Below are 59,484 nucleotides of genomic sequence, written 5' to 3' on the forward strand. Positions count from 1 at the left end.
AAGGGAGGGCTCCAGCAAAGTAAAATCTATGGCCAGGATTTCATTTAGCCTAGATGCCTACAAGTGGCCCATATAGCTATGCGATACCAACCCTGAATCTTTTGTAGTTTGACAACGCTCACAACCCTGGACCCACTGCTTGATGTCAGAGGACATCCCTGGGCAGTAACAGTGCTGTCTGACCAATTCGGTGGTATGCTATGGTCCTGGTGCAGCTGTCTCAGCTGAAGTCCCAGAGACTTTAGAGCATCTGGGAGGACAAGTTGGAGCACTTCCTCACCCCCATCAGGACGTGAAGTCTGCTGATAGAGTATGCCATCCTTCTCTACCAAACGGTCCCACTGACGTAGCAGAACCATAACTGGCTTGGGAACCTCGCTCCTCTCCCTTGGAGATGGCGGAGACTGCCTTTTCCAAAACACCAAGAAATCCCTCAGGTGTGGATCAGCCTGGTGTCCTCTGGCAAATGCTAAGCTTATGTACTAAGAAGTGGTCTGTGGTCACCACCTTGCTAATTGCCTATAATTTCCACCTATTGTCTATTCCATTTTCACAACAGCATGTGAAATTGATTGTCAATTAGTGGACAGTTTGATTTCACAGAAGTGTGACTGACTTGGAGTTACATTGTGTTGTTTAAGTGTTCCCTTTATTTTTTGAGCAGTGTATATACATCCCAAAAGGCTCACACAAGCTAGGTCCCTTAACTTTTGGTAGCTGTTGAAAGGATTAAGTTGTGGTATACCAATGGCCAGAAATGCCATTATTATTACTTCATCACAAAGTCAGGGGTGATCTGAGACGAGTGCTGCAAGGTACACTGTGCTGCAGATGTGCTGTTGCTATCCTCCATCTTCAAAATGCATCACCCTCCAGGACCTGAAGATCAGTGAAGCACCAGCCAAACCAATCTTAATATTGGAACAATATTATAGTTTGATGTTGAATTTCCACCACCTTTGCACCAGTGGTTAATGTTGAAACAATAATAAAATCATGATTAAAAATCAACAGGACTTCACAGATATTTCAATCAATACTAAACCACTGCAAATTACCATCAATGTCTTTTTCAGAGGTTTATTATCTAAAAAAAAAAAAAAAAAGGACACAATTTAACATGTCCAAAATAATATCTCTATAACATTGAGTGCCAGACCTGATCTAATAAAAAAAAAAAGAAGACATTTTTGCATCAATTAAGAAAACAGTTTATTTTATGAAAACATTTTTTTGTTAAATCTATTATTTACACAGTGTTTTCAGTTTACTCTGTGATGGGGCTGGACCCCCCAGGACCGTGACTCAGATGTTGCAGGACACTAAAAGCTGTAAGGCTTGCAAAGAAACAACAGAGAAGCACCTAGAAACACTGTGAGACTAGTTAACAGCACCCAGTGCAGGAGGAGTTTCAAGTGAAACCATTGTGAGACCTTCTCTCTTTAAATGCCCTCTTTTGCTTAGTCAGGCCCTTATTTTTTCCTCCCAGCCCAGTTAGGTCCAGAGGCCAGCTCAATTGTAATGGCAAAGGCCAGCATGCGACAGACTTGCACCTCCTGTGTGTTCCCTCCAATCAAAGAAAAGCCTTCCAGGTTTTGAATTAGTTTTTCTCTCTCTTCCTGATAATTTTGACAATGGAACAAAACATGTTTAATAGTTTACTACTACATTTCCCCATTTGATTTTTCCCTATAATGAACAGTGAACTGTTTAACCCAGTGTGTCCGAATCTGAATCGAGATATTGTCTCTTCTCTCCTGGTTCTCCTACTTTCCTTTGAATAGAATAAAACCCATCTCCCTGTCCTCTCCTCCTCCCACCGATTTGCCATCTTTCCCTTGTTTTCTGTTTTACCATGCTCTTCATTTCAGCTTTGCCAATACTGACATTTAAATCAACTTGATCTCCTTTAGCAGCCTGCTTTGCAATTTTATCTGCCACCTCATTGCCAATAACACCATAATGTGCTGGTATCCATACGAATTTAACTATCAGTCCCATTATATTTATTCTGTAGATTGTCTGTAAAATCTCAATTAAAATGTCTGGTCTGGCATCTGAATGACTTATCCAAGCTGGTCAATGATGAACTAGAGGGAACAGATTATTGTCCATAATGGCTTGTTATCCTCCACCCACTGAACAGCTAACAACAATGCCAACATTTCCCCTGTGCACACTGAAAGTCCATTATTGAGCCTTTTTCCAACCTTTATCTTCAATTCTGGAAAATTGAATGCCACACCCACTTGATTGCCTATATTTTTTGCTGCATCTGTATAGAGTTGTTCAAAATCATAAAATTGATTAATATAACCCTGCACTATATAAGAATTCAAAATAAATTCCTTGTCTTTGAAAACATGCGACACTGAAACCACCACGTGTGCTGCAGGCACTTTGGAAAATCTGATCACATTTCCACAGATAACCTAAGCAAGGATCTATAATCCAAAAATAATAGAAAAATGATTAAATATTTTTAAAAAAAGACCAGTAGAAAGTTACAACACTGGAACAAATTTATGACCAAAAACCTGAGGAGGTAAGACGATGGAGGGGATGGTTTCGGTTGCCGTGAGAAAGACAGTAGGCTGTATAGTTATCTCCCAGATCTGGTGTGATCCTAAAACTATACAAACTACTACCTCATTCCACAGCTCCCACTTTCTCCCTCAGTCCACCCCGGTCATATATTAACTTTATATGAGCATAATAAACATGGCCCTGCACTCTTGGAAACAGGACAGATGACCGGTCTTCAGAAAATCCTGCAGCCTTCTTCCCAGAAGCTCTTTGTTCTTGAGTCATAGGTAGGCATCTCCCAGGACAAACCTAGGAGAAATTTTAAAAAAAAAGTAGTAATAATAATAATACTACTACTACATCTTTAAATAATCACAACCAACAAAACCTGAACAAAACAAAAAGCATCAAAGAAGAGTCAAATAAGATGTGGGAGATGTTATGACGCATCATTTGAAGGCCAGCAGAAGGTGACATTAGATGTGCTGCTAATAAAACGTGTGAATTAAGGTATTTGTTTGCGGTACCTTTTAAACTCATCTTTGCTGATACTGTGTTTGAATATTATCACATGTATCTGCACTGCATAGGCTCAGGAGGGCATTTCCTGTTCTACATGCAATATATTTTTACAAAGCAAGAAACTTCTTCCTGACAGTGAGATACGAGAACAATGACAGCAAGCAGATGTGGGGAAAAAACAAACCCCAAAACAGTCAAACAGGGTTTTTAACATTGCTTCTCTGATTGTTTAGTGAACTTCTGTCATTGTCACTGAACCCTGGTAGATATACAAGATATTAAATGGTGGATGGCTCAGAAATTCCTGCAGCTAAAGAGGAGATCATTACCTGCCCTCACAACCATGTCAGAAATGACACTTTCCAGTTGTGTTTTATTCAACAACTCAGTATGATTAACTCAATTTTATAAAAAACAAACTCTAGGGACAGCCATGCATGCATTAATCTCCTCAAGGTTAGATAATTGCACTTTATGACACACTTTCAGGCAATATAACATGAGGTTGCTCTGCTGACCATCCCACAGTCTTGGCTAAGAACCAAAGTGATTGGGCTTTTTCTATCAGGACACCCATCCTCTCCCTGAGGAGATCAGTTTGACGAGCACACTGTTATCTTTTATATCCGTCTTAAAGACATTTTTAAAGCAGGTTTTTATCTCTTTAGTGTCCATAATTGTTTTACCACCTCCTCTACATTTTTTATTTGTGCTTTTAAAATACCTGCATTTCATTTTTAACTGTCCTTATTTCCCCTTTTAACTCCTTCCTCTGCCATTATTGATGTTCACTTTTTCCACGTCATACATTTTTTATTTCCTCTGTCACATTATTCTTTACACATCAAAATCAACAGACATTGTGACGGTCCATCTGGATTTAAATGATAGATTCACACAGTTAACAGCGTGGAATAGTGGTCAAAGTTTTAGTCATTTTTGATGGGTCACATCACACTGGCCACTAATGAGTGGCATGACGGGAATCTGCAGTGTTTCTGGATGCAGCTGCTTTTTGAATTGAAAAAGGAAGAATGTGATACAACACCACAAACCTACAGCCGAAGCAAATCCAACATGCAAGCTTTTCCCCGTAACAAAAGCCTTTACGTTTTGCTATTTCTCTGTGGGCGCTATCCAAACACAGCCATTTCTAAACATCAATTTGTGTTATTATATTAATAAAACGCAAATGAAACCCTCAGCTTTCTGCCTGTGTGGTGTTCAGAGGTGATACTAAAGGTTTGGGTGGGCCCCCTGCAGATTTTCACACTTCAAACTGGTTAGTCTGATGTTTGGAATGACTGCAGTAAACGATGTGGAGTCACTATTTTAAACATGTACGCATAAAGTGTGTGCGGCAGAGAGTTAAACTAAAGCAGGGATCCCGTATCATTCTACATTATTAGGTGGCGCTAACATGCTAACCCGAGCACAGTCTCAGCCTCTGGAAACATCGGCTGCTTGGTTTACAGTAACCCTGTCCCCGTCAGAATCACAGCAGTATCTGTTAAAGGAGGATGGAAAGCAGCCACTGCCACCGTGTGTGGAATATTTATCTGAGCCTGCCTCAGAAGTAGCTAGCCCGCTGTTAGCTCACAAAGCTAGCTGACAGCTACCTCGAATTGGCGGTTCTCGACCTGCTGTCATATCCGCACCGCACGCGACAACACACACCTGCCTGTAGGCTCGGTACTTCCCCCCGTAACTAATCGAGTGTTTGGGTGCCGACCTACAGTAGTGGTTTACCTCAGAAGCCTCCCTGTAGCCTGGGTGGCCCCCCCATATCATCGTCGCCATCTTTCCGAGCGGAGCGGTTTGCAGCCAGCTGCTGATACGCACAAATATCGCGAGATTCATGTGTCGTGCCGGGATTTTTTATTTTTATTTTTTTTTAACGCGTATATAATCCCTGAGCTTATAAAATATCAAGATTTCCCACTTTCAGGACTTCTTACTTCAGAGTGGGCGCCAATAATATGAAAATTTGGGGGGGGGGGGGGGGGTAAACTTCATGATAGATTTAGGCGATAGATTTAGTGGAGTCGTTTTTTTATGAAGTTCCAGTCTGAAAGTCACTGTTAAGCATAAATTAGCAGAATGCTAGAAAATTAAATTAAAATTTTATGTCTAGAAGACAGTGTAAATAATAATTTTAAGCGCTTAGTTCTATCATGAGCGCCCTCTGTCGCTCTCCAACGTGAATTGCAGCCAATTTCTACATAACGGGAGTCAAAGGAAGTGGAGTCACTCTCGATAGATTGGCTCCGATTTTACATACATCTTCAGCAGAGGTGCTTTTTACTTCTTTATTTAAAGAATTTACACCTGGGTCATTTCTTATTAAGTCATTGGGAGGAGCCAGCGAAGTAGTAGCACACCAAGAAGAGCGCATCTACTGATCATGAAGATTTTGAAACTTAAATTTCAAAGCCGTAACACACATCTGCGAGTACTGAGAAAATTATTTTAACACAGAAGGAATTACATCTAGAAGTTTGTTTTCTTAAATATAAATATGGATAAAAAGGATAAGGTTGAACTTTTTTCTTTGACCAACCAAAACAATATGACAGGACCCTTTAAAGCAGGGGTGGGGAACTCCAGGCCTCAAAGGCTGGTGTCCTGCAGGTTTTAGATGTGTCAGTGATTCAACACAGCTGATTCAGATGGCTACATTACCCTACTCACCATATCTTGAAGTACTCCAGAGGGCTGGTAATGAACTAATCATTTGATTCTGGTATGTTGACCCTGGATGATATCTAAAACTGCAGAACACCGGACCTTGAGGCCTGGAGTTCCCCACCCCTGCTTTACAGGTTATCCAAAGTGGACTTTTTGAAGTTTCCTCCAGTGAATCATCAGTGTTTTTTTTCTTTTTAAAATCCCTCTACATCACAGACATTACATTGGTGCAAATTTTGCTATTAAAATCCCTCAAAAATTCAATGAATGAAGACACAGGACACAGGAAATACTTTTTTTTACTAAAAGAATAAATTTTATTTCAGCACTGTAAGTCATTTCCCAACCAGTACAAACATGACTGCCATCTTTGTCTCTTTCTGAACCATTCCTCCCCTGCCTCTGTGAGATCAGACCACCAACAGCCAGACAAATTAAAAACAAAAGAACAAAAAAAACTTTCTCTCACCTTTCCACAAACCGTCTGGTGCTTCCATAATGCTAACAATGATGACAAATTATACCAACCATAATTATAACAGCAATAATGATGATGATAATATTTCTATAACAATAATATTATGGATAAATTTTAACCCTTTTTTCGCTGCACAGGTAGTTTTTGGGTGGTTCCGGGTACTGATGCGTTGACCGATGTGATGTGAAACGGCCCCCAACTTGACGGGGACTTGGCCACGAAGGGAGGGAGGTGGAAGGGGGGGACAGGTTATTCTGAACCTTCTGGGGGGCTGTTGAGGGGGGGAGAGTGGCAGTGTAGAGAGAGACAGAAATTAGGGACCCTTATTCAAACCGGACAAGAATGCTGTGAGATTTCCTGGACAGATACAACCCAACCGATGACTCCTTTCTGTATGACAGAAGATAATACTGTTTCATTTCTACAATAATACATGCACACACTCCTGTTCCGGGGCTTTTGCTTCTCTTCAGAGGATGCTCCCGTTTTCGTGGGCAGAGAGGTGGGGGTTACTTTTAACCAGCTTTATGACACAAATACTATCATTTCAGTCAGAGAGCAAGAATTTTCCTCACAGCGCTTCAGCTGAGACGGTTTAAACCTCCTGATTTAAATCAGAAACTGGAAATAAAATTTTATGATGATCAAAGCGAGATGTAAGCCATGGATTGGAATTTGTTAACTAGGACTGCAGCTAAGGCTTGCTTTATCGATTCCTTCAAAATAAAACCGCTTTTAGCAGAGAAAATGTCTTAAAATTGTTTCTTTTTATTTGAACAAAAGCCTCTAAACCAATAAATGCCCTAACTAAGATGGAAAATAATTTTTATTCACTATAAAAACAGGATGTTGACTATGGACTGGGATTAACTAACAAGTTCTGCAACTTGCAATGATTTTCACTACTGATGTCAAAAGTAACAGACAGCATCTTAAAATCTCTTATTTTTGTCAGACCAACTGTCTAAAATTTATATATTTAGCCTAAATCATATCCGATCATGAAGTCAATGATGCAGCTAACAATTCCTTTAAATATAACTTAATGATTGCACTAAAATGTGCCAGGAAGTAGCTGTATTTTCTGCAGCTTGATGAGACTAACGTCAATTAGCTTGTTATGGTTTAAACGTACAAATGTCAGAATAAAACACTAATTTCCACCAAGAGATCGGCCCTACATCTACCAAATATGCATTCTGATTTTTAGTAAGTGACAGAAAATTGCTCATCTTGCAGCAGCAAAACGGCATAATTAAAATCGCAAGTTCAAGTCCACAAAACTATGAGATTCTATCAAATTATTTTGTATGAGAAGCCCGAAAGCTCTGAAAGCAGATCCTCATGGCTAAAATGTTTATTTCCTTGATGTGAATAAATCTCCTGGATGGTCGATCAATCTCAGATTCGCACTGTGAGGAAAACTGTCTCTCTTTCCTCCACCTCAGTGCCCACGTACAGCATGAAAAGACCCGCTCAGCTCAAGTCCTGGGAGCTAAAAGACAATGTTTTGAAGAAGAAGAAGAAAAAAAAAAAAGCAATAGAGGGTGCCAAGAAGCTCGGCGTGACAGAGAACATATTTGTCAGGTGTCGTTCCTTCTTCCCGTGTGTGTGGTTACTTGTAATAATTTGATGTGATAGGAGCAAGTGGAGCAGTTCACACCGCCTAAAACTTCACCATGAGGAGCGAGCGGGAGATTTTGATGAGACACTCACTCGCCGCCCGGTCCGTCTGCATCTCCACGAAAACCACAGTATGAAAAACAACAAAAATAAAAATGAAACACCACACCGTTACCTCACAGATCTGTCGGATAAATCACACGTGCTGTAATGTCATTATACATATAATCATCAGAAACTTATTACTCAGGGTGGAGGGGCGGGGAGCTGTCAATGTTGGGCAGGGGGAGGGGCTATAGAGGAGCTTGTTTTTGGGGGGGCGGTGGGATAGACGGGGATACTAGGTGTACTTTGGTTCTCAGGTGTTCACAAGAGATATTTCGCTGCTTTGTGCAAGGGCGCAGAGTTGAGCTTTGATTAACGACGAAGAGCGAAAACTCGTTATCGGGGATAATATGAGAATCGAACATAGTGCAGACGACGATTTTCAATCCGAAAAAACGGGCAATATTTACTTACGTACAATAATAAAACGGTGAAGTGGTCTACAGATGCCATATAAAATACAGGTAAGGAAAATGGCGATCGTTACAGTTCAAATCTCTAGGTTGGCTAAGCGTATTTCAGTACTAACTGAAGCGATGGTAGAAGGATTAGATTAGAAGATGTAATAACATTAAAAATAGTAAGAAAAAACACATTTTGCACAATTGAATAAAACAGTTTTGATTTTTTTTTCAGATTTTTTTTAAATCCACTCTGGCTAGATACATACAGAAACTGATTATCAACGTTAATATAACCTTTACTGTTAGTTGGGTTGATTAAGGGGGCGGGGCAGCCCGAAGAGAAAAAGAGAAAAAATAAAAACGGCCAATAGAAACGGTCCTAAAGGGGCTAACGGAGCGGCAGAGAAGGAGGTGAAAGGAAACTGAGATACAGTGGGAGGAGGACAGGGGTGGGATTAACCTGTGTGGAGGATATCTGTGTGCGTGTCTGCAGTGGGCTTGATTTATGTGTGTATGTGTCTGTGTGTGTTTTCGTGGATGTAAGTACTCTACAAGGAGGCCGAGGAAAAATTTGAGGGTGGGAGAAAAGAATAAATGGATGAACAGCGAGAAGAAGTGTCATAGCAGGGGCGGGTTAGAGGATAACAAGCATAAAAATCACTGATCAAATACCTATCAAACTAAAACAGACGAGGACAAAAGAGGGACACTACATCATGTGTTGTGTTGACTTTTTTTTTCTTTTTTTTTTTCCAAACTACCTACTGTGTAACTGAGGATTTAACATCTATATATCCGTGTGTTTATTATGTGCGTGTATTCTAAAAATGTGTCAGTGTGCGCGTGTTTCTCCAATCTGTGTCCATGCAGCAAAAACTTGAACGTGAATGTGGGATTTATTTTTTTTTTCTTCCTCCTCGCGGTCAGTAGAAAGTGTTACCAAAAAAGATCTCCGATGAACTGATGACCACTCCACTGGGAACTGAAACTGCACGAAAAGAAATCACTTCAGCACGAAAGCAGAGAGAATGCCGCTGGTAACAAATCAACTGATTCCTCTGTGTGTGTGTTTATGTATTGTGAACGTGTGTGTGTGTGTGTGTAACTGTTATCTGGCGAGCGAATCGAGAGAGGGCATCAAATACCAGGTCACACTCTGGATCGCCGCAGAAAAGCCATCTTCTAACAATGTACTGCTGTAATACACGTATTTGTAGTAATGTCAAAAGTTGAAAGCAGTTAAGTATATGACTCCTAGTAATTCTAGACTTAGTATTTCGGCCAGTGGAGCTATATTCTCTAGCCTAGTCTTGGTGTCTGTTTTACAGTCCTGTGTTAAGCCCCGACACTGTTTACCTACTCTCAACCTAAGAACACCTAAAGTGCTCGTAGATCCCTACCCATTAACGGCTAACTAGTCCGAACCTTTTTTTGATTTCATTTGGTGTTGGTGTAAGAGGCGGCGGCGTGGCCTCGGCGGGCCTACGCTCACGGCTGGGTCGACTGTCAGCGTGTCACTGTAAATGGCTGAGTTCATAACAGAGGGGATGTCTGACGCGACTACATTAACACTTACTTATATATATTTATATATATAGTCAGGGTCTTCTGTTTCCTTCAAAAAACAAAAAAGAAACGAAAAAAGAAAGAAAAAAAAAAGCATTTCATAGGAGCTTTTTTCTTCCGTGTTAAATTTTGTGGCACACGATGAAGCGCAAGTCATCAATGTAGTAAGAAAATAAGGTGCTTCTTTGCTGACTTGCCCTTTTTTCCATGTGACGAGTTTATTTCAGCCTCTCTACGTACGTTTTAGAGAGATTACAACGACCATGGCCAGCATCTCTCAGGCAGTATCTGTCGCTCTACTGCTTTGACGTTTGCAGTTGTGCTACAGCTAATCGTTAAGAAGGTACATGCTTGTATTTCCTTTGTCAGATGAGACGTTACTGTGTGTGTGTGGAGGTGGGGGACACATTTCATTCTCTACAAACATAAATGCTCTAATAAAACATTTCCTAGAAGTCTCAGATTGTGAGCGGCACGCTCGGGGGTCCGCCACGAGGCCTCCCTCTCCCCTGTCAAGTGACGATGCGGTCCAGCCCGTGAAGGCTCGCGCCACGCTCGGCTGAGGCGCTTCAGGGGCAGGGAAGTGCTTCCTGCTGGTCTAAAGTGACACACCGGAGCTTCGCCGAGCAGCGGCTCTCAGTGTCGGGCATTCGTAATGACAACAGCTGCTCAATCTTTTGAGGCTTTGCTGCCACGCCCCTTTTATATCACATGTGTCTTATGAAAATACACTTTGGAAATAGTTTTTAAGAAATCTGAAATGATTCCCAGGATCTCCTCGACGTGGACGATCAAGACTCCTTTTAGCTTCATAGCAAAGTGAATGTATGAGGGCAGTCTGAGGGGAACTCTGCCTGGCAGCAGTCGCCCAAAAACCTCACCGCTCATTTCCATCTTTTACTGGACAGTTTCCATTCCTACGTTTTTGGCCTTTAACTGAAGAAGGTGCCTCAGAGAGGTTGTCATTTCTATATCAACTGTTAGAGGACTGTCCAGTGTGGTTTAACATTTTTTAAAACAAAGTGCTTCTTTGTCTGAAACCACTCTGTTCACATTCTGACGTCTCTCAAATAGATCTCTACCTTTAAATGTAGATCTATGTGTCATAATGATTTAATCGGGCGCGGGGAACGCCCCTCACCGACTGTCAATTCAACTGTCTAGGGGCTTGTTGAAATCCATTATATTTAAATAGAACATTAAGTGCTTCTGCTGGGGTAGTACAATCAAAGCTTTGGGAGGAGGGGGCCGGGGTGAGGGGTGGGACAATAACATAATAATGCAATTTTTTTTTCTTTTTTTGGAGGGTCGGGGGGAAATCTTGCATACTGTAGGGCTTAAGGTGCATAAATTCATGGGATCTCTTAGCACAGCTAAGTACTAGGCTATGCTACACTGGGCAAAGTAAGATATCACACTAATGCCGTGGTGGTGCAGAAGTGCTTCAGTGACTGATTAACCAATCAAATCAATCAATCAAAGAATAAAACGAAACAAAAAATAACGGGGTTTGATGCGAGTGCTACCGCTGCACGTTTAGCAGCGCTGCCCGCCGACCTGGTTGCAGAATGGAGTTTGGCAAGGGTCGCTGCACAGAAGAGTCAGACTCTGAACATCTCTGACCTCTCGTGAGTTGGCTATGGCAACAAACCACATCAACATACAACGACTGCCTGTCACCGTTGCTGCATGCTTAACGTTTGTGTGCAGAGTCGAACAACGGGACGACTCAAAAAACTAAATAATCAAACTGTACAAACAGCCCTAATAAACGGGGGCGGGATTGATTAAAGATGTGGCGGTGATGGGGCGGGGTTTTAAGCTTATTTCACTCTGAGTGCGGATAGGGGAGGATTTTTTTCTTTTGACAGGTGGGGCGCTTACGGACTCATGGAAAAACGTCTCTTTAGAAACAATGTAAAACCATATGAGAAAACTTATAGGGGGGAGGGGGGAACGGCTAACTGGTTTAGCTAATCACACGTCGCAGCAGAGGAGGCGAGGACGGGCCTCCCGTCGCCTCCTGCGCCGTGTGATGATGTGCACAGCTAGCAGACAGGGCTACAAAAACAGGGAAAGGCAGTCGAACACAGATAACTCTCTTAGAGCAGCACATCCTGATAAGGATGCCATCACTCCTCCTTCTGTAGTGCTCCGTCTGACGGGCAGTCGTCAAGGCAACAGGGGTCCTCCACTTCCACCCCCTCTGATTGGTTGTCTCTGCTGGCTAAGGCACACGGGGTTGGCTGGGCCAGGGGAGTCAGCTCCAAGGGCTGGCCGATGGCGGAGGCTGCTGAGCTGCCATTCAGCTGCTGAGAGGCAACCTCTGGCGTGGAGCCCACCTCCTCGGAGGGCTTTGGGGGACTGCTGGATGGGGGGGACGACGTCTGGGGAAGGAGAGACAGAAATGTTGGAGTGCAACAAAGTTGACGTCCACACCTGATTTCAGTGTTCACCTGAGAGTACAGAGGCTTGTCTGGGTTTGTCTGCTGTCACACCTGTGTTCTGTTGGCAGTTGTCTTCTTCCCTCCCCTTAGTTTTGCTGGAGTCTCTTTACCCCTCCTGTGGTGCACAAAGAGAAAGGCTTTTTAAAAAAAGTCTCCACTGGGTTAACATTACAGTTCTTTTAGGTCGGCTCCAATGCATGAAGTGGCTAGTATAACCTTTAGGCCTTTGACTAGAGATGAACTAACTGGCTGGTGACCAGAGCAGCTGATCAGCCTCAAATATATCCAGTTCTGTAGCTTTATATTCAGTCTTTTTAGAATGATTTTACATAATGTAAACAGGAGGGAGGGAAAAATACTACACACTAGTTTAAAAGCAGGAAAACACAGGAAACGGTCAAAACACAACTCAATATTCAGGATTAAACTAAATTAGGGCTGCCACAAACGATTATTTTGATAGTCGACTAGTCACCGATTATTTTTGCGATTAGTCGACTAATCAGATCATGCATCCATTGGACGTACAACGTACAGCTTATTGCACCAGCAGCATCTGCTCTTATATAACTATCATTAGCTTACAGCTTTAAGTGTTTAAGGTGCTAACTAAAAATAAAGACAAGATGATAGTTTATTAAATTTTAATGACATTTGCAGATTGTTTCGGTGAGGTTTAATAAACTCCTTGCTATCTAAAATATAACAGGACACCGGAGTAAATTCTCGAGCATCTCACACTTCTGATAATCAGCCGTCTGCTTGACATTTATTCAGCTGTGTAAAAACTTTAATCTCAGCCAAACCGATTTACTCAGGAATAAATAAAATACAAAAAAAAAGCCAAACAATAACATTTTTAATTTATCTAAGTGACTCATATATTTAACATGAGCAGCGAAAGACGGCGGTGGGTTTGAAAACGATTTGCCGGGAGTCCGGTGTTCTCACGGCTCTAGTGAGCCTTGAACCCCGGCTAGCTATCGAGCTAGTGGGTAACAGACGCCTCCGAAAACGTCGGAGCGCTTTTGAAAATATGTGGTGTCCTGATAAACTGAGCAGATATTTGAGGTTTACACAGCTACATTCTCGCCTGAAAATATGTTAAACGTTTATTTTGTGACCCAGAAAGAATAATAAGAGTAATATTAAAACTAACTAGCTGCCGCCATTGTTGGAAACTGAGCTGGGCCGCGCTATGAATTCTGGGATACAGCTTCTTCTTCTTCGGGGTTTAACGGCAGCTGGCATCCTTGTACATGCAGTGCTGCCATCTTCTGTTTCAGTCCGTTATTACACTCTTAAATCCTACTACTTATTCTTGCGTCTTTTGGGATCTTACAAAGCTTCAAACGAGGCGTCGACTATTAAATCAGTCGTCGACGATTTTGATAGTCGACGTAATCGTGACTAGTCGACTAATCGTGGCAGCCCTAAACTAAATGCTGTTCTACTTATCATGTAGTTGAAAGAATAACCAACTCATATTGCGCATTTGGGATGGTGACTTCACGGCGGTCATCTTTTGTACAGGCTATGATCGACACAGGATTTGTTTCATTAAGTAGTGATCTCTTTTTTACAACTGTCTGTCCTTGAAGTCCGAACAGTAAGAGCTGACTTTACAAACTTGATCCAAGAAAGAGGCGATCGATGGTTTTCAGAGGCTGAAGAAGACTCGTCACTATAAGAAAGATGAATTTTGAGAAGAATTTGTTTCCCTGTCAATGTAGATTTTTACTACTTTGATATATTAATTAGATACCAGAGCTGTTAATAAACGGAAAGAAGCCCAGAGACTATGGCTCAAACGACATCATGACTTTTTAAACTCAAGCCGCTTATTCAAACCCTGCAATGTGTTTATTTTACTTGAAAAAAAATTATAGCAGAACTCACCCTTTCCCGGCTCCCACTGACACCACCTGCATGTTCAAGCCCCCTCTCCCACGGACTGGTTTGTTGCCAGCCCACTGACCAACCACCATGCCAGCGATCTCCAGTTTCCCTCCCTGAGGGGGGATGGACTGAATGCCTGAAAGAAAAGATTGCAAAGTCACTACACACCAACTCCCTGTGTTCCTGTTTATATTCCATATTATCTTAATAGGACATAAACTGCGTATTTATCTATATTCTACCATGTTTTGTCACCTAGTAGATGACCAAGCACACAGTTTTATACCAACAAGAAACTGTACAACATTAGTCTGGAGTCAGAAACATTTTCTTGTATCAATTAAATGTAACTGCATTACATACAAGACAACTTTCTGTTCAATCTGTAAAAGGAAATCTATTCTGCTTCATACTGAGGTCAGTGTATATTCAACGACTACTTGAGTCGTACAAATCTCAGTTTTCAGACTGCTCCAAATGCTCAAGAAGTATTTTCCTGCTTTGTAACTCACAGAGTGGATATTTATAATATGGTCATCTCAGAGCTCAAATGTTTTGTTTGCAACAAACAATCAGAAAAAAGTTGCTTAAAAGAAGTTGGAAAGGAGCTAAAACTACTTGTTTCAAACAGTGGATGAACTGTGGCATACCTGGGAAGCCTCGGGGTCTGTGCTGGGCTGGGTGGTGTGGATGATGTGGGTGATGCGGGGGCATGCCGCCCATGGGACGGGGTGGGTAGAGAGGAGGCATGGGGTAGAAAGGGGGCATCATGGCAGGGGGAAGGAAGGCAGGAGGTGGAAGAGGTGGTGGTGGAGGAGGAGGGCGAGACAGGTTAATGCCCTCGAGGATCGCCTGGCGCATCTTCTCGACCTTGGACACCAGCTCTTCCTGCAGAGAAGAAAGAATTACGGTTAATACGCGACAGATACAGAGTAGATCCCACTTTCTCTTTAACTGTCACTTTTATTATCCATAAAACTGGAGTGGGCATATTGATGTATGGAAAAATAATAATAATAAAAAATAATAATAAAAATAAGTGTTTCTCTCTGATGGCGACTCAGTGCTACGTTTTTCCTCCCACGCCAATAGTGTAACTCCATACATATAGATATCTATTAACTTATCTTCCTCCAATCTCTTATGTATGCACCTATGTGGGTCAGGACGTAGTTAGTTGTACTCTCACAGTTCTGGATGTAGCATGCACCACACTCATTAACCCCCCCAAATCTATCCTGCTTATTTTAACTTGTCCTGTTTCCGAGGCTGCATGTCTGCATTCTGTCTTATTGAAGTTCTATTTTTGCAAAAAGTTAAATATAAATATATTCTTGCCATACGGTAAGTCACTTTATTACAAAGGTTTAATAACATATGAAACACAGCACAAGCCCATTTTAGCCCATGTGACACCGTCACAATGATTTCAAACACAATTTTTATTCATTTTCAATCTGCTGTCATTTCAGCTGTGAGGATGAATAAAGCTTTTTTCTGAAGCTCTTTATCACAGGTCTGTGTGCTTCCTCCTGTACTCATTTTTCATTCTGTTCTTTTAATGTCTACTTTAAAATTTGGCCATGGGATAACAGCTGGAAACTTTGTTAACACACACATTCAGAGACATGGTGACTCATTTGCACTTCTCCTGATAAAGTGAACTGAGCAGCCAGCCTCCACCACGGTCACTGATTAGGGCTTCAACCAAAAAACACAAAACAAGTCTTTAATTCCTTCAATAATTCAGTTTTGTATTTGTGTTAATTCTTATAGTACTTTCTATTTTTTTTATTAATTTAGCTGTTTAGCATGATGAAACATCGCTGCCCTAGCAAGCTAGCAACAGAAATATAAAGTTAAACTGATCAGTGATATTCTATTAATGTAAATTTACAGTACCCTACAGGAACTAATGCGTTAATAAGGCAAGTTTTGTATCACGGCTGGGTAAGCTGATACTGTGTGTTTATTTTGGGGGTTTTAAAGGCTTCGTTTGACTGGAACAGCACAGGAACACTGGAATGGACCTGAGCTCAGAGCGCTGCGGTAAGCATCAGGCCCATGGGCTGCCAGATGAGCTCCTATATGAAGTACACCAAGGCTCTTAAATAAAGCCAATATTTGCACGACCACAGTCATTAAAATGGTCTCAATTTTGACTTGTCTCAATGTCTTATTTGTTTCTATCCCAATGAAGGTCGCCAAGAAAATTTGTGGTTTATATTTTTTTGAATGTTTTTTTGGTGCTTTTAGGTCAAAGGCAGTGTAGAGCAGATGGCCTGAGGGTGGAGTTGATCGACCATCCCAGTACATGCAGCGTGCTCCAATCATTTACAATTGTTACGTTTTTGTGTTATTGTTGGGGGGGAAAAAAGGACAATTACAATATGTAACAAATTTAAAAAAATATATTTAGAAGGCAGCTGACTTAATCTTTTTTTGACTCCTAGTTTTTCTTGTCCAACATCCCATTTTATTCACCTCTGCGCACTCCCATTTTCTATAGTTATTGGTTTGCGCCGTGTATTTATTTCAAACAGCTGTTAGCTTGTGTTTTTATAAGCTGTATTGGTGTGTCCAACTTAAATGGGCAGAGTAACCGTAAATCATTTTGAATCAATATTACACTTCAAGTCTTAAAACAAAAGAAGATATGAACTTCCCCATCCTGCTCTTTAAAATAACCTTTACAAATTTCTTAAATTGTGGGGGAAGGTGGAAAAAGTCCATTTTAAAAGCCATTTACACACAGAGCTGTATGATGACTGGACTATAATTCACCCTCCAACAGGGATTTTGGGACATGAAAGACAAACGATGGTCACACTCAGCCCTGCGATGCTCTGCTTCGTACCTGCCCCTCACACATGTCCAGCAGGGCGGCTCGGTCGCGGGCGGCTCGGGCCAGTTTGCTCTGGAACAGTTTGCCGTCGAAGAAGCCCCAGGGGCAGCAGTGTTCCCACGGCAACGGCTGACCGCAGACATCATTGATAAACAGCGCCGTATCGACGCCGGCCATAAAGAGAGCAGCCAGCTGCACGCCGCGAGCATCCACCTTCTCCACCTGACAGCCAACACACAGATGAAAAATGACAGCATTTAAGAGGTGGGAACAGAAACGAGAGCAGAGAGGTGACGGCGCTGAAGAGCTGCGAGGTCTCTGCGACACGTGAGCGTGCACTCTTCTCAGAGACTTTAGCTTATCGGGGATTTTACTGACTCTACAGAGTTTCATAAAGGCGCCTACACACTGCGCTCTCTGGAGGTTCACTGCCACCCACATCACAGCTGATGCATGTATCATGATAATCAATACCTACTCAGGGCCAAGAAGCACATCGCCACTATTCATTTTCACGCTACTTCCTCCTTGGCTCGGTCGATGATACATCATTCAAACAAAGCTTCTGTTAAAACTGAACTAAATTTTCCTTCCACAGTTGAATCTTAACTTTTTTCGAGGTTTTTTTACCGCCACCTTTTCTGTTTGGGTTTATTTTGCTGTTTTCACATTTAATGGTGCATGATTGTGCATTTTGGCTTCTTGTGGATCTCCTGTTTTTTTATAACCTGCTTCACATAGTACAGCCAGGATTTCAAAAGAAAATTTGAAAAACGTGGCAATGACTTCACTGAGTGAGTTCTGATTTTTTTTGTAGTTTTCTGGAATTAACTTCTGGAGTTGTGACACATATCCTTAAGGAGAAACACGGAGCATGTCGAGGATGCATCAACCATGACCGTGGCATGAAAACCTACGCAAAAGCGGGAGTGTTTGCAGTCAGCTGGCAGTTTGGGTACGTCGCGTCCACCTGCAATGAGCTCCTTCGCCGATGGAAGCGGAGTATAAAGTATGTGATACAACCAGTCTGTGGGATACTCTTGATTCGTTGGTCCGAGCCAGCCGTGGAGAAAGGCGAAGTTATAACAAAAAGAGCGGAAGTGAAAACGAGTGTCCATTAGAGCCGCAGCCTGTTCTTTTCATGCTGTATTTTTCATTTTTGGTGGGGTTTTTTTTTTTTTTTTGCAGTTCACCTATTTCTAGTGAACTCTGCCGTCACTCCCTCCCTTATTTCAGTCCACTTGTCAACCGGTAAGCATTCAGCAAACGCATTCCCCATCCAATTCCAGCGACATGGAGTCGGCATCTGAGGTGTGTGAAAACCCATCTCCACTCACCATTCAAATGGAAACATATGAGAAGACAATAAATTACACTTTAACATGCCATTACATTCTTCCCTTATTAACCAAACTGCCTCAGAGGGAAAGGATGTTTTATTTTTCAGCACTTCAGTTTTCTCAAACAGCACCAAGACATATAATTTACACCACAAAGCAAGAAAAATAAGTGCAGGAACAACTCTTATTAATGATTATTCCCTGAAAGGAGGGGACTCTCACCTTCAGCTCCTGTAGCTGGTCAGGCTCATAGAGCTGGCTGGAAACAGCTTGGGCCAGGAAGGCATCGAGCTCATGTCTCTGGAGGATCCTTCCTCCAGGCCACTGCATCATATACCTGAAAGAACAATAATTAATTCAAACAGTGCCCTGGAAGTTTTCAGTTTTAATAAGCAACAACAGAAGCAGAAACTGTAGTTTTCTTTCATTCTTCAGGGAATATGACATAACAGTTCTCAGAGACACACACTTATATTTAAATCAAAAGGATGACTCGAGTGCAGATTTCGATGAAAAAAAGAACAATAAAAAAAGATTAACTTCAGCATCACTCTTACACTCTTCTTACATGACTGGAGTGGAAAATCTTTAAATCAGTTTTTATTGCTTATTGTATGAACGAAAATGATTTCTTGCAACACAAATTGTGACAAACAAAAGCAATTATATTTATTTTAGGGGATATCGAACAGTCGAACGCTGATGTGCTTTTTCAACATGTACGCAATGAGGAAGTGAAACTGGGAGTCTTGGGCTAACACACGCAGCATTAACCTGCATGTTTCTGAGAAACCGGAGCTCCCAGGCAAAAGCCAGAACAAGCCCAGAGACATCCTGCACCATTACATAAATCAATCCTAGGCAAGGCATACATTCAGTGCCAGTAAGCTGTTCCAGTTCATGTCTGAAATGCAAAAGTGAATTTTCATCTCGTTATTTGTTAATTTCTCAAGTGTGCCTGTTGTAAATGTTCCTTCCTGCTGTCACTTTGTCTGCATCAAGGCTGAAGCTTCCCTTCATGTTTCACTCGTGAAAAACAAAGCAGCAACTATTACCTCTCTGATGAATTAAAACGTAGTTACATTTAACTGTAAAGCATATAAATACCCACACAAATCAAAAATAATCAGCACGTTGTTTAGTTTGTCTCCAGAAAAAGAAAGCAGGGCAATCTTGTGTAGGATTTATGCTGCAAAGGCTGAGTTACTGGCTCCATTGTATGAACAGACATGTCATTTTCTGTCAACCTACTGATGAGCCTTTTTCACAGAAGACATCCTGACATGTCACAGTAAGAAAAGCACTGCTATAAATAATAACGCGACTGTTGAACTGCAATTAGAGTCCTGGTGTTGGGAGTGCTGGCTCACTACAGCGCTGATGGGGTTTAATGGGAGAGCAGACAAAGTTTTTGTTAATGGTATTACACGTGTCTTTCCTGCTGTAGTTAGTGGAAATGTCGGTCTTTTTAATTTGTAACTATTTGTTATAATCTACTTTAATAACAAGCAGACAGGAGGATACTTCTAAGGCTGTAATCCATGTCTCCAGCTGGTTTATCAACAAGTGAAACCAGATTCAAGCAGTGTGTATTTATTTTATTCTTGTAACGCGTGACCCTGAGCAAAGGTTGCTCTGACCTGAGTTTTTGGGCAGAATTGCTCCGTGAATACAGCCACGAATGAGGACTGAGAGGAGACAGGAGATCGGCAATAAGAGAACATGACAAGAACAAGACACGTGCTGGAGCGCCACAGTTCACGGCCTTGTTTGCAGAAGACATTCTGGCTTTAACAGGTATAATTATGACATCGAACTGAGTGACATTTATCGTTGTGAGCTTCCTGTTCTGTGGTAGCCTGTATGCTGACTCACTGTTTGACAGGAGCAGAGCCATCGTTATCATAACGGACATCACGTGTGACAAAACTACTACAAACAGTAAGGTGTCAGTTTAAACTGAGTAAATTTAGCATTTGATGAACTGGATAAACATAAATACTACAAACAAATATAAATGGCATATACCTGCTACTGCTCAAGTCTAGGATATTACTGTTATTACTGAACAATGGCCAAAAAGAGTAAATCTTAAGGAAACCAGTAGGGGTTTTTAAGCTTCAAGAGAAAGGTTTTCTTAAGACAGGGCTCTAGACTAACTTTTTGCCATGGGCGCACCGGTGAGAATGAAACAGAAAAACATGAAGGAGATTTTTCTGGCCTGGCTTTTTATAGCAGATAACCTTAAAAATATTCTGCAATATTCTGCAGTTTTGCATAATTTTAAAAAGTTTAAATTTCTTCAGTATTGAACAGCAGAAATTTGGCTTTCTTGTCCGAGGTCATTTAAGTGAAAAAAAAAAAGAAAAGAAAAAGACAGCAGCCGACAGCGCTGTAAACAACGGTAGACTGGTGGGTAATAAGCGAATGAATAATGCAGAAAACAGATTTGAGACGGGAAACTGTTCTTGAAGTACAGAGAGAGAGAGAGAGAGCTAGCTGTGCATGAAGTGTGATTTTTATCGTGGTGGAAGCAAAACAGCAAAAGTCAGAGGGAATTCATGACGACATTTATCAAATGTGAAGCGCAGTTTGCTGCTTCTTTTGCTGCTGGCTCGCTGAATTTTGGTTGGAGAGAGACAAAACCTGCAGCTCAGAATCAGCGCAAAAAGACGTAAACACAGAGCGGACCCGACGCATCAGATTCGCTGAGCTCCGACAGCGTTTCCATGTACGGACCATCGGGTGAGAAAGCCGAGAAAGACAAAGCTGATTCTGATGCGTCGGGTACGCTCTGTGTTTACGTCTTCGTGTGGAATCCGTGTACCTGCTCTCATTTGCTGTTTGGTGATTGTTAAATAGTTTTGTGAGCTTTAATCTGAGAATCAGTCCACACCTGGACTTTCAACTGGACCACAGCCAATCAGAGAGGTCCCGCCCCTGACCATCTCCGATTGGTTTAGTCCACAATTTTATTTTTATTTTTTTTAGTCGCACCACTGAAAAATTTGGTTCGCAAGAGTTAAGTCTTGCAAAATGTGTTTTATGTATCACCATTATCACTAAACAATAGTGCCTCTGGGAAAATTCAGGAGAAAAATGTAAATACTTTGAATTACCTATGACATCAGCCTAAAAAAACTGTTTCATTGTAACAAAGGCAGAAGTAACATTGGATCAATTCTCAAGCAGGGAGAGGAAAAAAGAAAAAATAAAGACACAAGGTCTGTTTTTCTTTTCTTTTTTTTAACTATTTGACCAGATTCCTTGACATGTTTTAAAGTAACTACCTACAGGAATTGTCAAGATGCCTGCTGAGTGCCAAAACTTGCTTCTGAAAGGATTGGCTGTTTGGTTATACCCAATTATGCACATATTTTGCTCTGTCACCTTTATACACGGCAGTATTTGCAACAGAAAACATATTTGGATATCCCACCCTCCAAAAAACCCTATTTGCCAAATTTAGATTTGCACCCAGCAAAGCGTTTTAAAATCCCTATAACTGATGATACCTGAGCACGCAGCACATGAGCAGCAGATGCTGTGGGACCTGTGCTGGGTTGAGGAGGGCTGGGCAGTCAGAGCGTAGGCAGGCCAGGAAGGCCCTGGTTCTCCTGGAGCGGTCCTCGCTGGCACGACCTAACCAGAGCCGCCGGAGGTTGGGGCAGGTCCACTCACGGAAACACAAGGCGGGAACCAGCTCTGGTGTTAGGGCCGACTTGGCCTTACCGCTGCTCCACTCTTTGATAATCACTGGAGGAACTGCAACACAGAAACAAATGTTGGAATAATAAGATACATACGGTGGCGTTGCTTATGATGCAGATGCCTCAGTTTTGGAGATTTCCGAAGCTGCTAAAGATGAGAGCATGTAGAGGTTTGAGCTGTTTCACACATAGAGATTCTGCCAGTGCTGTGAAATTGGAATATTTAGTGAAGAGACCTTGAGCTGTAACGACCAGGGGCCCGTTCTTCGTACGTCGCTTACTACATCCAAGATCAAATGACACATCCAAGATCAAATCATCGCGCTAACCGTGAGCTCGCTAATCCGGTTCCCCGAACACACCTGCTGTTGACGATTACTACAGCTGGACGCAGGAATGTGACATCACTGGGTGTCGTAAAAGGGGCTACGCATCGATAGTAGAAACATTGATCGGCAACCCGCTGATTGGTCGGCGAAAATGTCGAAGGGGCGTGCTCGGTATTTTCCGGCAGCAGAGCAAGAACTCTTGAGTGAGGGATTTCAGGAGTTTCAGAGTTTAATTAAAACGCAAGAGAACACTGCAAAGGCTGCAAAAGCAAGGAGAGAGGGCTGGCAGAAAGTTGCTGACAAATCAAACTCGTAAGTAATTCAATAATAACAATAATAATGGAGTGGATTTATATAGCGCTTTTCAAGGCACCCAAAGCGCTTTACAATGCCACTATTCATTCACTCTCACATTCACACACTGGTGGAGGCAGCTACGGTTGTAGCCACAGCTGCCCTGGGGCAGACTGACAGAAGCGAGGCTGCCATATTGCGCCATCGGCCCCTCTGGCCAACACCAGTAGGCGGTAGGGTAGATTTATCATATCACACCATATTATCCAATATTATATTACATTATATTATATTATAATATGTTATATTATATCCCCTTTCACATTAGAGCCACAACAGGACCCACTAGAACATGGGAACAAGTAAAAGTGAAATATAAGAATATTCTACAGAATGGTAATATTTATCACTTATATTGCTTTTAGTCTCTTGGAAAGAGACCCTGAAATAATCTGTTTGTTTGTTCATAACAGCAACCAAGAAAAGGGCAGAGCAAAAAAAAAGACAGGTGGTGGTCCTGCACCCCCTCGTCAACAAGTTGGTTAAGTAAATAATACCCTCACGGGAATATCGATATCTCTCTATGAGCACACTGTCGCGCTGAGCTAAAGGATCCTGTCTATCCCGCAATATACGCTGAATTCTGAGGACTCTCCTTATCAATCTTGCACCTTCCGCAATGGGTTGGTCGCGTAAACGGACAGGACATGGCTGCGACAGGCTTCCCAAATCCACCTTCGCTTTTATAGCCGTGGTCTCTCATCTTGATTACACGAAGTAATTTACAATTACTACTCTGAAATATGAATTACATCTGTAATAATCACATACATGTAATAGAATGTTAATAGTACATTTCCCTTTTTTAGGGAATGACCTGTATGTATCTGTGTGAAATCAATAAAAGGATCAAGTGCTGCATTATCTTTAGTTACATTGATAATATTTATTTATGGTGAAACAGTGGAAAAATATCGCTGTTGCTTTCGTATAAATGACGCGGACATACCTGCGTGGCCGCGATCTAATCCTGTTTACATAAAGTAAACCTGCTCCCGAGCAGGTTTACGCTTACGGCTCTGTTGCTATGACAGCAAGTCCCGGATGAGCTTCGGGGAACCGACTGATCCAGGATCACGCGAAATCGTCAACAATCTAATCCGGCTAACCTACTTAGCGAGGTACGAAGAACGGGCCTCAGCTGGGTACACAACTTCTGCCTTTGTTTGCCACACATGACAGTCGAGTGAATCTTTTGTAAAACAAAAATTCGAGGATGTCCAACATGTCACTGCAGTCATCATTATTTAATGTTTACAAGCCTGAAGGCTCGTCTGACCTATAATGACAATAAACAACAACTTTAAGTCAGTTAATGTATCTCGAACATCTATGGCTGCCTGAGCCATACCGACTCAAATCAGGTAATGGCAGCATACGTACAAGCCTGATTGGCATACTGACCCAGGTAACAGCAATGTATGAGGAACAGGAGGTTTTAAGCCTGTATATTCCTTGACTTTAACAGTACATCTCCCTACAACACAGGTGTCGAACTCCAGGCCTCGAGGGCCGGTGTTCTGCAGGTTTTAGATGTGTCCTTGATCCAACACAGCTGATTTAAACGGCTAAATTTCCTCCTCAACATGTCTTGAAGTTCTCCAGAAGCCTGGTAATGAACAAATCATTTCATTCAGGTGTGTTGACCCACGGTGATATCTAAAACCTGCAGGACACCGGCCCTCGAGGCCTGGAGTTCGACACCCCTGCCCTACAATGTAATATTAAGTAGTTTCTCAATATGAAATCAAAATGACTTCTGGATGAAAAAGCCCAGGAGCAGATGAAAAACTTCAAATAAGCATCTAGCCAGCTTTCTGACAATTCAGCAAATATACAGCAAATATACCTTTTAGTCAAGAGAACAGAGAAAGAGAAACAAGCACAACTATAGCTAGCAAGATTTTAAACGACAGGTGGCCTAGTAAGAGGCCAACAAGTAAAATGTACCAAGTAAGAGTAAGGTTTGGGAGGCTACATGATACTGACTGAAAGTGTAATAAAAATTGAGTATCTGTAGTCTGTAAAGTCTGTAATCTGTCTCAGCTGATGCAAGCTTTAGATGAGAGGCCTATTTAAAGTGAACCAATGTGGCTTCAACACACTTTTTATTCTTGAACTCTAGTAGAGCAGCATGACTTTGTTCTAGCATTATCCAGTTCACAGCATGCTTGAGCCTTGGTGGTTCACGGGTTCTTCCTGAGCATCCTAACCAACTTCCTCTCATCTGAGGGTGACTGTTCGAGACTTCCTCCAAACATTAGAAAAGTGGAAATACATTCAAGTAACTTCTACTTGCATAGAATTGTTTGAACTAATGATCTTGGAATCTGTAGTTATTTAGAAATGGCTCCAAGAGGCCGTCCCAGCTTGTATAAATCAATATGCACTTCTCCTCCTTAGACCTGCTTTTTAAAGTCATTAAAGATGCATGCCGTACAATCGTTCCAACAGTTCGAAGAAATCATTAAAAGCCCCAACTATGATGACATTCATGCCATCATTCATTCATTCAACTGTAGTTACACTGAGGTTAACTGGTCTCTCAAATGAAAATATTTCAAAGAAAATTGCAGTGTAAAGTGTTTATCCAATCACAATGCCTGTTATTCCATATTGCACTCAGGTATCTAAGTCCATCCCAGACCAAGACCTACCTTCCAGGGGAGCCCTCTTGCGGAGAGCGAGCCTCTCCAGGCGGCGGTGTGTTTCAGCCAGGCTGAAGAGGACGCCGTAGGCATACTGTCTGGCAGCACGGAACAGCAGCGAGGCAGGAGGTAGCTCAGAGTTACACTCATCCTCTATACACACTGGCATCTTCATCTCTCCCTGAGGGATGCAGGGGCATAAGGAATAGTTGAGGACAAAATGAATAAGAGAGCAGGATCGAGAGCTCTAAAGAGTCTCATACGCTCTCTCTTAACAAGACAATATCATTTAGACATGGACAAATGCATAGATACGGCTTTTGAATGAAAACAATAACTATTTAACAGTCTTCTGCAGAGTGGTGCCAGCCTAAGAAGGTGTTTTCAAATTTGTTTATGTTGAGTCTTTCAGTCAGCCTTGAATGTATTTCGTTAGTCCAGTTTAACCTGCAGGAGTATCTGAACACTTAAGTAATGCATTTTTCTATGATCAGCAACAGTTTAATAACCTGAAAAACATGTATGATAGATTAAAACTACACGCTTAGGTTTCATTGTTGCGGTACACCACATTTTACTACAAAACAATTCATTTAAAATTTCAGAAAACCCTTCTTGCTTTTTGGGGTTTTTTTTAAGGAAAATGACATGGGATCGTAGAATATAAATGGCTGGGATGAGGATTAGCACCTACAACATCGAGGCCATACTTCTCAGCCACAAAAGTGTAGCATGCCAGCTGGAAGTTGGAAATTAATTTCTTCGTCAAGTTGTAGCATTGCAGTAACACGGGGATACCGCGGATCGGGGGATAGACAGACGGATTGGTGCAGCATCTGCAGTGTTGCGGATGTTGTACCGGACTGTTGTGGTAAAAAGACAGAGTATAAAACCAAGGCTGTCGTTTCACTGCTCAACATACGTTTCTGCCCTCACCTGTGGACACAAAGTTTAGGTACTAACTGAAAGAATGAGCTCATGGATACAAGGGGCATAAATGAGGCTCCTCCAAAGGGTTGTCTGTGCTGTCTGTGGGCTGAAGCTCCTTTTATCTGACGGGAATGCCTCCTGGCCGCCCTCTTGGTGAGGTGACCCTGGAGCAGACCTAAGACTTGGTGGAGAGATAACGTCTCTTGGCTGGCTTGGGAAAAACGCAGTGTTCTCTCAGAGAAGCTGATGGAGGTGGTTGGAAAGACGGCGGTCTCGGCATCTCTGCTGAGCCTACTTTCCTGCATGTATCCAGGGTTGGTACACATGGCTGAACTTTGATGGATAGATAGGTAGGTGTATGTAAGCATACGATGGCCATTTTTCAGCAACCATAACTTCAGTGTTCAAAAGACACACTGCGCACCTAAGACATACCTATGAGGTTAAAAGAACTTTTTTCCCTCATAACATTTTTCAAACTTATATTAGTACAAAAAAAACTTTTCTGCTGATTAAAAAGGAACACATTTCGTTAGTTGAGTGTGTGGCTCATGAGTCTCTGTGGGTTTGATTACAATCTCTAAACTTCAAACTTTCAGAAACCTGAAAGTGTTTTTGTCCCAGGAAATGAAGGGTATTCATGTGACACAGTGTTTCATACAGGGGTGTGCACTACTCTCTTCACAAAATAACACCAAAAGGCTCCAACCAGAGAAAGAAGTCAGAAATCCCAGCACAAATCTGAGCAAAAACACCAGTACACAAAGGGGGTTTTCCTGCATAGAAGCACTTTTTGACAACCCGCAGAGACTTTTTAAAGAATTGTAATAAAGTGCCAGAAATATAATGTTTATAAATAGATTTCTGCAACATAACACAGCAAAGGTATGGCGTTGTCTTTACTGTACATGGCTTGTTCATGTTTATGGTAAATGGCCTGTATTTGTATAGCGCTTTACTAGTCCCTAAGGACCCCAAAGCGCTTTACACATCCAGTCATCCACCCATTCACGCACTGGTGATGGCAAGCTACATTGTAGCCACAGCCACCCTGAGGCCCACTGACATATGCATAATCAACCAACAAAGGCTCATTGTAAGCCAGGAAAAACCTTAAGAAACAGGTGCCCTCACAGGTCCATTAATGGTAGTTTGTGTCAGGTTGTGAAGGCAGTAGTACACACAGCTGTAAAGTTTTTGGGCATTTGAAGACTAAAATCAAAACTACAAAGGACAGTCCTTCAGAAATCTAACCAACGAGCAGATTTTCTGCTTTCTAGTTGTGCTGTTAACATTAAAACTCGTATTACATAACACAATGTCTGTGCTGGAGCAAAGGATTGATGGTCTCAGGTTCAAGTTTCCTCTCAAAAACAGATTTCGAAAAGGAAATTAAAACCTTAACGAACTGTTAAGTAACTAAGAACTGTTTCACCTTGGTCAATATGTGGTAAATCTGGGGGTACATCAGCCCTCTTCTGTGTCTGTGTTCGGCTACACGAAGAACCTCAGCGCTGACCTAAAATTAAAAACAGAAACACGGTGACAGACTTTCCCCAGAAACACCCCACAACTGTGCTGTGAACTCTGGAGTTTGTGTCTGACCTGAGGCAGAGGGGGTGTGGTTATGTCCATGTGACTCCGCGTCGCCATAGATAACAGTGACGGAATGTTTGACCCGCTCCCGTTGCCTTGGGAACCGTCTCCAGAGCCGGAGCCCCCTCTTCCAGTGGGATCCTCCCACCGAGAGGACTTGTCTGTCAAATGGCTGAGGAGAGAGGGATTATGAGAATTTTTAAGTTATCCAGAAACTGGCATTCAGGGTCAACACGTGTGTATTGTGGTTAGTTGAGGTGTAACAATTAGATTGACAAGGACAAACCAATAGTTTAAAAGTTTAAAATAATGTTTAGAGTAATTTGACTAATAGCCACTTCTGACTATTGTCTCTGCATTTATCAGCACTGGATGTTACACCTGTCATCATTATGACATAGATGTTAAAATACAGAACAAACGGATGCTGTCTGTGACTTTTCAGTAGGTTTGCATGAACATTATTGGCCACCAAGAAAGCAGTGGAGGGTGAACCTGTATTAACAAGGTGTTAATAAGGTTTAAAAATATAACAGCACAACCATTAATATTCTAAAACTAATTATGGCTGTGTGGTTTTATTAAATAATTTCATTAATTTTTGTTATTTATTATATGACATTTTATATTCTACCTGCAACGGGTGTGTTAATGGTCGCTCATATCAAGGATCACCCCTGGTCACCGATCATTTTCACCAAGAAATCTCCCCACAGATGCATTAAATTATTAACAGACTCATAGTAAACTAAATCAGCCTCAATATAATATCATGTTGCATCTCCACATGTGAAAGAGACATTTCTGGATGTGCACTTTAACATTCATTGCTATGTGTGATCAATCAACCATCTTTAAAAGAGAAAACAGGAGGCCAATTCTGGCTGCTGGTTGAATTAATTTCACAGTGCACCTGATGAGACACTCATCTATCACGTTCTTCACTTAATTTTTCTCCCACCCCTTCCCGTGGCATGTGTGATTTTTGGTTTAAAAAACAAAACAAAAACTCCACAGTGTGTGGAGGGCACAGGTGAGACACGCACACACAAGAACAAACTTCAGTTGTGTGTTTATTCATAAACTAACTAAATAAAAACAACAAAAATACACAGTTTTAGCAGTTCAAATATGTGTCCTCTCATGTTAACCGGCTACTTTAAAATTAGATCATTTGTAGTTGTGTGTCGACGTCTCCTCTAGAAGTGAGATATGGGCCCCACATTGCACATCATAGAGAAAGGGTGGATAGCACAACCATAATGTTTGCACATTCACCTCCTGTGCCAGCCTGCCATGGCTGCACTGGTATGAGTCATAGGTGATGTCACAGGGGAACAACCGGATGATGGAGCAAATCACCCAGCCCTACTACCTATTCCTAGTAGGAGTATGAATCACTGAAATACTATATAAAAGCCTACTTATGAAAAATAAGATTAGTAATTAAACATTAAATACTCCGACATCGTGTGAAACTGTAATTATTTTATATGTGGTGTCAGTGTCCACTACACGTCAGATTTATGAGCCATGGCTGCCTGGGCTTGCTCAGTCTTGTCTTGATGAACAAGTGCCCTAACAGGTTGGTATGACATGCATATGTCTTCATCCAGAAATGCAAAGCTCTTTGACTTTACTTTTCAGACACATGGTACCAGGGTTGTTTTATACTCCCGAGTAGGGCTGCCACAAACGATTATTTTGATAGTCGACTAGTCACCGATTATTTTTGCGATTAGTCGACTAATCAGATAATGCATCCATTGGACGTAAAACTTACAGCTTATTGCACCAGCATGCATCTGCTCTTATAGAACTATTATTAGCTTACAGCTTTAAGCATTTAAGGTATGTGCTAACTAAAAATAAAGACAAGATGATAGTTTATTAAATTTTAATGAAATTTGCAGATCCTTTCGGTGAAGTGTGATAAACTCAGCCATCTGATCCTTGCTATCTAAAATACAACAGGAGTAAATTCTCGAGCATCTCACACTTCTGATAATCAGTTGTGTCCTTGATGTTTATTCAGCTGTGTAAAAACTTTAATCTCAGCCAAACCGATTTACTCAGGAACAAATCAAACACTGAAAAAAGCCAAACAATAACATTTTTAAGTTATCTAAGTGACTTATATATCATGTTTAACCTGAGTAGCGAATGACGGCGGTGGGTTTGAAAACGATTTGCCGGGAGTCCGGTGTTCTCACGGCGCTAGTGAGCCTAGCCCCCGGCTCGCTATCGAGCTGGTGGGTAACAGACGTCTCCGAAAACGTCGGAGCGCTTTTGAAAATATGTGGTGTCTTGATAAACTGAGCAGATATTTGAGGTTTACACAGCTACATTCTCGCCTGAAAATATGTTAAACGTTTATTTTGTGACCCAGAAAGAATAATATTAAAACTAACTAGCTGCTGCCATTGTTGGAAACTGAGCAGGGCTGCGCTATGAATTCTGGGATAGGTTGGACCACGAAGTATGCACCAGACCCATCCTTCAAATCTGAGGAAATGAAGGCCGCATTTGTCGGAGCCTTCGAATCTGGACAGTCTTTGTCGTGTCGCTGTAAACAGGAGGATGCGGTTCCTGAATTTGGACACAGCTACGATAGCGGACACTACGTCGTCTTCTTCGGGGTTTAACGGCAGCTGGCATCCTTGTACATGCAGTGCTGCCAACTTCTGTTTCAGTCCGTTATTACACTCTTAAATCCTACTACTTATTCTTGCATCTTTTTGGAACTTACAAAGCTTGAAACGGCGTGTCGACTATTAAATCAGTCGTCGACGATTTTGATAGTCGACGTAATCGTGACTAGTCGACTAATCGTGGCAGCTCTAGTCCCGTGTTAGGAACCCACAGAACCACTTCAAACTGTGCAAAAGGAACCTGACATGCTCGAAAAGTGTCTTACTTGGCGTTGCTGTCATTGGGTTCATCTCCATCCGACGATGAGGAAGGAGACGGAGAGGGGCCAGACAGAGGGCCGGTGTGATGATTGGGTAGTCGACTTCCCCCCTGAGTGGAATCATATGGAGCTGACCAGTCAGTGAAGCCCATCTTGCCCGTCAGTGAGTCATTGCAGTCTTGGGATGGTGGCTGTGGGGTCTGGAACAGAGGGCCAGGTCCATATGGAGCATTTTGATAGTGTGGCTTTAACCCCGGGACCTGGGGGGGAGGGAACTGGGAAAGGGGGGATAAAGAAGGAAAATTGGGTTGGTGGAGGAAGAAGCATGGGAAATTGAGTACAAAAGAGGAAGAGTAGGGAAGAGAAGACATCTCAGGGGTGGGAACTGATACTGTCCTATTTTATATCAGATCAAACTGGAAGCATATCATCAAGGCTGGTGGGAGGATACAAGACGGGAAGAAGTGCACCCTCCTCCATCAGTCACTAAACGAGCACATGCCTCAAAGGGATTTCAAAGAGCAAAGGGAAATAAAGCCTAATCCACTATTCTACATGTAGACTCATGTAGACAGAACACAATTACACATCAAAGAGACTTAAGGATTAGCGAGAAAAGGAATCTACCTGATTCTTTCCAGGCTGCATCGGTCCCATGTGACCAGGTGGTCCCCCAAATGGAGCAGGTCCAAACCCAGGTACTGTGCACAGCGAGAGAGAAAAAAAACAGGGATTAAAAACAAATAGACAAATGTGTTTTATTCACAGTGAATAAAAGTACATCGAGCAAGCCAAAAAGATTACATAACAGCAATCCTGTTTTCTGAACTTGCGTCCTGAGCCGCTTGCTACTCACAGATGAAAGAGGAGGGCCCCATGTTAGGTGAGCGGGGTTTGGAGGCAGCTGAGAAATACTCCACAGCTTTCTTGAATCGCTCCACCTTGTCCTCCATACGAGACTGCAAAGGGGGGGCAAAAGCATTATGAAGACTACTGAACCTGCTGGTATTAAAGATGGCAGTGAGGATGTTCTAACTGAGGGATCTGCTGGAGAGATTTCCTGCATTACGCACCCAAGAAGGAAAAAACAAGAACAAAAAAACCTTTGGCCTGTTCTCTGTCCGTGGACCAGTGTTTGATGTTTTGGTTTTACAAAGGGGAGGTTGTCACAGCAACATAGCCATAAAGTCAAACCTACTTGGTCACTGGTTTATCCAGTGTAAACAAGATTAAATAACATGCCTAAGGCCTGATTTAGACCTCTGCGGGGACTCTTTGTAGAGCCTACAACCTATAACCTACAACCTATAACCTTTGCAAGTGGCCGATATCTTTGCCTGCATTCATGCTCATGTGTGGCACATATGCATTAATTACCGTATGGTTGTGTCCCACTGATTTACATGCTGTGCTATCCAAAAGAAAGAAAATAATGGGACGTTTTTCACTTTTAAGTCCCTGCTCTTTGTTTTGGTCAGTTTATTTTCCAGGGGCACATGGCTGTGTCCCTCAATTTTTTCTACTTTTTTGTACATCTCCCCACGTCCAGAAACAGTTTCAAAAATCTTCCACAGCATGCATTTTTAATTTCTCTTTGATATTTGGGCTGATTGTTTTTACATTCATCGGGTCCCAAAGAATCACCTTTTTTTTTTTTTACCCGATTTTTGTTCCTAAGAAAAATGAGAGCCACGTAAGAGGATATTCATTTTAAATTTTGATGAAACTTAGGCAGTAAAATGTCCTCGTGAGTGGATATCAGGCCCTTGTAGAGCAAAATTTAGTATTTTGGTCTAGACAACCCAAAATGTGATGTGCACATATGTGGACACCAGGTCCTAGGAGGTTAACATTTACTGATATGTTGACACGAGTCTATATGGCTGAAGTATTGGTCCTTTTCTGTGTCATTCATTACTACAGGAACAACTGGTTTGGTTTCTGACACCTGGTTAGATGTTTGCCGCTCTGGTTCCAGATCACTAAGTCCTTGTAGCTGGAAGAGAGTCGCCATGTTTACTATAAACTGACCCCATGCAAAGGTTTATCTTTCAATCTCCCCGTCCTCTCTGTGACACTTTGGTTATAACTGAAGACACAAATCTGCTTTTGAAGAAGAAGAAAAAAGGCCCCACATGTACTGTTTAATATCAAACAGGAGAATATACTGCATTTAGAAACCTATACTTTGGTGTGGATTAAACCACGTTAATGCTAGAGTGAGCACATGTATAGACTCAGAGTTTAATGTGAGATTCGTTCAAATTAAAGAGTGAGCAATAAGTTATACGTACATCGTTATCAGAATCTAGTTTGCTGCTGGATTCAGGAAAAAATACAAATAAAGTCGCTTCTTACTGAACTCTGTGATTATTCCAGCTCAAGAAAAATGTTCAGCTTTACATACTTTAACTGCAAAGATAAACTGAACATGTTATAACAAGGATGGCAAACTCTGTTTTACGAAAGGCTATGTGGTTTATTGATAAGTTGCTTAATATGAGATGGGATGGATGCGGTTTTTCCAATAACCCAGTTTGGGCCATGGTGTAATGGCAAGAATTTAGACATAAGCCACACAGTAAGTAACAGCAGCACACTGCTGTGGTCATGGCAGGTCAAAGTAACTTTTTTCTAAAGGTTTATAACATTTTTTTTTTTTACCTTTATTAATGGCTGAATCCAGCGTGTCGCTTTCCATCAAATGGCTGAATAATTACCATTTAACTTTGTATTATGGACACAGGAGAAGATAAGAACAATTACCTATACTTTTACATCTTCCTCCAGAAAATTACATGTAGTGTAACCCTCTGTTTACTTAAAGGAAATTTATACTTCCATGTTCCACTCTACAGTAAAATGGCTGTTGATTGGTTCCTAGTTACAGGGGGGACAACTGTCATCTCTACTCTACATAATTATCCCATAGATGCCATTTTATTTTTTTGGTCCCTCATCCTATATCCTTGTAGGTACTTTCCTGTCCCATTTAGTAATTACAACTGTAATAACAACTTTACTCAATCACAACATGTTTTTTCCAACGTATCAGTTTATTTGGCAGCCCTAAACCATTTTGACGTCACATTTCATCAAAGTCAGAAGCCTTAAGTACTTGAGTTTAGCATGCATCTTTGCTTCACAGATGGACAAAAACAACAAAGATGCACTGGTTTATTTTGGGTATTTTAGGTTTGCCTCAACTTTGTGCGAGTCGCTCACCCTCACAAAACCTGGAAGGCCTGTTTTGGGCCATGAAAACAAAGTACAGAATGGCTTCTTGTATGTGTTGTCAAGTAAATGCACCATCTTCACCGTTCAGCTTTTTTTTGCTGTGTGAAACAGTGGAAAAACACATGCACTCTAGCAGCGCAGCTCAACTGATCATCTAAACTAACCACAGTGGAAAAACCCTATTAGTCAAAGAGCCATATAGTTTATAAACATGTTCAGTAAACTACGACTTAACTCCTACCATAACTTTCCTTTTACAGAAGACATCAAACTCAACACGCCACCCAATTATAGATTTAAATGTTTATGTCCTTTAGACATGAACAACACAGCAGAAACCACTTCCCGAGGCGACACCGGGGACTAGCTAACCCCGTGCAGCACAGATTTATATCGGATAAGCAGAAGGCTACAGTTTAGCACTGATGTGTGAGGAAGTACAGTTGCTGACTCAGGCCTTGTGTCAACAGTAATAACCTATTTAACTGTCAGCAAAAATCTGATATGTAAAGTCAAACCTCGGCTAAAAGCATGTTCACATTGTTCTTTTCTTTTCATGTAAATCTTATTTAAAGACATTTTAATTCACCCGGCAGGATGTCGGTCTCCGAGCAGTCGGTAAAAAAACCCATCAGTGACACACATGACCTACCTGTGACTGTTTGAAGACATCTCTGGCAATGGCGTCGAGGTTTCCCAGGTCTTTGATGGAGGCGACGTACTCTGAGACGGCTTTGATCACCACCTCACAGGGCGGCAGCACCAACTGATGGGCTCGCACCTGACAGCAAGAGAACAAAGGCTCTCATGTACTTATATCGAGCTACGAGGACAGCGGCACTGTGAAACAGCCGCATGACAGACAGGTAGATTTTTTAAGAAGCATTGCACAGAAGCGGCATTCATATTGCTCACTTTTTTTTATTAGATATTTATTATACACTTTTTTCTAAGCAACTTTGGTGATATATATATATATATATATATATATATATATATATATATATATAAAAAACACCAAATACTGCAATGTTCACCAATAAAAAAATGACACTTTTGACAAAAGAATGATTCCAATAACAGAACGATCGCGTTACAGATATGTGGCTTTTGGCATGTGCCCATAGGAGCGTTAAATTAATAACGCCTGTTCCTCGCTCTGAGGGAGAGGCTGGTTAGGTTTATCAGTTTGTTTGCAGGGTAACTAAAACTTTATGGAGAGCTTTGCATGAAATTTGTGCCACTGGTGGGGCTTGGCCACACTTGAAGAAGAAAGAAATGATTAACCAATAGCATTTCGTGGCAGGTAGTGAATATCAGAAACTCTAAACTATTGATCGACTCCTGGATAGGAATTTTCCACTTTAACTATCATCTGACCCATTTCAAAAGTAGTCATTTGTGTCCATGTACACGAAAGTGTATTTTCCTTTTTTTTTTTAAAGAGTGAAAATGTCAACGTTCGAGTCTCATAGGTCACAGATTATTATCTACATTTTTTTTAACATGCTATTAATTTTATGATTAATTTGCATGGAAAACCACTTTGTTAGAGCCAGGCATTCAAAATGACTGAGATTTAGGTATAGAAAAACAACTTATGTTTAGTCATAAAGACTCACTGTCAAGTTTAGAAACTAAACTATGTGATTAGGGTCAGACATCATAAACAGGTTAGGTCTAGTCTTTAAAAGATCATGGATAGTGGGAAACAACGCAGTTGCCACTTTTTTCAAAGCTTCATTTCTTTGGTTAGCATACTGACAGATTCCACACGCAAGCCTTTGGACTAGAGCTGGGCGATAGAACGATAACGATATGTATCGCGATATAACTTTTACTTGATAGAGAAATTAAGCTATCGCGATAGACCTCGCCGCTCTTGTTCTCTTAAAAAAAAAAAAAAAAAAGGTCAGCCGATCCAAATTAAGTAGCGCAGAGCCGAACCAATCACAGCCGCAGCGTCACGTCGCGTGACTTGTTACGTACGGCACAAGTGCCAAGCCGCACGTGTGTTTGTTTGGGAAGCAGCCAGCGGGTAATGGAGCCAGCGTGTAATGGAGGAAATGAGTGTGCCGACTAGAAAAATCAACCGAGCGTGACCGAAGAGAAAACAGATGATGGTTCCAATGCCGGAGAGATTGTCGAACAGAAGAGCCATAGAAGTTCCGTAGTGTGAAGGTATTTCGGCTATTTCAAGTCTGACAAAAAACAGAGTAGCGCGCACTGTAAATTGTGCCGAAAGCAAGTCTGGAAATACAATAAACTGGTGCATGCGTCACACTGTGCGCCACGTTATTGTTTCGGTGAAATGAATTTCTACAATACTGTTAATTCTACTCTCTGCAGTGTTTAAATGCTTACATATACACACAGTTACTGTCCCTCCACACATACGACTCTGTTCTGCTTCTATGCCCCAGCTTTGTTTACTTTTTCCCACCGAGCCTTCTAGACTTCTGATTGGCCAACATTTCTGCACGGTTAGGAATCTAGCGCCACCTGCTGCTTTGGCATGTTCATAGCAGCGTTTTCCTTCATTTCTGCCTTTATGTGTGGACGGGATTATTTTTTAAAACGAAAACGGAAAATCTCAGTTTTCAAAAATACCCGTGTACGTGTGGACGTAGCCTCAGTCTCTGACTGGAAGCGCTAATTCGTCATTCGGCTTTTGTCAGACTAAAGTAACTGTTAAAACTGTTTGAAAAGCTCAGCTATACAACAAGGAGAGATTGAGAATTTCCTTTTAGTTCTCAGTTTATTTGATACTGACAAAAGTTAGTCAGTTTTGTCTGTTCTTCTGTAAAACAAACTAAGATTTATTTTTAGAATTAATATTTTGTTTCTAAGTGGAATTGACAATTTAGTCTGTTTCATTTGTTCTATTTTGAAACTTAAACGCTTTAGCGGCTGCCTTTTGTGTAGTTTGCAATATTTGCCTTTATTTATCTGAAAAAGTCTCATGTTCCTTAAGTACATCTACCCTGTTGAACTTATTATGGGAAATAAATATTTAAAAACAAGCTGCTGATTATTTCACATTTTACTTGTGAGCAACAGCACATTTAAATCTTACAAATATAGTTATTTGGCTTATATCGTGATAGATATCGTTATCGCCTGAAATGAAAAAAACATATCGTGATATGAAAAAATCTCATATCGCCCAGCTCTACTTTGGACTGTGGGAAGAAGCCAGATTATCTGGATTGAAAGATCCCAAAACCTTCTTGCCACAGTGCTAATAACAGTCCCACCTGCTGAAACACTTTACTTACAAAGTCATGTTGACTGTCACAAAAAACCAAAAGAAAACAACAAAAAAAACATGACATTTCATGATCATGAGCACGATCTATGTTCACAAGTATTTCACAAGTTATTTACCTTGTGAAATACTTGTGAACACAGATATGTAGATTAACCTCTGAAGTCAATCTACATATGTGTACAAGAATTACCATTCCTGCCAAGGAATGTTAAGATAAGTAATCACTAATGGAAATCAATAAATGTTAAAAATGAAAAAACAAATTAAACTGGGAGATCTGCTTTCCAGTTCCAATATGATACCAGTGGTGTTGCTTCAGGTATTTGCTGATAACAAGTACTCATCCAATACCAGCGCTAAATTAATAAGCCTTATCCCTCAATGCTAGGAAAGGACTTGTAATCATCATTTTATGTGTCAGGAAACATACAATATGCAAAAGTAATGGACTGATATTTGCTGATAAATTAATGCATATCAAAGGAAAAAGCGTAAAAGAAAGATAACTGTATTTATGTAAGGGAACTAATTCATTAAAATTTGTTGTTTACCGGTCACACCGGCTTCTTCTTTCCCTGCTCTCAGTTTCAATGTGGGTACACCTCTTCATATACGAGAAACAAAACAGATGAGAGGAAGATGAAGTGAAGATAAGAAGCGAGTAGAAAACAACTTACGTCACCCTTAAAACAGAAAATCTTCTGAACAAGTGTTAAACTTATTGGAACTATAGAAAGAGGGTGAAAAGTCAACAAGGATAGCGTAGTCATCTGAGCCTTTCAATCATCGTCAGCAAAACTTGTTAGTGCAGGTATTCCATACCTGCTGCAAACTGCTAACCCTTTTGTTAGCACTATTTCTAGCAACTGGTGCACTGCTGCTGAGGCATGGCAAAGTAAACACAGACCAATGTAGAATTAAAATATTGACTGCTTGCCACCAGTACACAACTTCTTGAGTCACTGTCAGAATAACGTTTTTTAAGGTTCATCTGCCTCTGCATTTGTCTGGCTAGCAAAGATAAACACTACCTGTATTTTGGGGGTTTTCAGCCATAGCTGACTGTGTGCTTTAAAGGGATGGATGGAATTCACAGTATTCACATAATCATATCAAAAGAAGAAGAACATTTCATTTGGATGTTAACCTTTGACAATATCACTGAGGGGCAAGGCCTCTCTCGTTTAACGTTATCTGATCCCTGATCACTTATATCCACTGAAGCAGAACTGACTGTAAAATATTTATAAGAATCCAGGTTGTCTGCTTTTTACAGGATAATGGGAACTAGGCTATACTGTTATATCTTGGCACAAAGAGTCACTTTTGAAAGTAAAATTAAATTTTAATGCAGCCACCAGGAGCCCCGACCTTTGACAACACTTACCACACACTGTGTGATGGGAAATTATAAGCAAGCTAGATGGAAAGTAAGACAAGACTGGCAAGTGAACCAGCAGCGTACTGCATTACTTCAAGCTTGAAAACACAATCATATAAATGCCGTGTCAGCGTAAACCACATCAACCACATTGTGCAGAGTGTGGACGAAGGCTGCAAATGCTAGCAGTGCTACACACCACACTCGGCACTCTGTAAGCCATTAATTGTAATACAACGTCGGTCTGCCACTGTTGCGGGCACAACATCAAAGTTCAAAACAGCCAGTGGAGGAAACGTTGAAGGCATGTGACTTAAGCACTGCACCCGGACCACGGGACCAAAGGCCTTTCTTGGAAACAGGTTCCATCCGGTGATACACTTCAGGTGTATTTTAACAGTCAGCTTGTTGGAACACGTCAATACATTTATTTATTATCATTTGCTACAAACATTTCACAATAAAAGCCTTCTAAAGATCAACAGATGGATCTTGTTGTAAAAGGGGGAAAAACGTAGTGAGAAAAATAAGACACAAAAATGAGGTAAGGGTTCATGTGACATTACATACTGTTACAGCTAATATTTTCTTTTATTCGCAGAGAACTATGGACAAAGAAGCAATCGTTACCTTGAGGGAGGCTAGTGGGTGTTCTGGTCCCAGCAGACTCCAGTGGAAGGCAGCCAGGTCTTCATCAGGCAAAATATGATTTCCTGAAAGAAAGAAGTTCTTAACTTTTTGTTGCATCAGTGAACAAAAACAACAGACAAAGGCAGCTGTCAATTATAACCCACGTACAGGGGTGTGTCCTTCAAAAGTAAGAAGTGTGGTATATAGTTTGGATTTTGAGGTGTGTGCCATTGTATCGCTCCTCACCCAGCAGAGCAGCAAAGCAGGGCAGGTGCTGTGTCTTGAGCCCGAGCTGCCTGGCGGCCTCGGACAGCAGATACTGGTGTGTGGTCAGGTTCTTTCCGTTCCAGCTCAGTTTGAGCGCATGCGAGGAAAAGTAGGCGGGGACGTTGCAGAGGGCAAACTCTGAATCCTGAGCGATCAGGCCTGCAAATCCATAGTCCCTGTAGAGAGAGAGCACTTCCTGGTGGTGGTCCTCCAAAGTCTGTACAACCTGTAGATACAGAGAAGACAAATTTGTTAGCTCTATGAAATTTCGCACCACCTCTTTCATATTTAAAGTATAAATGGATTAAGAAAAAGTTATTTATTGCTTATCTGATCACTGTTTAAGTTGCTTTTTTTAAGAATAAGAGACAAGTTTTACTCAAACTTAGCTTCTCTAATTTGTGGCTTTTTGATATCAGCGTTTCCCCACACAGAGCCTGGAGGTTTATTTTATTAGCTTTCTATACAAGTTTACAAGTGGAGAGCCTGCACACTCTTATTTTGAAAGCTGAGCTGCTGCTAAAGTCTGTATACAAGTGACGGAGCTAGCCATTGGGATGTTCCGCCTCAACCTGAGACTTTTTGTTTGAATAGCTATCTGTCTGAGAAAACATGGAACGCTGCTCAACCATAGGCTAGCACAGCTGTCAATCACACAGCACACCTTACCCTGCTTTACCCCAACTGGTTTTTGTTGTTTTACACCAATGGGGACCATAATTTACAAAATAAACTTTCTGCTGCATTCATTAAAACTTGAAGCCAGTGGTTGAGACTATAAATGGTCTAATGAGATCACAGAGTAAGAGAGCTGAAGGGAGGTTTAGATAGATTGGACTGTAGAATTTGGTCACCCACACCACTGTAGTACAAGACAGCTGGTTGGTGAATCACGATGGGCATTTTTCAGTACTCCCCAATGTTTTATAGACCAGATGACATTTCAGAGGAATTGAAATTATTATTTTTTTTTGAAGTGGACTGCCAATGGAGAAAATGACAGTCTCTCGTGCAAGCTGTCACTACAACATACTTCGTTTATGATGAATGTAGATGACAGACTAAAACTGGCAGTGACACATTTTATGCCAACACAATACTTCTGCTCCACGGTCCATGACAAGGTTTCATAAAACACTGTTTGCTCGCAAAATTACATCTGAGGCAAAACTGTGCTGTACCGGTTACTTTCAGTGTCCTGGTGATGCATCTTTCTCAACATATGGCCGCGTAATATTCTTCATAGTTTGTGGATGAGGGGCCATATTTTTGTCAGATAGAGGGAGAGCACTACGGCCTTGGGATTATGTGGAATCTTTTTAATCGATGTCAGCGTTGATCAATGTGAAAACTAAATAATTAGACAAAGCTTTGTTATTAAAATTCCATTTAATGAGCTTGTAATCAAATATCTTTTTTTCAAATGAATGCAATATGGGACAAAGATGGCAAGGATGATTGAGACTTGTTTAAACTATTTCATCTCTCTGTATCACTAAAACCAAGCAAACATTAAGAATCAATCCATTTTAAGATCTTAAATAAAACTGAAGAATGAACAATGTCAAAACGATGCAAGAAATTTATTATCATTGGGAAATACTAATTAGTTACTATTCAACAGTGCTAGAACCACTACAACACGATGATGCTTTTAAATCAACTAACAGTGAAGCAGACTTTAAAAGCCTAGCAGCGATATAACAATGACATTCAGCGACTGGTAGCAACAACAGTTAGCGACAGGGAGAGTGGGCGTGTACGAAGTGAAAATTCAAAATTTTGAGGTGGATAATTGAAGTGACTACCAATGGGAGCAAAGAAAACCACTGATTGATGTATAAAAAAAACTTTAGGGTGACAACTACCGTGTTAAAAAAAATGCTGTAAGCTCAATTATATAACGCAGTTTACTCAACATTAGTTTACTGAACTTAAAAAAAAATCTTTAAGTCTTTTTTTTCCCCCCATCAACTACATATACTGTATACCTAATTCAACGCACAAATCAGTAGGTTAAAAACGTGAAAGTGGTGGAGCATGCAGATGCAAATATATTTGACTATAAAGCCCAGCGATTCTGAGAAAAAGGCTGCGCTAACTGTGATGATCCTTCCACCTTCGTTTGTTGGATCCTTTTATGACTTTTACTGTTTTGAGATAGCTTGTAAACCAAGGACACTCTTTAAGCCCACTCAAATCGAGCTGAACAAAATGATGATTGCGTTTGTGCTTCAAAGGAGAGGATGAATGCACGATGCTATGAATAAAAGGTCTGCAACCCAAGACAAAATGAGTGACATATTTATAAAGGCCTGTGGCTAAATCCAAAGTAAAATGTTAATTAAAATTTCAATAATCAAGCCACAACATGCAGTAAACACTAGAGACGTGCATAACTAGTTGGCCAGATATTTAAACGTTGCCACCCTCACTAGTCAGCATTAGAAACTAGTTGGTTACACATTGATGTGTAGCAGTTGGTTGTCAGATGTTATTATAGCCATGGCAATAGGCTGTATTTAGTCCCAAATATTTTGAGTGTTTTTGGGGGGGGATTAGTCAGTCTTATTTTTTCCCCCTGCATATTTAAACATTCAATAAATTAGTTGCCAGGGACATCCTCAGTAAATACCTGACTATTACAAATATTCAAATTTATTTAATTTTATTAAGACTGAGAGTAGGTTATTAATTGTTTTGGTTGTATGGTCTTTGTTTTATTTAAGTTAACGTTTATAACAATGTTAAAACGTTAAACGATCGTGGCTCAAGAGTTGGGAGTTCGCCTTGTAATCGGAAGGTTCGAGCCCCGGCTCGGACAGTCTCGGTCGTTGTGTCCTTGGGCAAGACACGCAAGACACTTCACCCGTTGCCTACTGGTGGTGGTCAGAGGGCCCGGTGGCTCCAGTGTCCGGCAGCCTCGCCGGACACTGTCAGTGCGCCCCAGGGTGGCTGTGGCTACAATGTAGCTTGCCATCACCAGTGTGTGAATGTGTGTGTGAATGGGTGGATGACTGGATGTAGCGTAAAGCGCTTTGGGGTCCTTAGGGACTAAGTAAAGCGCTATACAAATGCAGGCCATTTACCATTTACCAATTTGTTTCTGACAGAAGAATGAATGCCCACTTAAATAGAAATTATACATCAATAATGGCATAATATACAATAAAACAGCTAGAATCTTAAAAAATATTGTGATGTGAATTTTTAGCCACACAGTCCAGTGCTAAAAGTAAACAATTGGTTTCAGCTTTAAGTCTGTATATCTAGAATTAATACCAGAGTTTAATGACCAGAAAAAGGCATGTGTAGCAACTCCAAAAACACTAAACTGGCATCCAGTACACATAGAAGTAAGCAGAGACCCAAAGCTGCACAGATAAGAACAACAGTAACTAAAGTGAAGGTGCAATGCAAGCAGAGGTGAAATACTTGGAGCTGCAGAAGCAACACAGTTTCTCAGAATACAGGTAGGGCAAAACAAGCGTGCACACATGGGAACTGTGAGTAACGATGCTGTACGAGCACATGAAGCATCAGAGTGTGTTGTGTTGTAATGTAGGTGGGATTTTTCTATTCTAACAAGTATCCTCTCAGGAAACAATATGGCACTGTGTTTTTGTTATACTAGCTATGGGAATGTAGATCAAAGGCAAAACATGACAGCAGGCTACATAAAGCTGACAAGAGGGGACTGCTAGAGGCACATTTATGGCTCTCTAGGATGCATTATATATTTCACATTACTGTATGATAACAGCAGAGTGGTTCAGTGCATTTATAAAGCACATTACTGATGTTTCAAAAGGTCAGATGCACAAAAATATTTTATTTCTAGTATTCTGTATAGGGCTGTGCAATATGACCAAAATCTCATATCCCGATATAATAATTCTATTGTCTGACGACGATATAAATCACAAAAATGTAACATTTTCTGTAAATTCTGTGAATCTCGGGCAGCTCGACTTGCGGGAAGCGTTTCCTGCATGAAACTATACATTTTTAGACATAAGTTGTAACGGCCGCCGTTTTCTTTGAGTATTTATTACACGGCGTGCTGCGGGGAAAAGCCTGTTCTAACGTTTGAGTCTAAGGTTTATTTTTTAGCACCTGGAGGCTCTTTTTTTACTTCTCATCTGTAAATAATCTGCTCTTTCACGTGATTCAGTTTATTTTGAAAAGTCTCAACAGGGTCTTGAGCTTTATTGTGAAAGGCTTATGTGGAACATAAACAAGCGGACACGCGATGGGGTTACCGTCGTTGTTGCTAACCACAACGCATAAAAACAGGCGCTTGTCCGTCTGTAGTGTGGTTATATTAAATATAAGAGAAAGAGAGAACTTTAAGAAATTAATATAGCCACTACAGTGACCATCAAAACGATGACAAAATATTGCCTCAAACAGTTTATTTTGCGACACCACGAAACAAACAATAGCGTAAAATTAAAGATAGACGTTTTTATATCGTCATCCGATTTATATATCGTTATATCAAACAGCCCTATTCTGAAACACCAACTAACTCAAATATACAAATTAATTCAAAGTATACCACTGTAAGTCACCTGGGAACTATAAATAGTGCTCCCAACTCAGCAGCTGCTCAACAATGTATAAAAAAGTTCACCGAGTTCATGTTATGTAATATATAGGCTAGACAGGTCATGCCTTAAAGTACATGTTTCCAATCTCCACTTTGGAATGACAAATTCTTTTAGACCAAGCATTTATCACTATATCTGAATTTATCTTGGACAGACTTCACCTCCTTCCAGACCGTTACAAACACGGGGCACCAGCTGCAAGGACCAGCTAGAGATACCAATTGCTAAATTCTTTAAAATCATGACAGTTGTGTGAGACATATCAAATCTACAGAAATCTTGCTGAAACACATCTAAGCTATTAAAATCCAGGCATTTAGAAATCCCTTTTTGGACAGGTATTTTAGGCACCTCTGAGCAGGTGACTTCTTCAAACAAAAGACAATAAAGTAGCCTGTTATCAGGCAGAATTATCAGCCGTTTACACTGACTTTCATGTTTAAACACGAGGAAAAACAAAAAAGGACTGACAAGAACTGAATCACATCTATGGGAAGGGAAAATAAATGAGAATAATTATTTGAAAGTAATGCAGAATTCCCCAAGAGATTTGCTGAATTATACCCCAGATATTAATAGCATAAAGTGAAAGGTGAAAATTGGCCTAAAAATTCACCATGAATAAGTGCAACTAAATGCCCTGTGCTTAAGCCTGCATCCATGATTGACAAGTACTAGGGGCTCAAGGAACAACTGGAGCAGATGGGGAAGGTGAGGACGGTCCCAGCAGATTCCAAACGCATGTGAGTGCAAAGAAGAGCAGCTACACACAACAGCTAGAAGCAAATATGTAGCTCAACCGGGTAGAAAAAGCCTGTGCAAATTTTCATAAATATCATCACTGGTGTATATGGAAAGTGTAGAATTTCTTTTCTTAAATAGGCAGAAATCCTACATTAAAATTCAGGGACTTATAAATATATTTTTGGACAAGTGTAATGCAAAAGCAGGCTATATCACCCCCCCCCTCCAAAAAAAAAAAAAAAAAAAAAAAAAAAATCACAGAAGTAGCTCACTAGCTCACTTTCAGACAGAATTATCAAGTATTCACACTCTGATTCTCATGTTTGGTCCACAAGCACAAAAGAGACCAGAAATGAAATCATGAAAGCAATACAGAATGCATGAGTGAGACTATACACTACATCCCAGATATATGCAGCATAAAATGATGCAGAAAAGATGGGAGGGGGGGAAAAAAATCACAAAGAGTGCACTAGAATAAGTGTCTGGCGCTCCAGATCTAGTGGGTTGGAAAAAAAAAAACCTATGCTCAGGATTTTGGGACTACCAGTGGCCAAAAGAACAGGCGTGTCTGAAGCATTGGAGGCTGTAACCCCACAAAGCAAAGAGCAGCAGCCACATGCAACAGCTAGAAACTGACATCTGGCTTTGCTGGGTGGAAAGAGCTAGTCCAAAAAACACTGCTTTAACAGAAAGTGATTGCATTTGTGCAAAAAAAAACAAACAAAACAACGGAAAAAAAAAAACAACGAAAAAATAAGCATAATAATAAGACTCAGGTGTTCACTCGTTTCTGTGGTTAGAGCTGCTTCTTGCACTTGCCACAAACCAGGGAAGGCGTTAAAACGGTTGTGAATGATGCAAACAGCTAAATGGGCCTGCTGCACCTAACAAGTGTAAAATGAGCGGCACGCCGTATGACACGACCACAATAAAACAACTTTCACACAGCCATGATTGATCTGCTTACCCGCACTCGGAAGCGGAACATGGCGAGGCGGACACAGTGGCTGAGGCAGGCCGGGGGCAGGAACCATGCCCGGGGAGGCGGGGTGGCCTTGCTGCCGACGTGGTTGACTATCAGCTGCGCCGTCTGTCGCTGGCTCTGAGCTCGCCGCGCCCACTCGGGCCAGCGCTCCTTCCCCAGGGTGCCGTTGAAAACCACGACCAGCTCCAGGCCACCCTGGTACAAGCAGGCCTGCGACAGGGCGGCCAGGTATCCCAGCATGGCGTTCCACTCGCCTCCGCACACCCAGTCCGTCTGGTAGCCGCCGTACAGGCGCTGCAGGCCGGAATCAGCGTCGATTAGGATCCTGGCAGGCGGGGGCGGGGGAGGCATGGGCCCGGGGTGATGTGGGTGGTGGTGTGGGTGATGATGGTGAGGGGGCTGGCGGGCCGCGGTCCGGGCAAGCTTGAGGAGGTCCACGGGGACCGTGGCCCCGGGACACCGCTTCTCTAAATACTCCTGAAAGCCCTGCACTCCCATGACGGTGTTATTGAGCCGGTGCGTCTGACCGGGAGCGGGCTCTGAATACGTTCTGTACGCCGTGTTTGTAACGTGTTGTGGGGCGAGACTTGCAGCTAGCTGTGCACTCCGGGGCAAAGCTAACTGGTCTCCGATGTAGTGACAAAACTGTAGTTTAGTTAACCCAGCAAACCAACTTGGCTGTCACGCTGCCTAGCAAAACGAGTCACCATGCACCGCCGCACGACTGTTTCTGGTAGTTATCCCAAGATATCGAAATGCCAATTTGTTTGTTTTATTTCTTTACTTTAGTTTTGGTCGAGGGTGCTCAGTTTAGTGTCCATCCCTGTGGATTTTTGGTGAGATGCCAGAAAAGGCCAGTGTAGCTACCTACCTACCAGAAAAAGTTTAACACGTTTCCTGCTCCCATAATTTGGCTTTAACAAGACCAGCTTCCAAAATGCAGTCGGTAGCGAGTAACAAAAATGCAGCGAGATGGTGGACCGAGAAATGTCTGCAAAATAAAAAAAAATCCCGCTGTTTTGTGCACATGAAACAGATGCAATACTGCGCTTTTTTTAGTTAGCAAACCCACAGGCTGGATGGCCAGTTCGCGGACATGATGGTGAACCGAGCAGCTTGAAAACCGTTGTTTTTTTTTTTAAACCTGACAGATGAAAATGTTCACATTTATTCGCCACTGGCTCTGGGAAATTTCAGCACGTGTGCTACACCAGCGTGCAGGATAACAGGTGTCAGAATATTAATTTAACACAAACTAATGAGCAGCGTGCCTGGCTGCACTAATATTTGCTAACTGTGGCTAAGCTGCTAGCTGCTGCTGGCAGGGTCCCCGGCGTGATTTGACGCGTCAACTCCCGAAGACAAGTCCGGGGCGGACACGACGCGGAATGAGATGGATGTTTGACGAAAGAAAAGAAAAGTAACTAAAAGAAAATAAAAATAAAAGCCCGATGGTGCCTCCCTCGCTTTCTTCCACGCTCACGGCTTCATGTTGCAGAGGGGAACGTTACTTCCAAGCGACGTCAGCCATCTTGCGACTTCCTCGCGGCCCAGTGGAGTGGGAGGGAAGGCGGAGGGAGGCGAGGAAGGAGGCGCGGCAGAGCGCGGGGAGCGACGGGAACAGTAGTCTGACTATGGCATAGCGTCCGTCCAGAACACGAGCGTCGGCAACGAGAAAAAACTACAACTGCCAGCGACGGTTTGTACGAGGATAAAAAAGCTGGAGAGCAGCAGTTCTCCAAGTGAACCCAGTAAATACGTGATTATTTGACAGTTCAACGTGCAGACCGTTATTTTTTCTTTAAAATAAAAGCATAAAAGCAAGCAAAATGTATCGAAATATAGCTGGTGTTTTATATTTCTGATATTGACGCACCAATCTCTATCGTGTTGAGATTTTTTAAGCATTTTATTCAAGGAATCAAAGTAGTATAAAGTGGTCAACTACAAAATAGATATAAATTGGTGGTAGTTTAAAATGAATCAGTTACTTAAGCAGTGTAACAGGTAGAATGGCGCTGTCCCACCTGTGCCGAAAGTCTTTGAGTTTGTCGCCTCCTTGTGGCAGCATATATCAAATGTGCTGTTGAGAAAAATCAACGTACTGTATTAAAAAAATCATCTTAATAAGTCTTTATACAAGTTATATGAAAAGAAAGAGGAAATGAAGAATGAAATGAAACCAGGTGGCGTGGTCTGAGGGGAAATCAGAATAGCTCTGGACTCCACCTGTGGGAACACTGTGCAAGGTTTTCAAGCTGATTTCTGGATATGACTAGAAGAGTAACTGAGCCTGTGGTGACTCAGGAGGGATGTATTAAATGAGAAATTCTGAAAGCCTAACATTGCTAACGTCTGCCCAGCAGAGACTCACCTGCTCTCTCACATTAATGGTTTATTTCACTTTAGACTCTGTACATTGAGCCACAGTAATTCTGTGAAAAAGGATATTTGAGACACTGTTATTTACTTCTACCATTCAGTAACATTAAGCATGTTTAGTATTGTATCCAGACTACTGAAGTTTTGCAAACATGTGACTGCTGGATGGAGGATTGTGTGAATAAGGCCCTGGTCAAGCTTAGAGACTGCTCTGGTCATCTGGCAACCACCATTTATGAAAGAAAAATGATTATTCCCTGACTGGTTGGAAGGTTGCTGGGAGAATGACTACCAAGGCCAGGAAGATCGTGAAGGACCTCAGCCATCCCAACAACAGACTGTTCTCTCTGTTGAGGTCAGGAAAGCGATTCCGCTCCCTGAAGACCAACACAGAGAGACTGAGGAGGAGCTTCTTCCCGCAGGCGATACGGTCTCTCAATCACACCACCACACAGTACTGACCCACACATACAGTTCTTACACACACTGGACATTCTGGACATTGTTTTCACTTCATCACTTAAATCACTTTAAGCATATTTGCACTGCACAAGACATAATGTGGATTGCACAACACTGGACATTATATTCTTCATTTCCAGTTAATACTTGTACAGCTGCTGTTATTGTGTATTTATTTATTTATATTTCTTCATACATTCTTATATAGTTCTATATTGTGTATTTTGTTGTACAGTTATTTTATTTTCAACTTTAATTTATATATTTTATCTTATTCTTTCCCAGTTAAATTTACCCTTCATTCTAATTTGTGTTGTACAGTTATTTCATTTTTAACCTTAATTTATATTTTATTCCTTCCTAGTTAAATTTACCCTTTTTAATTTTTCATATTTATTTCCTATCTTATTCATAGCCTTTTCCTTTTTTGTTTTCTTTAGGTCACGAGCAGTTGTCCAAGCATTTCACTACATATCGTACTGTGTATGACTGTGTACGTGACAAATAAAATTTGAATTTGAATTTGAATTTGAATTTACCAAAGCCCCAGTCATGTTGGCTAGAGATCAATCAGTAGGCCATATTTTTCCTTACCTGTTGCCAAGGAAAAACCTTGTTGCATGTAATTTGCATGGAAGTGATTTTTCTCCTAACATTGCAGCTACGCACTTGAAATTGTGAAAAGTGTGATAGAAACCAGAAACAGGGACCATTCCCCTTTGAACTCAGTGTTACACCTTTTGAAACATGTTGGCGGCTCCGAGGCACAGCTTTTACTTCAAAGGCGAACATTAAAGGCCCATCTATTCACATTTTACTACCATTGGAGTAGTTAGCGAGTGTTTGCAGAAAAAATAACAAACTAAAGGCGACTGTGTAAATCAAAGCAGTCACTGGCATGTTTTTGGTGCTACACTTTATTTACTGCTGATTTTAATACCAAGAAGTTATACGTGCGTTTCCGTAGCAACCGGTGATCATATTATTTCCAGCGTTACTGAGGAGGACTTCACGTTAAATTGTTACAACAAATTTTCGATATGTTTCAGGTGCTTTTGGTTGGTTTTTAATTCTCATTTCTGAGGTTGTTTGTTTTGTTTTTTTATTTCCCATGAGCCTCCGCCCTCCACACCCTGATTCTTGTAATCCCCGTGGCACCCCATTTAAAACTCCTGGAACCGCCCCTGGCTGTAGGGCTCAAATAAAACCTACGCCCATTACAGACAGATTAACGTGATCGCGCAGCTCGTCCCCGTGTCTTCCTGTCTTCAGAGGGAAGAGTAGACATGACGACCCGCTCTATGCGCGCTCTGTCCGGAACCCTGAAACCGCTCTTCAGCCCCCGGTCACCGCAGGTAGGAGCCGCCCGGTGCGGTTACCTGTTGAACACACCGCGTTTTGGATGGTGCAGCAGGTGGTTAGTTAGCTGCCGCTGTCCGTTCAGCACCACGGGTCAGCGTCCGGTTCGCGTCAGCGTTTTACGTAATTCTGCAGTTTGAGGATGTTTCCTGCTGCCATCTGTAAGCCTACACTCTTCCCTGCAAAGTCATGCATTATTCAGAGACTACACCTCTGCGCCGAGTAAAGACAGACAGGTTCACTTCTCCGGCGGAAAAGCTGTCTGTTGTCCACGAGTCCGTGTTTTGCTTGTGTTGTTACTCAGACGCAGTTTTAAGAAGTCTCGAGAAGGTATAACTACACAAATATGCGCCTCGCTGTTGTGTAGACATGCCAGTCTGCACAAAACAAACGCAACAAGCCTCATCAGGCTCGCTCTTATGTTTAAGCTGCCAATCCGGAAGGCATTTCCTGTTTTGTTTTTCATTGTATTTGAGCTCAAAGAAAAACCTCAGTTTTCCACGCTCGTCGACTCTGCTATGCTTACATGTTCATTAAAGTCTGCAGGTCACGGTGGAAATGCATGTTTTTATTTATTTATGATTCAAACAGCCTGTCGAGACCCATAATTACGTTTGTTTTCACTCCTGTGTGGTAATACTAGCATCACAACATAGAAAACATCGACTAATTATTACTTTATTGCACTTGTAATACTTCCACCAACCCTCCTAAAAATATCCAAACAACAGAAATGTTTCTTTTGTTTCATCTGCATGTGGATGAGTAGTGTCAAACATATGGGCCGGGTTCCAGAACAGGTCCATCAAACACGTCCAGATCAGCCGTCTTTATCTAAATAACAGCGTAACAGTGAAGCTGCTAGGAGTAGAGGCAGCCAGCCTCCAACGTGTCTGTGACCTGGTTTTATAGCTAAAAACAAATAAATAAAATGAAATAAATAATTTTTATAAAAGTCAAAAACTATATATATGTAGATATAGTTTTTTGGGTTTTTTTTTTTTTTTTTTAGAACATTTTAAAATTAGAATACTATTTATTATGAAGGTAATTTGGTCATTTTAAGAGGACTTGTCTGCGTGTAACCTCTGTTTTTTCTCTGCATCTTTAGGGTTTTGTTGTGGCAGCCTGTCATCAGACTCACAAGTCAACTTACACTGTAAGTTGTGTTATATATGAGGATTTATTTTATAGCTTCTATAATTTCTGTAAGCTCGGTCTTTAGGAGACCTTCTGACTCCCCACCCCTCACCATGATTCACATTTAGAGTCGATTCTCCAAGAAAATGTGGTCTCAGCCTCTCCTTTGTCCTATTTTCTCTCCCCTGTTTGCTCTGAATCCTTCCTCCCTCCACCCACCCACCCAAGACCATAGTGAGTATGGATGCTTATAAGTGCTTATAAGATTTAGTGTAACAGCTAAAAGAGTGACAGGTCTCTGTAGTTTGTTTAGGGTTGTATCTAAAATGTGTGTGTTTGTGCATTACAGGCTCCACCTGCTCGTTACGGAGGCAGACACACCGTGACTCTTATTCCTGGAGATGGCATCGGACCGGAGCTGGCCAAACACGTGTGTGAGCTATTCCGGTGAGAATTCCCTCATGCACTCACGATTACTCTCTGCAGAATTTCACTGAAACATTCACCACCAGCGTGTTGAAAATTCAAAACTTTTTACAATTTTTAGCACTTCATAAATTTCGTCCAGAGGCTTTTTGCCTGGCTGCCATTGTAAAGGATGTCTGGATAAATAAAGGTTACCCTGACTTCTTGAACCATCCTCGGCTAATGTTTCCTTCTCACAGTGTGTGCACATTTTAGACAGAAAGCTGTTCATAGTAACAGCTTTTAAAGTATTTTTTAAAACACAGAAATGTATAAGCAATGAATTTAAGACTTCAGTAGAGTTTAGAGGATTAGATTTGCACCTCATGTCAACTGGGATACGCTCAAGCCTACATCCATCCATCCATGCATTCCCATGTCAGATGAGATGTATAACATCTCTGGTTGATTCTGTGTCTTCAAAGAGAGGAGCTCAGACAATTGAACCATGTCAACTAGCTCCTTTTGACGAGTAATACCAGCAACTCAACTCTGAGCTTCATCTGGATGTCTGACTTCCTCACTATATCTCTAAGGTTGACTCCAGCCAGCACACAGAGGAAACTCTGATGATGCCACACAAATCCGGTCGTCCTCACGCTCCCTCTTTCTTTCACTTCTCAGTAAGATTGTGAGGTCCTGCTCGGAGCAGCCAATCTCCCCAGTCCAGAGGGAGCAGTTTTAGAAAAAGAAGAAGCTTAAGTTGGATAAGCGGTTAAAAACAAATGGGTGATTGATTAGTTCCTTTTGGCTCTTGCTAAAAACATAAACTGATGCAGAAAGGGCACATACTGGTGCATTAACATTCAACAGAATGCCAGGATTTAAGTCGCTGATGCTCAGAATTTCCCGTGGGATGCCCTGAGACACACTCCATAATGTTGACTACACACACACACACAGATGCAGTGCTAATATTAGGCCACTAAATGGTTCAGCTCTCTCATTCATAAGTGCTCTCTTTGCCTGTGTTCACTATCAGATTCTGCTGTGTGCCTGTAGACTTCGAAGTCGTCAATGTGGACTCGACTAAGACCTCAGAAGATGATATCAATAACGCCATAATGGCTATCAGACGCAATGGAGTTGCACTGAAAGGTAACTGTGGAAAATATACCTTAAATGAAGTTATAAGGCAGGTAATATGCAAAAGAAACACAAAAATTGTAAAGTTTTTTATTTTTTGTGTCTCATAAACAGTAAACATCATGTTCCTAAAAAAGAAAAAAAAACACAAAAGAAGCAACTTTCATGACTAAATCATTTTTAGAGATGTAAGTGAGACAAACGGACATAAATCATTCCCAGAGGCGATAACACTGAACCAATCATATACAATAAACACAATTGAACTTCTTTTTCCTCTTCTGTTCCGATTTATTTTACTGAGTTTGATTCTTGTGCTCTACTTATAATCACTTCCCAACAAGTACAAGATGAATTTCAGATCAAAAGAGGCAGACAAATGAAGATCAACATGTGAATTACCTCTGATTAGTCTTTATACTTTTTTCATGGTAAGTATTTGAATGTAAATTTTTAAGTGGCCCAACAGTGAGGTGTGACTGGTACAAGAGATTTTTAATGTTCTTAGGAAGCTTTATTGATTCCTTTTTCGTATACATGTAAACATTTTATTTATGTTTACAATTCATAATAAAAATAAATAAACGGAAACTCTGAAATGAAATATTTGGATGTGCATGTTGAGAAAATCACATAGTCAGTGTTGTGCCTAATGATGTAGAGAGCACAGAGGAGGAGGAGAATCCAATCACAGGACATGAGAGGAAGAAATAAGAAGCTCAAAGCTGAAGTATTTTACTATCCAGGGTGAGGTCATACAGGAGTAGACAGTCAGTGAGGCAGACACCAAAGGTAACAGGTGTGCAAACATGTCATATCCACAAATAAATAAAGAACCAATAATAAGAGAAACAAACTGAACTTTACACAGGAAAAACGTATGCAAGGAAATTAGTAGAAAACTTAACTAGTGCAGAAAAAATCTGTTGGAAAGATGGATTTTTTAATTTTGGATTGCAACAGTTCATTTTTTTTCTCTTTTAAACATAAATATGTTTGTTTATTTAGGAAATATTGAGACCAACCACAACCTGCCACCTTCCCATAAGTCCCGAAATAGCCTCCTCCGGTGAGTCGACAACTCTTTGGTTTTCAGCTCGGATTTTTTGCTGATGTAAAGTCACAGAATTTGAGCTCTCTGTTTGTGCTCATCTTCCTCGCTGCAGTACCACTCTGGATCTGTACGCCAGTGTGATGCACAGCCAGTCCCTGCCAGGAGTGAGGACGCACCACAGAAACATCGACATCATAACAATCAGGGAAAACACGGAGGGCGAGTACAGCAGCCTGGAGCATGAGGTGTGTCTCTGTGTGTGTGGATCCCATCTCTTTGAGTGCATCTCTAACTAATCAGTCTCTGTTTTATCTCCACTGCACCTCTGCAGAGTGTACCAGGCGTCGTCGAATGTCTGAAGATCATCACCAGGACCAAATCTTTACGCATCGCCGACTACGCCTTCAGGACAGCTCGAGAGAAAGGACGCAGACGAGTCACCGCCATCCACAAAGCTAACATCATGTCCGTTTCTGTTCCTGTGTTTTATCTCGTTTCTTAAATGTGTTCCACTCATTTTTCGTCTGTTTCTCGGAGCAGGAAGTTGGGCGACGGCCTCTTCCTGGAGTGCTGTAAAGAGGTGGCCAGTGGTTACCCTGAAATCACCTTCAACAGCATGATTGTGGATAACACAACCATGCAGGCATGTCCATGTGAGACCATTTCATTGTGTGGTGTCTGTGTCAGCATGTCCCTCACATTCTTACTGGGGTATTTAATCAGAAAATGTGAGCGTTTTCAAGCCAAGACTCTTGAGAGTCACAACAGAAGGCGGTTAGTCATTGAAACCTCCTTCTGTATTCAAAAAAACGTGTGTGTGCTGGCTTCTCCAGCTTGTAAACATGTCCTAAAATGAGCTTTTCTGTGTGTGTTTTAGCTGGTTTCCAGGCCTCAGCAGTTTGATGTGATGGTCATGCCTAACCTTTATGGCAACGTTGTGAGCAACGTGTGTGCCGGCCTGGTGGGTGGACCCGGCCTGGTGCCTGGAGCCAACTACGGAGAAAACTACGCTGTGTTTGAGACGGTGAGACAGGGTTAATGAGATCTCTACATGTCTTGTGGGTTCTTTGTTTTTCTCTCTGGGGTTAGCTGCAGTTTTTCTAGGGTCCACTTGAGGCTCTCTCCAAAAGCGAGTCATCTTTGTGGACTGCCCTGTTAAAATCCCACCGTTAAAGCATCAATAATCATGTTAACAGCCTCGTACAACAAAGGTTTTGGTCTCTATCAATATTTATAACTCACCAGCTAAAAGAAGAAGTTGGAGTTGGGTGTGTGTGGCCACTTTGACTGGCTAAGCTTCCTGTATCGTCAGTGATTTGTCTGCTAGCCTCGCCTCCACTAACTGGAATCACTGAACTGGTCCAGTTTTCAGACAAGTTTTTTTGTGGGTGTGTATGATGTTCATCATCTCCTAATGAACACATGTCCATGGCTGGGTGGTCTGAGTGCTCCTCACCTCACCCTCGGCAGCTGAATCCCAGTCCTGCTTCTGGTCGTCTGGTTCTTTCCTTCTTTTCTATTTCACCTCTTTCTTGTGAACGTGCAGCGTTAACTTCCCTCTTTTGAATTTTTCCCTATTGTGTCATCTAAGCACTTTAATTTTTAACGAAACCATAATTGTTGTTTTTCCAATCAAGCTCTATACGCACATATGAGTGTACACTCACTCAAGCCTCCCCTGATGTAACATCTCATTTTTGTAAGGACGTATAAATGGATGTATCACTTTTCTAAATGTGCTCTTCTCTGTACAGGGCACCAGGAATACTGGGAAGAGCATCGCTAACAAGAACACGGCAAACCCCACGGCCATGCTGCTGGCCTCCTGCCTCCTGCTGGATCACCTTAAGCTCCACGGCTACGCCAGCATGATCCGCAAAGCCATCCTCTCTACAATCACCGATTCCCAGGTACGATTTGACCAATGCTACATGCAATTTGTTGGTGGTATTCAACTTTTATTGTTATGTCCTGCTTTGTATTTCGACATTACTCTAAATATGTTATCTCCTTTGTGTTCCAGCTGCACACTGCTGATCTGGGAGGTAAGGGCTCCACATCTGAAATGGTCCAGTCCATCATGGATGCAATCCAGAGCAGTGGACCTCGCACACAGAGACACTAGAAACCAGATGACTGTACGATTGCACCTTTCATTGTAAGACTGGACTGAAGCTGTAATGTATGGACAGCTTTTATTTCCTATGTGGGTTCAGTGGTTTAAAAAGCCCTCTGTGTAAAGCAGAAATATATAATAGTACTATGATAGATATTATATTCAAGATTTCCTAATTATTGTATGAATAATTTGTGAAACTGCAAAAAATAAAGCACCTGTTTGAGATCCAACTAATGCTTTCTATGTATCTTATTCTGGATCGATTTCTTATTATTATGGAAAACTGTTATAAACCGTGCACTAAAAATCAAAACATTAACCAAACTGTTGTCACCTACTGAAATATAGCTGTTCCAGCTTTGCATTTCACATCATATTGTGCAACCACAACATTTTGATGCATGGGTGGATGGATAGCTGAATGGATAAATTACTGTGCCTATTTGCACCCCCCATATTTGCATTCTTGGACACCTACAGAGCAGCTTTGCACAATTCAAAGATAGAAAAAGTAATCACGTAAAATAAGCTGGAGCCCTTCAGTTCCTCCACTGTCTCTTTAATCAGTGTTTAGAGCCTGAGCTTTGGGCTTACAGGGATTACTTGCACTTACACCTCTGGTCATTTTTATATGAACCACTGTGATAATAAATATATGGAAAATGTATCGCAGCCCTGCTTCAAATAACTAAATATAAATAAAGTAACTCAGATCACAGATCAAGTTGGTCAAGGGCAGTCTTTCCTTAGACTTCTAATGGAAGTATTTTTGCAACCAGAAGTCGCCCCCCGCTGGCCAGTAGAAAGAATGGAGGTTTAAGGCATCAGAGATACGGTTAACTAAAAACCTGTGGAGCATCCATCCATTTTTTACCTGCATGAATTTATTTTGGCTTGTTTTAAATGGGAGGGGCCAAGGCTACAGGTGTTGTAACATGGTGTTAATAACAGTAATTATGTAATGTGGCAGCCCTCTGGTCACATTTCCTTCCGTCTCGTCTGTGTTGTTGTGCAGTTTTCAGAGTGGGCGGGGTTAATTAGCGCTAATGGGCGCACCTGTTCAGTCTCCGCAGAGCATTTAAGAGCTGGCTGCGTCGTTCTCTCCCCGTCCACCCAGCATCACAGTGTTTGTTTGGGTCCCTTCAGCCTCATTATTTTGTGTTTTGCACTACACAACACCAGACGTTTCAATACTCCTCCAGCTGCTGATGCGCCGATAACACTAACAAACCCCATCAATTTAATTATCGTTTTGCTTCTTATAAATACAATTAAAGATCAATCCTATTCACAGAATTACACACCCACCATGGTGGTATTTCCATTGCCCTCCATTTAAAGGTAAAAATACAGCATCAAATGTAACACAATAAACATTCAAGTGATTGTGAAATATCCCTTTATAATCAGTGACAATCAGTTAATTGAAGGCTTAACCAGAGTGTTTTTAACTTAGAGGTTTCTGTTTGTTCACAGTCTGATGGTTAGAAGGTAAAAGGCCCACCGTTTTAAAAGGGTGGAGTTACATAGACTCACACATGTGTCCTACAGATTGACATATGCTGGGTGTGTGCGGTAATTTATTAAGTTACTGTGAATCCTTTCGGCCTTGAGACAGTTTCTCCATCAATCATCACAACCAGCTACATGAAAGTATCTGTTGCAGTTTAACTACACTTCTGATGACTAGTTATGGAGAGTAAACAGGCAGAGAGTCTCACCCTGACGTAAATCCAGATTCAATTTAATTTGGTTCAACTTTATTTATATAGCACCAAATCACACCAACAGTCTTCTCGAAGCACTTTATATTTTAAGGTAAACACTCCACATTAATAGAGAGAAAACCTCAACAATCAGCACTTGGCAAGAGTAGGAAGGAAAAGTCCCTTTTAACAGGAAGAAACCTCCGGCAGATCCAGGATCAGAGAGGGGCACCTATCTTGCGACTGGATGGGGTGAGGGGAGGAAGAGAAGAAAAGGACATGCTGTGGAAGAGAGCCAGAGATTAATAAGAACTAATAATTACATGCAGAGAGGTGTATGAACACATAGTGAGTCATACATCATGAGCATCATGGGAATCCCCCAGCATAACGTATTGCAGCATAACTAAGGGAGGATTAAGGACCTCCTGATCCAGCTCCAACTATATGCTTTAGCAAAAAGGAAAGTTTTAAGCCTAACCTTAAAAGTAGAGACATCTTTTAAGTTCAAACTAGAAGCTGGTTCCACATAAAAGGGGCCAAAAGGCTGAAGGCTCTGCCTCCCATTCTACTTTTAAATCCTCTAGGAACAAAAAGTAAGCCTGCGGTCTGAGAGCGAAGTGCTCTAATGGGATAATATGGTACTATAAGGTAATGAAGATAAGATGGGGCCTGATTATTCAAGACCTTGTATGTGAGGAGCAGGGTTTTGAATTTGATTCTGGACTGAAGAGAAGCCAATAGTGAGAAATATGTTCTCTCTTTCTAGTCCCTGTCAGTACTCTCACGGCAGCATTTTGGATCGACGGAAGGCTTTCAGGGAGTTTTCAGGACAATTAAAATGGATCAGTAGCCATTTTTGGATAAAATCAACATTCAACTACCTGTGTGGCTTTTTTTTTTCTAGAACCAGGCCTCAATAATGGTTTCCAGTTAACTGGAAATAAAAGACAGGAAGCAAAATATCTCTCACCCGTAGCTGGAAGTTGCAGATCTATGAAAGGTTAGACTTTACAAACAAGTAAAAGGACTTTACAGTCTTTTCTAAAAGGCGCAGGAAGCCAGTACACTGACACAAGCTGCGAGACATCAGTATGCATGACCTGCCTTAAAAGGACAAGTTTCTTCAGTAGGAACAGAGCACAGCGGGTAATGAAGGGATTTGCTGACCAAAACAAAAGTCTTTTTTTTGACTGCCGTGCAGCTAAAAAAACCAACAATTCACACGTAAACTAAAACTAATTGAAGCCTGGTGTTCATGCTTAATACTTAACAGACATAAGAAAGTTGTTTATACACAAATGGCGGAGCAGCAATGAGCCTCGCGCTCGACTGTTTCTGTGTGTATGTTTAAGGTTGCTCTGCGGGCCCCTCGATAATTAGAGGCCTCTCCAAATGAGGGAGCAATCGAGGGGAAGCAAGCAGATTACCGCCCCGTCAGAGGGAGAAGGAATGAGAGCGGGAGAGGAAACTGGAATGCAGGACAGCGAGATGCAGAAGAAGGGAAAACAGTGGAGCAGGGGTGAGAGGGAAAAAGGTTGCTGAGAAAGACAAGTCTCCTTCTGTTGCTGCTGCCTTCTCATTTCTCTCCAAAAACCTGAGCTCCCATCTGTCACAACATCTGACACTCTCTCTGCCCGCCTGTTCACACCCCTCTCG

The 59,484-nt window shown here is 41.5% G+C and overlaps 2 protein-coding genes and 1 long non-coding RNA gene across 3 annotated transcripts; 1 reads left to right on the forward strand and 2 right to left on the reverse strand.

The window, feature by feature from the left end:
• Positions 1–1,187: 1,187 nt before the first annotated feature.
• LOC146551064 (uncharacterized) lies at positions 1,188–4,876 on the reverse strand. The gene is made up of 2 exons (XR_014890241.1): positions 4,798–4,876; positions 1,188–2,835 (listed from the first exon to the last, which is right to left on the reverse strand). It is a non-coding gene; the product is annotated as an uncharacterized LOC146551064 (long non-coding RNA).
• A 1,150-nt stretch (positions 4,877–6,026) lies between these two features.
• On the reverse strand, positions 6,027–47,629 carry fam120c (family with sequence similarity 120 member C). Its single transcript, XM_085260549.1, has 17 exons — positions 46,035–47,629; positions 39,687–39,933; positions 39,441–39,523; positions 34,811–34,939; positions 31,778–31,880; positions 31,549–31,622; positions 30,928–31,196; positions 28,020–28,182; positions 27,850–27,933; positions 25,494–25,665; positions 21,959–22,208; positions 18,666–18,780; positions 17,116–17,325; positions 14,909–15,146; positions 14,259–14,394; positions 12,411–12,474; positions 6,027–12,299 (listed from the first exon to the last, which is right to left on the reverse strand). The coding sequence occupies exons 1-17, from the start codon at positions 46,548–46,550 to the stop codon at positions 12,045–12,047; spliced, it is 3,108 nt and encodes a 1,035-aa protein (XP_085116675.1). The 5' UTR covers positions 46,551–47,629; the 3' UTR covers positions 6,027–12,044.
• A 2,489-nt stretch (positions 47,630–50,118) lies between these two features.
• LOC146551066 (isocitrate dehydrogenase [NAD] subunit gamma, mitochondrial-like) lies at positions 50,119–56,248 on the forward strand. Its single transcript, XM_085260550.1, has 11 exons — positions 50,119–50,251; positions 51,367–51,414; positions 51,745–51,842; positions 52,843–52,958; positions 53,955–54,015; positions 54,113–54,245; positions 54,332–54,465; positions 54,541–54,643; positions 54,878–55,024; positions 55,755–55,910; positions 56,024–56,248. Exons 1-11 carry the CDS (start codon positions 50,183–50,185, stop codon positions 56,123–56,125), a joined length of 1,167 nt encoding a protein of 388 aa, XP_085116676.1. The 5' UTR covers positions 50,119–50,182; the 3' UTR covers positions 56,126–56,248.
• Positions 56,249–59,484: the final 3,236 nt, after the last annotated feature.

Source organism: Mchenga conophoros, linkage group LG20 (genome assembly GCF_057382185.1).
Source record: "Mchenga conophoros isolate Kocher_MC1m ecotype Shallow Benthic linkage group LG20, M_conophoros_male_GT1.1, whole genome shotgun sequence".
In the NCBI taxonomy this organism is placed as follows: domain Eukaryota; kingdom Metazoa; phylum Chordata; class Actinopteri; order Cichliformes; family Cichlidae; genus Mchenga; species Mchenga conophoros.

Bases quoted from the DNA above. Each gene is read 5' to 3' on its own strand.
- LOC146551066 (XM_085260550.1), top strand. From the start codon at position 50,183: ATGACGACCCGCTCTATGCGCGCTCTGTCCGGAACCCTGAAACCGCTC. The intron at 51,843-52,842 runs GTGAGAATTCCC...GTTCACTATCAG, and splicing joins CACGTGTGTGAGCTATTCCG to ATTCTGCTGTGTGCCTGTAG. The intron at 52,959-53,954 runs GTAACTGTGGAA...TTGTTTATTTAG, and splicing joins CAATGGAGTTGCACTGAAAG to GAAATATTGAGACCAACCAC.
- fam120c (XM_085260549.1), bottom strand. From the start codon at position 46,550: ATGGGAGTGCAGGGCTTTCAGGAGTATTTAGAGAAGCGGTGTCCCGGG. The intron at 22,209-25,493 runs GTAGGTCTTGGT...TCTGTGTTGCAG, and splicing joins CAAGAGGGCTCCCCTGGAAG to TTCCTCCAGTGATTATCAAA. The intron at 14,395-14,908 runs GTATGCCACAGT...CTTTTCTTTCAG, and splicing joins CAGACCCCGAGGCTTCCCAG to GCATTCAGTCCATCCCCCCT.